The following is a 72,089-nucleotide window of genomic DNA, read 5'->3' on the forward strand; positions in this document are numbered from 1 at the left end:
AACATTAAATAGCTAGTGATTTATTTAGCCCTGTCAAACTCCTTGTTAGTTGAGACAGTCATTTTTAAATGCATGCTTAATTGTTGCCTTGCCTTGTATGTAAGCAAACAAGTAGTAATAAATTACTTTGTTTGAAATGGCATTGAAGACAATATATTTACCTTGAGGAAAATATATGGCAACATGGTGATTTTACAATAAATATCCATTTAATTTTTCTCTATTCTCGACCACAGAAATAGTAGCAATGTTTACTGAAGGGGAACTGCACATTTTTGGGAATTTTGCCTCATTCACAAGAAAAGACAAAAAGAACACACGTTTTTCTATTTTTATATATATATTCTAAATCTTAAATAAACGCTAGCAAGAGTCAGCTAACAATGCCGGTAATGGGGATTCAATCTATTGGGCTTCAAAGCCACCCTAAAAAAAACCAACAATGTTTTATTTAAATACTGTAAGTAAAATGTATTAACAAGCACAATGATGACAATATGTAATATTTACCATTTGTTGGTCATTTTAAGCATTGCCGGAACATTTTTTGGGGGGTGCATTGATTTCACAGAGCACATCACAATGTTTGGTATTACATTTAACAATAATTACTAATCATGGCAGAGAAAGCCAACAATGACTACTTTTGGGGAAATGATTATTCAGAACTTCATCTTTTTGAGCCTGAATACAAGGAAGATGAACTACTAGTTTTAAAGCTGGGTGATGAGCATATACAGCTCTAGTGAAACACAAAGCATCATGTTGCAATACTGCTAAAAGCTAAACAAGATATACAAACTACAAACGTAATAAAACAAACACTAACTGTACAATCTCTGCTATCACTGGGATGCCAAATTTGTTACATTGTGGGTCAATGATTGTGAAGTTTTGACTGAATAGATTGGACATTTTATATGCCTCTATTTGCTGACTTTACTATTTTATCCTTTATTGTCCTTTGTAAAATGACTCTGCAGATGTGCATGTATGAGTGACTGTAAACCTGCCATCGTTACTTGCTTCATGTCCCAGAACTAAGTGCAATTTCATTCATTGAAGTGTCTATATGAATTCATTGAAACACATCAGGAGATAATTATGACTTGACTTTTTACATTGTGGTGGTTAACTTTTTGATCACAAGCTGGAGTCTCTGGTGCAAAAAAAATATTGGAACATGTCATTTTTTTTCCCAGCTTCCATCACTGCATACGGCACAAACGTATTTTCACTGTGTGTATTGTTCCAATACAGACATCCATGCGGTCAGCATCTTTTTGGTCCTCTCCTGACCTGACCTTGGCGATCCCCTACCTGACCTAAAAACATACTGACTCACAGAAGGTTCCACCGGAAAACAAGTCACACACCAAAACAAAACAATTGTGGCTCATTTACTCAAACATCATTGTCCAGCAGTGTGGAGGCCATGACAAAAAGGTCTGATGCATAAACAACATTTGTTCCCAATGGACAAACATAAGAGTGGAGACAAAAACATTCAGGCCCACGTGACCTTGTAGTGTCCCATGCGTTGCCCAAAAGTGACCCCACAAGCTCCATTGACTCTTTCCTACAAACACACATACATGATCTGAATTACATGTTTAATTGTGCTGATGTCATGTTGTTTTCACCTCAACTGGCTGTTCTGGGTATGAAGAGCCTGGTGTGTACCCTTAAACAGGAACTGCACTTTAAAAAATGTTTTGCTTATTGTTGAAAGACATGACAGCAAATGCCTTCTTTATAAAATGCATTCTAACTGGTAAATAAATGTGATCAAAAGTTGGCTTACAATGGAACCTATAGGAGCCACTCTATTCTGCCTATAAAGCCTTTAAAGGGTTTATATACATGACGTAAGTATATATGTAATGTACGGGCACATTTATAATTACATCTAATATTTACGTATTTTGATCATTTTAAGCATTTCAAAAACTCATCACAACGTTCAACAACATCACTGATTACTGCTCACTATAGACTTTATGAGAGGCAACAAACATAATAAAATGTCACTTACTTTACAATGTCTGCTGTCATTAGGACTGTTAGGATGTTCAAATATTTACTTTTAGATGAAGAATGACTTAAAATCCTCACAAAGAAAAGGGGGGTGGAACCAAACCTCCTTTTGTGTCGTTCGGTCCATTGCCAGTTTTGAATTGGCTGTCAAAGTGTACCAACTTGTCGGAATACATCTTTGTCCTACTACTATCCAGGTGGGATGCATGAGTTATGATCTACAATAAAGTTTGGCGAGCAAGGAAACGAGAAAGCAGCTGGTCAGTCAAATATGTCAACATTGGCATGCAAGCTCTTGATCACGGTGCCGCTATAAATAGTTTGCCTGTGTTAGCGCTTATAATAACAACATCACTACTACTTGGTTAATATTCAAGTCACAAAATGTAAACGGAGTATTGTTGGCGCTTTTTGGATGTTTTTTTTTATTTAATTTTATGGGTGGAATAGAGGTCCTACCATTGGCTCTGTTGTAGTCAGACTGTTATTTATGTTTATTTACAAGTTAAAAGGCTTTTTTTTTTTAAATACATCCGTTGTCATGTCTTACATAGTGATTGTGAACGAAAAAAGTGCATTTCCCCTTTAAGGACCATGCCTAATGAAGTCTTGTAACTATAGCTGACACAATGAACGCATTAATCAGATTTATTCATCATCTTTATTAATCTGATTGATTTTTTAAAAAAGAATTAAGCTCAGAATGACTCAAATTCCCTTAAACGTCTGGGAAGGTATTTCAGCCAGTTTGTTTACACATGCGTTGATTATGTTAATGCAGTGGTGACAGGTTGCAGAACCAAACAAGTCAATACGGAAGACGCGAAACAGTACGTTGGCCTTTTCAATGTTAAAATTGAGTACACCCAAAAAAACCCTGACAAAACAAAGTACATTATTTATGCACACCTTGCAGGAATAACTTTTCTGATTACTGAAATACTTCCAGCTAAAAATAGCACATTAAAGCCACTTAAGCAGTAGCAGGTTCACGTTAATGAGCGTAGACACGAACATGATATTAAAGATGTTTGATAAACACGTTTCGTGCATATATTCCCATTTTTACCTAAGTCTCTTTGCTCATGTAAAATGAAATAACATTAAAGGAGATGAAGAAACAAATTATATTTAATTTTGATTAATTGCAATTGATCTACAGCAACTCTGTGGTTAATCCGATTCGAAATTGTAATTGTTTGACTGCACTACTTGTAACAATGATTTGTTCTGCAATGCCTTTATGTCCCTGAGGCTTTGTGTTCCACAAGCAAGTGAGTCAGAGCCCACGCATCATTCAGCTGCACACAGTAGAATGTTAAAGCAAATTTAAGCTGTAATTAGTTTCACCATTGTCACTGAAAGCCTAATGACTCATTTTCTACCCATCAGTGGTTTTGCACACAAGGATAAAGGCCGATTTTTGAAATCTGTTTGATTTTCTATCCGTCACGCGCACTAATACTTGCACAACCGCATCCCTCATCTTCAACATCATTTTTATGAATAACCTTAAAGGTGGAAAACCCACATTGTGGCCCTTTCCTCCTCCACAACTATGGCTGGTAACCATGGAGATGGCCAGCCAAGCAAAGAACTAGATGGATGACACACAGCTCCACTCAGGGCAGATCTGTATAGACTGCTGTATAAATAAAGATGCGTCATGCACGCCTGTGGTTCTTGCACTTGTGGCGCCATCCTTGACCTAGACCAGGGGTCGGGAACCTTTTTGGCTGAGAGAGACCAGAATTCAAATATTTTTAAATGTATTTCCGTAAGAGCCATATAATATTTTTTCAACACTGAACACAACCAAACGCGTGCATTTTTAAGTAAGACCAACATTTTAGAGTATAATAGGTCTCTTATTCTTTGTAATAACATTGTTATTCCGAAGCTAACTGTGGAAGGGGCGTGGCCTGCGGGCTTGCAGCGAAGCGGGGTGATGCCAGGACCGGCCTCAAAATCAGCGACAGGTGCGTAGACGGCCCACCTGGGCCTTGTTATCTAATCACGTGTCGCTCTTTTTATAAGCAGCGGCCAGGATGAGAGACAGGGTTGGGGCTGGAGCCAGAGTGCGAGCGAGAACGAAAGAGAAAAAGACAATTGCTGGAAAGCAACTGAGAGACTTATTGAAAAATAAAAACATATTGTAACCCTGAAACAGGCTCTCATGTCAGTGCTTGGTGGTCTGAAGAACCCCCAGGGGGGCAAGCCCCACCCTAACCAATAATAAATAAATAACTTCTTACCATTAACGTAACTTCTTGAACAGGTGCGGTAGAAAACGGATAGATGGATTAAAAATGCACGAGAATGTTTTATATTTTTAACAATATTTTTAACAATGATTACAAGTGGAATTATTCATTACTTATCGTGGTAAGCAATGTCAGCTCAGATTTATCCGAGAGCCAGATGCAGTCATCAAAAGAGCCACATCTGGCTCTAGAGCCATAGGTTCCCTACCCCTGACCTAGACTTTAACAAACTGGTTGTGCAGTCAAATGCCAGAATGGTTACGATCAACAGACTTTTCTAACGTAGGCATATGACAATCATTAGCAGTATTTTCCAACTGAATCATCACAGTGGTGACTTGCATTTTTTTTTTTTTTTTTTTTTGGTGCAGAGGCAGAAACGCTGTTTATCTCCCAGGATGATACACCTGGGCTCTCTCCAACAGCAATAATGATGCTGCATTTATTCAAAGAAGCTTGTTGGCTTCATTTATTCAACCAATTGAATTGGCAACATTACTTCATATCCGTATTTCCTTGAATTGCCGCCGGGCATATAGTATGAGCCTGCCATGAATTACTGCCGGGTCAAACTCGCTTTACAAAATAATTAGCGCATACTTAGTATTACCGCCGGGTCAAACTCATGACGTCACGAGTGACACGTACTTCCCCTGTCATCAACTTCAAAATGGAGGAGGCTGATTTCAATACCATTAATTTGAAATCGCATAAAGGGAAGAAGATTAAGAGCTATTCAGTAGGATTTAAGGTCCAAGCTATTGAATACCGGTATGCCAAAAAGAACAGTAAGCAGCTATGTTTTATTAATATACCGTAGCTGCGTCTGTCAAATATGAGTCATTAAATGACTCCTGCCTCCTGGTGGTAGAGGGCGCTAGTGATCCTTCTTGCGACTACTCGGCTGCAGAAGTGACAACGAGTGACGTGATATGTGCTGGGACGGATATGACGCGGGGGTGCACGACGGACCTTTTAGAATGTAACACTCCTTTGCTGGCTATGTAAACAACCGGGCTGAAATAAAGCATGTTCCAGTCCTAAATACCCAGTGTATTATTTATACACTTCATGGTGGCAGCAGTGGGATAAAGAGATCACCCACAGAGCAGAACGGGAGGGGGAGTTGTTCGAGGGTAATTCTGTCATCGCCCGCACTTGAGGAGCTAAGCTAACTGATAGCAGCGGTCTGATAGCAGTTTTCTAAACTGGACTTTGAATCAAAGCAGGAGGTAATAAAGGAAGATCTCCATCAAGACAGAGAGACGTTTAAAACTGAAGACTTCTATAAACAAGTTATCGATGCTTTTGATCAGAAGGAGCTGGCATGGACTTCCATCCATCCATTTCTACTGCTTATTCCCTTTGGAGTCGCGGGGGGTGCTGGTGCCTGACGTCATTTATAAGTAAAGGTAAGACCATAATAACGTTTTTTTTTATTAAATGTGCTTTTCATGATGGTATCCTTACATCACACTAAATTTTTTACTGCATGCCTTTGGTAAGTGCTGGAGTGAGAAGAGGTTTTAAAATAATTAGCGCATGCTTACCTTTACCGCATGCCTTTGGTAAGACCAGGAGTGAGAAGAGGTCTTAAATGAATTAGCGCCCCGGCGGCAATTCAAGGAAATACGGTAGTTACCATTCATACATTCCACTCATTCAAACCAACATATTCCCTTTTTTTCCCGGAATCAACGGTTGCAAAATGACCCTTGTAAATGTTAGGAAACTGCTTTGTTAAATAATTTTGCAGGCATACACCTCAGAGTCATATAAGTTGGTAAAACATGCTAACTGTTAGCATGCTAACGGTAGAATGTTACAGATAACCCTCTTATGCAAAACCAACTTTTCTTGCCTGATGGTACCTGCTTTTGTGTATTTGGGATCCCTATAAGTCTGGAAATTTTTAAATCAAATCATGGAGGCATTGTGGTGATATTTATATATAAAAAAAATCGGTAACACTTTAGTATGTGGAACATATTGTAAGAAATAAAGACTTACGGGTTAGGGTTAGGGTTACGGTACATTTTTGTTTTGTTATGTAAGAACAGACCATATTCATTAAGTGGTATTAAAGGGGGCAGCACGGTGGAAAAGGGGTTAGTGCACAATACGAAGGTCCTGAGTTGTCCTGGGTTCAGTCGCGGGCTTGGGATCTTTCTGTGTGGAGTTTGCATGTTCTCCCCCTGACTGCGTGGGTTCCCTCCGGGTACTCCAGCTTCAATCCCACTTCCAAAGACCTGCACCTGGGGATAGGTTGATTGGCAACACTAAATTGGCTCTAGTGTGTGAATGTGAGTGTGAAAGTTGTCTGTCTGTCTGTGTTGGCCCTGCGATGAGGTGGCGACTTGTCCAGGGTGTACCCCGCCTTCTGCCCAAATGCAGCTGAGATAGACTCTAGCGACCCCGAATGGGACAAGCGGTTCTGTGTTGGCCCTGCGATGAGGTGGCGACTTGTCCAGGGTGTACCCCGCCTTCTGCCCAAATGCAGCTGAGATAGACTCTAGCGACCCCGAATGGGACAAGCGGTAGAAAATGGATGGATGGAAGATTAACAATATGGAAACATCAACCGAAGAAATCAAAACTACTTGCCATGATGGGTTTCCAGGGCTATCATAAGATGTTAGGATGAATGCCATTGGTCAAAACAGTGGTTCTCAAATGGGGGTACGCGTACCCCTGGGGGTACTTGAAGGTATGCCAAGGGGTACGTGAGATTTTAAAAAAATATTCTAAAAATGGAAACAATTAAAAAATCATTTATAAATATATTTATTGAATAATACTTAAAGTATGAATGTAAGTTCATAAACTGTGAAAAGAAATGCAACAATGCAATATTCAGTTTTGACAGCTAGATTTTTTGTGGACATGTTCCATGAATATTGATGTTAAAGATTTCTTTTTTTGTGAAGAAATTGTGAACACTCTTCTTCGGCATGGTAATGCCGGTGTTGTTTTCCCGAGGATGCGTCGAAGCAGAACACAGCAAAGGTAAGATATAAGGTATTTATTAAATAATAAAGGCTAGGAACAAAAACACTGGTGTAAAGAGAAGGCAAACCAAAAACGCTAGTATGAGAACTAGGAAGTAAAAGTAAACAACTAAGCTGGCACGAAGGCACACAAAAAACAGAAAAACATTTCCTTAGCATGTGAGCCCAAATAAACAAATGGCTTAGCGTAAAAGCTAGCGAGAATATACATACAAAGATGAAGGTCGAGAGTCGTCACTGTTGCGCGTGGGCAAATTAAGATCCGAGAATGAGTGAAAAGAAAAGGCGAGCTTAAATAGGAGGGTGATAATTAGTAGCAGGTGTGCGGGGCGAGACTAGCAGGTGGACTGATGAGTGCCCATGGTGACAAAGCAAACAGGAAATAAGGAGTCAGAGAAATATACAAAATGGAAAAATAAATAGTGTAGATCTGAGCAGCAGATCGCAACAGTATTCCCCCCCCCCAACAAAAGACAGATACCAGATGTCTCAAAAACACAAACAAAAACTTGAACCCCCTCCCCAAAACCAGAAAGTCCACAAACGAAGGGAGGGCGGAGGGAGGCCACGTTGGAGAGTCGCCAGGTCACATGTCCCCGAATCCACCGAGGACAGGCAATGTGGCGGCGGCGGATGGAACGCCGCTGCCGAAAGAGTTTTGGCGGCCGACCTCGAAAAGGCCACATCAGTGGCCGCCTTGCAGGATGAGGTGCCGGGCGAGGCGGACGACCTCGCAGACGCCACACTCGTGGCAGACGTGGAGGATGACGCTTAAGCACCGAAGACATGGCAGGCTTGGAAGCAGTAGACGAGGGTGCGGGGACTGCAGCCAAAGCAGGCCCGAGTGCAGCTGGCGAGGATGATGCGGGTGCTGCAGCCGAAGAAGGCGTCATTGGCGGCGTGGAAGCCGAAGAAGGCGTCATTGGAGGCGTGGAAGCCGAAGAAGGCGTCGTCTGATGCGTGGAAGCCGCGGAAGGCGTCGTCGGAGGCGTGGAAGCCGCAGTCGTCATCAGCGTAGAAGCAAACGGCGACGTCGTAGAGGCAGGCGTATTAGTCGTCGGCGGTGGTTGATGACGTGGAGCTGGTACCGGCGCTTGGCGCCGTGGAGCTGGTACCGGCGCTTGGCGGCGTGGAGCTGGTACCGGCGCTTGGCGACGTGGAGCTGGTACCGGCACGGAGCTGGAACAAGAGTGGGCTCCAACCCTGTCGACACAGGTGTAGGCTCCAGCCCCGTCGTCGACGCTGGTGTGGGCTCCAGCCCTGTCGTCGACGCTGGTGTGGGCTCCAGCCCCGCCGTCGATGCTAGTGCTGGAGTAGGCTCCATCTCTGGAGCTGGTACTGGAGTGGGCTCCATCTCTGGAGCTGGTACTGGAGTGGGCTCCAGCTTTGGAGCTGTTGCTGGAGTGAGATCCAGGCTAAAGTCTGTAACTGGTATGAGAACCAGTTCTGGGTCGGAGGCTGGTGTGAGAACCAGGTGGGAGTCTAGTGCTGGCTTGAGAACCAGGCTAACATCAGTTTCTGGTGCAAGAACCAGATTAGAGTTCAAAACTGGTGTGAGAACCAGGCCCGAAAAAGCTGCTGGTGTGTGAACCAGGCGAGAGTCGAATTCTGGCGTGAAAACCAGGTTAGTGTCATGTGCTGGTTTGAGAACCAGGATGGGAGAAGTGCAGAACACTAGTCGTGGAGGACGTGCTGGAGGTAATGACCTCGCGAGTCTGAACACCGGTGGAGGAGGTCTACTTGGTCGTTGGGATTTGACCGGGGAAACACAGATGGAGGTCTACAAGGCCGTTGAGACTTGGCAGGGGGAAAAACAGGTGGAGGTCTACAAGGCCGTTGAGACTTGGCCGGGGGAAAAAAGGTGGAGGTCTACAAGGCCGTTGAGACTTGGCCGGGGGAAACACAGGTGGAGGAGGTCTACTAGGAGGAGCTAAGCGTTTAGCGGGCCGAAAAACAGGTAAAGGGGGCCTCATAGGAGGTTGCGGTTTGATAGGTTGTATTTGTGCTGCCTCCGTAGCACAGCTATAGGCCATAGCCTCCCCCTCCAGACAGGGATCCCAGACCCGTTCCCTGTGGTCAGGGACTGACCTTAAGGGAGGGTGGTGGGAGGTTTGGAGGCGGGCAGACTCCTCCCCTTTAACTTGTACACAATTATTAGAAGGCGAAAAAACACTATACTTGGGCGGTGAAAGAGGTTTAAACGGTGGGGTAGAAGAAAAACTAGGTGACTGAGGTTGACTAGAATAATGAGAAAAAATATCCTGATAATTATGTATTTTATCATAAATGTTATTGGTATCCGAAAAAGGTTGAGAATGAGAATTACTGTCCACAATATAAAAATCTTCAGAAAAAATGTCAACAACAGTGGCCGTTGTTGCGTCACCGGTGAACGTTCCCCAAATGTCGTCATCGCTTGTGTCAGAAAAAGTGTCATGGCGGCTGAAGGAATGATTTGAAAAAAAACAAGCTGGATTACCGGTAGTGGAAGGTGAATCCTGAATGGAATGACATTTGCTGTGTTCATGGGGAGGAATAAGTGGTGCTGGAACATTACCGCCTCGCGGGGGACCTCTCCACTGGACCCCCCGCCTCTTTGGGGCTGCGCGAACGGCTTCGGAAGAGACTTCAGGCCCACAGCCGAGTCTTTCCTGCTCCCAAGCCATGAGCTCCAACCACAGACCTAAGTCGAAGGGTTCCTCCCGTGGTTTTGACGCGGAAAAACATTTTGATGCTCCGATCCTACTGTGAAGACTCTTCTTCGGCATGGTAGTGCCGGTGTTGTTTTCCCGAGGATGCGTCGAAGCAGAACACAGCAAAGGTAAGATATAAGGTATTTATTAAATAATAAAAGGCTAGGAACAAAAACACTGGTGTTAAGAGAAGGCAAACCAAAAACGCTAGTATGAGAACTAGGAAGTAAAAGTAAACAACTAAGCTGGCACGAAGGCACACAAAAAACAGAAAAACATTTCCTCAGCATGTGAGCTGGAATAAACAAATGGCTTAGCGTAAAAGCTAGCGAAAATATACATACAAAGATGAAGGTCGAGAGTCGTCACTGTTGCGCGTGGGCAAATTAGGATCCGAGAATGAGTGAAAAGAAAAGGCGAGCTTAAATAGGAGGGTGATAATTAGTAGCAGGTGTGCGGGGCGAGACTAGCAGGTGGACTGATGAGTGCCCATGGTGACAAAGCAAACAGGAAATAAGGAGTCAGAGAAATATACAAAATGGAAAAATAAATAGTGTAGATCTGAGCAGCAGATCGCAACAGAAATGTTTAGAATGCAGTTCATGAATCCAGATGAATCTCTATTACAATCCCCAAAGAGGGCGCTTTAAGTCAATGATTACTTCTATGTGTAAAAATCTTTATTTATAATTGAATCACTTGTTTATTTTTGAACACATTTTTAGTTAATTTTATGTCTTTTTTTTCCAAATAGTTCAAGAAAGGCCACTACAAATGAGCAATATTTTGCACTGTTATACAATTTAATAAATCAGAAACTGATGACATAGTGCTGTATTTTACTTCTTTATCTCTTTTTTTCAACCAAAAATGTTTTGCTCTGATTAGGGGGTACTTGAATTAAATAAATGTTCACAGGGGGTACATCACTGAAAAAAGGTTGAAAACCACTGGGTTAAAAGACAAAAGGAAGCCAATGGCGGGAAAGTGGAAGTTCCGAACACCAAATGTAAGACTAGTTTAGGTTTTTGGATAATAAGAACAATGGGAAATTGGCTCAAGTGACATCAGAGATGAAAAAATACAACTTAAACATACTAGGACTAAGTGAAAGCAGATGAACAGGATCAGGGAGACTTAGAAATAGCCATCATTCTAAAAAAAAAAGAAAAAAGGAGTAGGGAAGAGCTTGATAGGGAACTTGTTAACAGTCGGGTCAGAGCTGAGGGGTAAGCAACTCAACACTACAATCATTCAATGCTATGCTCCAACAAATGACAGGGATGAAGCCTTGAAAGATGAATTCTATGACAAACTGCAAACTGTCGGGGAAAATTCACCTAGACATGACATGAGGATAGTGATGGGAGACCAGAATACAAAGGTGGGAAACAGAAACAGAAACACAAAGCATTGACAGGGCAATAGGACAGCAAGGCTGCAGAATCACGAATGAGAATGGAGAGATGTTGGAACAGTTTTGCATATGTTTTGTCATATGTCATTGGAGTACTTTTTTCCAATACAAGAACATTCACAAGCTTATATGGTACTCACCAAATGGAAAGGATCGTAACTAGACAGACAATTTGATGATAAACGGCACCTGGAGACGTTTTAGAATAATTATGTGTAAGTTAATACACAACTCTTATGCTTAAAGGCCGTTGCTATAGTCATCGTCAATTGTGCTGAAGTTGTACTTTTCTATCCGTGCAAAGGGACATCGTCTCGTATCAGTGACGCTGTGACGCAGACAGAGCAGAGACAGGGCGATATCACAAATGTCAGCACATTTGCATTTCATTTGTGTCTAACTGGGGCTGCTGAGATTAACCCCCTTCCTTCAGCAGCAGTCTCAGTGATATAACTAGGGACCTCACAAATAAATAGTGGAACACATGGGCTGGACTTTAGAGTGTTGTTTGGATCTGTAATTAGAGTACAGCCTGAACGTCTCTCCTCATTGAGCCAAATTTAACTCACTCTCTGCATGATTCCTTGCTTCTTGTCTGTTTATTAGATGTCATCAGTTTTTATAAATGGTTGATTTATATAGGCTAGTAAGGTAAAGTGTTGTACCTGACAAGTTTCGGCTACCTTGCTTCTGCAGCCTTCATCAGAGGTGTTACGTGATGTTATCGTGACGTCATCTGTGACGTGTTATATGGATTGTACCATCCCACCTGAAGTGGTGGGATGGCGGCGTCCCCTGGTGTGCGTCGGGGGTAGGGCGGGGCGCCCCCTGTCGTCTGGATGTCTACCAAACGGCCGGGGGCAGCCCTGCAGGACTGTGTCCCTGGTGTGGGATGGTTGGTATGCTCCTTCATCCCTGTTGACAGTCTTTGGGGCCCGCTTCCTGATTTCAACCGCCTCTTTGATCCACCGATGGAATTTGTTGCTTTCCATTCTAATGACCTTGGCTGCCTCCAGGTTCATTAGATGGTTTTCCCTCTTGCAGTGATCTGAAATGGCGGATTTTAGATTCTCCTGCGTTGCTTTCATTCTCGTTGCACTGGTGAGCGTTCCAGATGTTTCCTTTTCACATTCTTTCTCGTGTTCATTTTTTCGTGTGCTGAACTGTCGACCTGTCTCTCCTATGTATATTTTATTGTATGTTAGGCAAGGGATCTCGTATATCACATCACAATTTTTGTCTGGAGGGATCTGATCCTTAGGGTGTACTAGGATTTGGCGAAGCCTGATGTGCGGCTTCTCTGGTGTGCTGATGCGGTGTTTCCTCATTGCTCACTGTATGCGTTCTGTGACGCCCCTGACGTATGAGAGGGTGACCATGCTCAGGTTCTCAGGCCTAGAACCTTTCTTCTTTTTTCCTCCTTGTTGTTCCTTTGGACCTCTCGTTTGCCTTTGTTTATGGCCCAGTTTGGGTAGTTGCAGGTTTTGAGCGCCTGTCTTATGTGGTTCTCCTCCTTTTCTCTGTCATGGTTGTCTGTGATCAGTTTGGTGCGATCATATAGGGTGCAGACAACTGACAGTTTGTGTGCTGTGGGTTGCTCTGATGTCCATAGCAAGTATTGATCCGTATTTGTGGTTTTTCTGTATATTGTTATCTTGATGCGTCCATCCTCAATGTGGTTGATTTTCATGTCCAGGAAAGCGATGGATCTTTGCTCTTCCTCTTCATGAGTGAACTTGATGTTTCCCGTCTCGTCTATGGTGTTTAAGTGGTCTGTGAGTCTTTGTGTGTAACCGGTCTTGATTTTTTCCAGGATGTCATCCACATAGCGCCTCCAGAGGGACAGTCTACATCAGGGGTGCTCACACTTTTTCTGCAGGCAAGCTACCTTTCAATTGACCAAGTCGAGGAGATCTACCTCATTCATATTTATAATCTATATTTATTTATTTATGAAAAAGACATTTTTGTTAACAAGTTAATGGCGCCCGATTGTAGCTGAGATAGGCACCAGCGCCCCTCGCGAACCCAAAGGGAATAAGCAGTAGAAAATGGATGGATGGATGGAAGTTAATGGTGTTTAATGATAATACAAGCATGTTTAACACATATAGATTCCTTTCTTTCATGAATACAGGAATATAAGTTGGTGTATTACCTGATGCTGATGGCTTACATTGATTGGAATCAGACAGTGGTGCTGATAACTTCCGCATTTTCAAATGGAGGAGAAAAAAAGTCCTCCTTTCTGTCCAATACCACATGAAAGTGGTTGGATTTGGAATCTCATTTGTCCAACTTGCAAACTTGTTTTTTAACACTTTGTTATGAGAGCAGCATATGTGTGTGTGGCCCTTTAATGTGTGGCAGCAGGTGAGTGACATCAGTGAGTGTGTGGGCGAGTGAGGAGATGGAGCGGTCGTTGAGGGCGGGGGAGAAATACATTGGCATCAAACTCCGTAGCTTGCTAGCTTGTGCACGCTAGCTTTCTGAGACTCTTATTTTGTTTGCACAGACAGGATGAAGCAAGTCTTTTATGGTGAAGACAGGAACTGTGCAGTCGGTCTTTAGAGTTTTGACAGCAGGTACGGCCCAAGAGTTTTGTTGAAATAAAAAGTGTTTCTATCCGTCCTGTCAGTGATTTTTTTCTTGATAATGAGCTCGCAGCAGCCAACGTCATCTCACAAGATCCTTGGGTGCCGAGAATGTCAAACAACTGACGAAAGTGAAGTATTGGTGAAGATTGATGATTGCTCATTTTTATGTCTATTTTTTTAATGCCTGGCTTGTGATCGACTGACACACCCTCCGCGATCGACCGGTAGCTCGCGATCAACGTAATGCCCACCCCTGGTCTACATCCTTCGGGACCGGTGGCTATGGCTTTGGCCTCCAAGTCCTCCATGAAGAAGCCACTCATGATGGCTGAGAGGGGGTCCCCCATGGCAAAACCTTCCTTCTGTCTGTTTATGGTCCCTCTGAATAGGAAATATGAAGACTTGGCTACAAATGATAACAACTGGACTATGTTTTTAACTGTTAGGTTTGTTCGTTTCCGGAGTGTTGAGTCTGCTTGCATGCGGTTCTGTCGGTTTATTGTGACGACCATTGGTGTTTTTGTAAATAGGGAGACTATGTCATGGGATATGAGCATCTCGCCATCCCAACACTTCAGGTGGGATGGTACAATCCATATAACACGTCACAGACAACGTCACGCTAACATCACGTGACACCTCGGATGAAGGCTGCAGAATCAATGTAGCCGAAACTTGTCAGGTACAACACTTTACCTTACTAGCCTATATAAATCACCCATTTATAAATACACGTCAGTAGGCTAAATTAACTTCTTCAACATAAGATGTCATCAGTGTTTGAACCTGACAAGACTGTCACTACTTGATGTCAGAGTCTAAAGAGAATCAGACCTTCGTAGTGATCACCCCTTAGTTATAGCTGTGCTTAAGGTCAAACTCAGGAAAACAGAGAGCACAAAGACAACTTGATGACAGTTTTATGTCCAAAAGTTGCAAAACCCAAAGGCAAGATTCTCTTTTGAACAGCAGATAAATTAACAGATTTCAAGAATTGGCAGATAGTATGAATATTACAAAGTCAATATCAGATGGTAGCAACACTATGTGGGAACAAACCAAAGCAGCCATATGAAAATTATGGGTATAAACACAAGAAAAATAAGGAGTGGATAAGTGAAGACATTTCAATCCATAGAAAGTAGAAGGGCACTGAAGAAACAAATGAATGAAACCAAGTCAGAACAGCCAAAGGAAAAATATAAGAAACAGTATTAAGACGCAAACAAAGCAGTTAATAGAATATCTAGCTAATCAAGCAGAGGAGGCACCCAGCTAAGTGGAATAGGGGAACAGCTACAAAATTACCAAAATAGTTTGTGGCAAACACCGACGAACCACTGAGACCTCAAATATAAACACAATATAACTGAAGCACAGCAAGAAGCTTGGTGGGAAGAACACTTTAAAGAGGTACTGTGCAGATCACCGCCCATATCAGAACCTGATATCCAACCAGCATTAAACAATTTGGAAATTGACATTGAACCACCAGCAAAGAAATGTTTTTTTCAAATGATTAGCTCTCTAGAAAATAGAAAAGCCACTGGCTGAGATACCCTGAATGCAGAATTGTTCAAGGAGGACCCTGAACTTGCTTCTAAAGTATTCCAACCACTCTTCAAAGCTAACTGGAACAAAAAGGAACTACCAAATAGTCAGAGAGAGTCATTATAAAGATTCTAAAGAAGGGGAATCTCAGAGACTGCAACAACTGACTCAGTATGACACTCCTTTCAATACCAACCAAAATCATGGCAAAACATTTTTGCAAAATATCTCTACGAGGCAGTCGATGAAAAGCTTAAGAAAAAACAGGCAGACTTTCACAAAGGAAGAGGATGCATTGACCAGATAATTGCTCTTCATAACATTAAGGAGCAATGCACCGAATGGGAGAGGCAGTTATACATCAATTTTGTGGACTGTGAAAAGTCTTTTAAAAGCAAACCCTAGACGGCCTATGGAAAATTCTAAGGATGTACAGGATACCATAACATTAGATTTCGGTTTGTTTATTTATTGGTCCCCGTTGGGGAACTACATTTTCACTGCCGTACATTCAAACAATAGACATTACACATCACATAAACAAAAATAACAAAAATACATCATACATGACCAACACATTTACAGGCTCGTCAGACAGGCCTGCTGTTTAGGGCGACTATAGCTGCAGGGATAAGGCTATTCTTGAGGCGGGCCCTCCGGAATTTAAATGGTTCTGTACCTGCGCCCTGATGGTAGTGGGATTATGTATTAATGTAGTGGGTGACTGATATCCTCGACTATCGTTTTTGCCTGTCGAATGATGGACCTGTGGTTTAATCTGAAACGTTGGGTGTGGGTACGCCGATGAGTTTAGCTTCTATGTTTGTAATGCGTGTGAGTTTTGTCCGGGTAGTTACAGAAAGCATGGTGAAAAAACATGTGGAACAGTACATAAGGATGTGTTGAACAATGAATGCTTTGGTAAAGTAATAACAGTATAACATATATGTGACAGTCTTAAGCTGTTGTGCGGGTTCCCAGGACCATCAAGGAAGGACATTGCATTAGCAGGTTTGACTCTCGCTTATTTTTTCAAATAAAGGACGTTTTTGCGCCGTCGTCGCTCCCACTGCTCGCTCCTCCGTCTCCCTCTTTAGGCCTGTCTTCGTCTGCATCCTGCTCTCTCTCGCTTTCGCTCCTCATCCACTGCTGCAGGCTCTCCGACTCCTTCTGCCCTGATCTCTCCTCCTTCTCCCCTTTTATACATCGTGAGGAGATAAGTTAATTGTGCACGGGTGTGCGATCCACACACCTGCACTTGACTGTGGCGTTGCTCCCGGCACGCCCCGCCTCTCCGCTCAGCCGCATTTTCCGCCCCCTTGCCGCCATCTTGGGCCGGGCTCCAGCGTGCCCTGCCCCGCTGCTCGTTCGCCGGCTGCGCCTCTCCACAATATAGTAAACCTCATTAGGATCTTCTCTGCCAGTTTCACATGTCAGGTGGGAAACAGCACCCTTGCATTTCAGGTGAAGACAGGAGTCAGGCAAGGGTGTGTGATGTTTACGCTGCTCTTTAACATCGTCTTTGAGTGGATCATGCGTCGCACCACAGAAAAACAAAGAAGAGGAATACGATTCAACATTTGCAACGACTCATAGGTGGCAATATCCCTTTCCTTACTTGTGGCCATGAGGGAATAATATTTTGTTGCTTCCAACAATCACGCTGTAAAATAAATCTAAGACGGTGAATCTGAAAATTAACAGCAATTTAGTGAGCTTTGTAAGAGATTAAACTAAGACACTGAGGAGAAAAAGTTCTCCTCCCTTCACCAGCAAGCAATTAATGCTCTAGTTGCCAACTAGCGATTAACGCTGGTCGCCAGCTAGCAATTAGCGTGTTAGTTGTCAGCTAGTGATTTGTATACTAGTTACCAGGTAGCGATTAGCACGATGGTTGCCAGCTGGCTACTAGCAGCACAATACTGATATTATTTGAATATTTTTAGTATTGCACAATAACTAGGTATCTTTGGGACCATCCATCCATCCATCCATCCATTTCCTACCGCTTATTCCCTTCGGGGTTGCGGCGGGCGCTGGTGCCTATCTCAGTTACAATCGGGCGGAAGGCGGGGTACACCCTAGACAAGTCACCACCTCATCGCAGGGCCACTTTGGGACCAGTTTAATGTAAATTTCAATCATAATTTCATACAAAATATTGGCCCTAGTGTGTGAATGTGAGTGTGAATGTTATCTGTGTTGACCCTGCGATGAGGTGGCGACTTGTCCAGGGTATACACCACCTTCTTCCCAAATGCAGCTGAGATAGGCTACAGCACCCCCCGCAACCCCAAAAGGGACAAGCGGTAGGAAATGGATGGGGATGGATATGTACGCAGGGGGTCGCCCGTCCTTCTCTCCATCAATTTGGGGGTCCGTTGCCTGGAAAACTTTGATGACCCCTGGTGTAGTGGACCACACAGCTGACGTTTGAAAGGCTGGCTCGAGATCAATAACAATCACACCGCTATTGACAGGCAACAAGTCACATGGATTAGGTTCCAGCCACCGCTGTGACCCTGAACTGGAATAGTCATGTACATTATTCGCTAATGTACCTCATTAGTATCTTTTCTACCTTCACAAAAGTAATCCATATTTTTCAGTCGTAGCATTATCCCATTTGAGTGGTTGACTAGTGACCAGTTCAGGGTACACTCCACATCTCCCAGTGACAACGATGGAAAGGATTATGGTATTATGGCTTGCATTGGAATACTTTTATTACTACTGTTTTTTCTATCTTATTTAAATTGGAAAGCCACTTGCATATCTAATCACATCTAATGAGATGAAGCAACATTATAAATAAAAACATTGCAACTACAGTACTTTAGTATGGCATATTCACTTTTGTAGATTTAACAGGGACCTCTGCTGTCTCATTTGAGGATTGCAGAATGTAGGACTTGGTAGAGAGGATTCGCGTCACAAATCTAAGACATATTGTGGATAAAAAGTAAATTTGTATGCACCCATGCAGTAATTACAACAGCTTGTGGTCTGCATGTATACTTAACAGCCAGGTGGTTTTGCATCCTCCAGTTTCCTCTCACATTCCAAAAACATACATGTTACATTGTTTGTGAGTGTGAACTGTGTTTGTCCAGAGCAGGGGTCACCAACGCGGTGCCCGCGGGTACCAGGTCGCCCGTAAGGACCAGATGAGTCGCCCGCCGGCCTGTTCTACAAATAGCTTAAATAGCAGCACTTACCAGTGAGCTGCCTCTATTTTTTAAATTTGATTTATTTACTAGCAAGCTGGTCTCGCTTTGCTCGACATTTTTAATTCTAAGAGAGACAAAACTCAAATAGAATTTGAAAATCCAAGAAAATATTTTTAAAAGACTTGGTCTTCACTTGTTTAAATAAATTCATTTATTTTTTTACTTTGCTTCTTATAACTTTCAGAAAGACAATTTTAGAGAAAAAAATACAACCTTAAAAATGATTTTAGGATTTTTAAACACATATACCTTTTTACCTTTTAAATTCCTTTTTTCTTTTTTCCTGACAATTTAAATCAATGTTCAAGTATTTTTTTTATTTTAAAGAATAATAAATAAATTTTAATTTAATTCTTCATTTTAGCTTCTGTTTTTTCGACGAAGAATATTTGTGAAATATTTCTTCAAACTTATTATGATTAAAATAAATATAAAATATTCTTGCAAATCTAAAAAATCTGTAGAATCAAATTTTAATCTTATTTCAAAGTCTTTTGAATTTCTATTAAAAATTTTATTCTGGAAAATCTAGATTAGACTTTGTTAGAAATATAGCTTGGTCCAATTTGTTTTATATTCTCACAAAGTGCAGATTGGATTTTAACCTATTTAAAACATGTCATCAAAATTCTAAAATTAATCTTAATCAGGAAAAAATACTAATGATGTTCCATAAATTATTTTTTAATTTTTTTCAAAAAGATTCAAATGAGCTAATTCTTCTATTAATTTTTTTCGGTTGAATTATGAATTTTAAAGAGTCGAAATTGAAGATAAACAATGTTTCAAAATGTTATTTTCATTTTTGTCGTGTTTTCTCCTCTTTTAAACTGTTCAATTAAGTGTTTTTGTCATCATTTATTCTCTACAAAAAAAAAACTTCCGTATAAGGAAAAATAGCAAATTGGGTATTTCTGGCAATTTATTTAAGTGTGTATCAAACTGGTAGCCCTTCGCATGAATCAGTACCCAAGAAGTAGCTCTTGGTTTCAAAAAGGTTGGTGACCCCTGGTCCAGAATGTAACCAGGGATAGGCTCTCGCTCTGAACTTTTAATATATGACAAAATATTACTTAGTCCACAGTAACCTTTCACGTTACATGATTATATCTGCATGACCTATTGATTTCTTCTATCACTAACTGATCCAAAATAATAGGCGAGAATCTTCGAGACGGCACAATTTTCTCCACTTAATCTTTTCTGAACGTTTCATTACACTCATGTTATCTCAGGACTTCATGGATAAAGCAACCTAGCACACTATAATTGGTTGGTAAGAATAGTGACACTTGAAGATGGATATAGAGAACATACAAACCCTTTATTTATTAAGTCATAATCGATTTGGTACATTTGCAAATAGCTATAATTAACTATAAAGCAAACTATAACCTGCTACCCAAGAATCAGAATCAGAATCAGAATCAGAATCAAAAATATATTTTTAATCCCCGAGGGGAAATTACAATTTTTCAGCACAATCCCATTCAAGATCAGCCGAACATTACAGGGAGACAGAACAGGATAGCTGACGGGTATGAATGTACAACAATTCTTCTCAATAAAAGAGGAAAAATATAACCTTAGAGGAAAATTTAATTTAAAACATTTGTATGCTCGTACAACACTTAAAACATTTAGCATATGAGTATATGGAAATACATTTTGGAACGGATTAACCTAAGAAATTAAACAAAGCACCAATATGATTCAGTTTAAGAGACTGTTCAAATACAAGTGTTCACAAAGTACATAGAACAAGAATTATGATGAAAATCTTGAACCCTTTTTACATTTTTTTTTATTGAGACAAAGATTATTTATGTATTTAATATGTGTTTGCTTACTGTGGTATATTATGTATTTATTATTTATTTGTTCACTGTTCTATTACAAAGAACAAGGAAATTGGATAAAATTTGCTGTGGTATGAAAAGGGGTAGGAATAAATAAAATCTGTTTCTTCCTACCCCTTTTTGTACACGCTGTAATGAAAAAACTGGAATTATGTGATGCAATTCATTTTATTCTATGCATGTTTGAAATAAACTGAAACTGAACTGAGCTGAACTGGACTGAAGTGCACAGATTGCAATACAAACCGGACACCGCAACTACTCTAGAAACGTGTGTAAAATGTATATAAATGTTGGTTGATTCATCACAGCATAGCATAGCAATCAAAGATACTTTGCAAATAGGCTACTCAATCCCCCAATAAATGATAAATGGGTTGTACTTGTATAGCGCTTTTCTACCTTCAATGTACTCAAAGCGCTTTGACACTACTTCCACATTTACCCATTCACACACACATTCACACACTGATGGAGGGAGCTGCCATGCAAGGCGCCAACCAGCACCCATCAGGAGTAGGTTATTTACTGTGTGCGTGGATGTGCGTGCGTGCGTGCGTGTGTGTGTGTGTGTGTGTGTGTGTGTGTGTGTGTGTGTGTGTGTGTGTGTTTTGAGAAGTAAAATGGGCCTTATCAGTCTCTGGTGGAGTTTCCTTTTGAGCAGGAAGTAGACTTCCCTTGCTTCCTGTCCGATCCTCCTTGTGTGTGCATGTTTGTCCCAAACCAATCAGTGTAGAGAGGCAAAATAACCAGGTTGCAGATGCTGAAGTACAGATAGATATAAAACTACTACAAAGAAATGGACAAAGTTGGTCACAAGACAGCTGTGACAAGACTTAGCTGACCCAGGATCAGAAAAACACAGTGAGACCACAATGGATTATGAACCCAAGAAGTCCAAAAAGGTAATCATGATTTCATTCCACTTGTTAAGTTACAGGTAGGTAATTTTTTTTTAATCAAATGCTTTAATGCCATTGTTATGTTAAATTCTCAGCCTCTACTACTGAAGCAGAACTCGTCCTGTCCACTCAAAGGAAATGGCGAAAGTGTGCAGATGCAGAAATATTGACGCAAACATTAATTTGCAAAATATTGATTACTGGTTAACTGTTTTTAGTGACACTGTGTTAACTGTCAGAGAGAAAGAAATTGATTACAGAGTGTAATGAATGAAGACAAAATTTTTTGTTTCCCTAGTTCAATTGTCAACTGTCCCGACAATACAGTCAAACCTGCCATTTAAAGAAAATATTTTTTCTTGTTCTACTGTCACAAAGTATAAGAGGATGACATATATCTCGAACTGCATCTTCAAAGAACAACGCTATAAGATTTGAACTCATTCTGCTATGTTTGCAATTTATAAAGAGGTCTGTTGTTAGGGCAAAATAATAAATGTTTGTTTTCATCTTTCCATTAGTGAAAACTCATTATTGCTCCTCATGACACCAACAGTATATTTCCTATTTTTTTTGGTCTATGTGTTATCTTCCTCTCAAGGGTTTTGTCTCACCCATTAAACGATTGGTTTGGTCCAAAGCGAGTCGCAGGCCGGTTGAACGAGGCAGCGTTTACCGACGTCCTTTGCACACTGTCCCCCTCTACCCTCCTGACTTCCTCATCCACCCTGAGAGACTCATCTTTGACTATGTGGAAAAGGAGGTCAAGGTAGGTAGGACTGGTAATGAGTCGAATAAAACCACGGCTTGATCTACTAAAGGATTGCGTGTGATAGAAATAGGGCTGTCAAAAGATTAAAATATTTAATTTTGATTAATTACAGTTTGTTCATAGTTAACAAAACAAATACTGCAATTCATTGTGTACCCTAAACAGATCATTTCCAAGTTTTTAATAGCATGACTGGACAATTAATTAGTTTTAATACATTTTTTTAAACAATTATGCGTTTCTAAAACGCTCATGACAAAATGGACATAGAAACGCTTTTAATGACAACAAAAAATGAAGTGCAATGCATTGGTGTACTGCTAGATTTTGTATTTTGTAGGAATACAGAATTTGTATTCCTACTGTAGGAGCATGTGCATTCAGAGGAGGAACTACAGTATGTTTAGATACCAGTTTTGCACATCAATAACACAAAATGTGCATTTTTACGATAATGGTTTTAATTCTCAAAAATTTTTGGTAAGGTGAAATGTGATTTTTTTTTTTTTGCCTGAATAAACACTTGATAATCTGTTCTTTACATGTTGTATAAGTTAATCACATTCGTTTCGTGGCATGACAATCTATCAACCTTCTCTATATAAGATTACAGTGTACTATTCCGCCCGCTAAACATTCTATGATTGAGGACTATCAACCAGACCATGTTATAAAAGAATATGCAATTTATTTCAATCTGCCAAAAAAAATCCCCCTTTGTTATCCTCAAGTGGTGCACTAGCATTTATTTAGGTAGGCATATCAAGGATTTCTTTACACACTGTAATGTAAGAGATTTTTTGTTTTGTTATAGTAGTTAAACTGGATTTGACGCATAGCACTAATATTGTGAAAGTGGTTGGTTTGAGAAGAAGTGTTTTGACATTTTTCGACGTTTTTGACAAGAATAAAGAATATTAAAGACTTCCTGCCTTTTTCTCTCCTTTCTGCTAAACTTTGACCCCATCTTATTAAAGAAGTTAGTGTAACAATCCACATGTTATGTGTTCAGTGCCCTCAGCTGTTATTGAAACACAGAAGGGAATCTCCTTTTCTCTGTAAGCAGCAAAGCGTGACTGCCCGCGTTCGCTCCAGTGATGTTGTTTCACGGCGATTGAAGATAAAATAGTCTTATCTTGTCGGGGGAACGACTTGCCATGGTTTTGGGATTTCCATAATGTACCGTTTTCCTTGTGCATGTCTAATAACTATTTTCCCGCTTGTGGCCCAACAGTAACTGAACGCCATTACATTTTCCCACGCAACGGAATGGACCGAGGGTCAAAAAGGTGGAGTGTGCGTTAGACGTGCGTACAAAAAAGTAAAATAATGCTGTTAAATGAACTTATAGTTAACGTGTTATTATCGCATTAATTTTGCAGCCCTAGTTAAAACACATGCAAACTTCATAGCTCATGCAATGCTGGTCTCCAAAAATAACGCTGTTAAACGAACTTTGTCAGCCCGAGTTGATTACTCACACAGTGCTGGGTTTACTAAGCTTGTGGGCTGAGGATTGTGTACTTTAAATGAGCAAAACCGCAAGCTAAATCCATTTAGCATGACTGTCTTTATGTATTTGGAGAGAAAATGCTGATTATTGAAACAGTAACGATACTTGTAAGACAAGCAAACATAATCATTGAGTGCTGGAAATGTGATTTATAAAAACTGTTTTGTGGCTGTTGTTTTTGTGCCTTTTTATAGCCCGTTTGGAAGGTACGCGCAAGAGATGAGAGAATCTTCCATATGCGTGTAAACATATTTAAGGGCAAAAATGCAAATATCAGACATAGGTTACACATCTGTCCAGAAATTCTGACAAAGACAATCAATATGTGAAAAAACATCTGCAATGCGTTTTGTCACATCTGGTTAATTCCCGTGCACCATCGTACTTAGCGCCGGCATCTCCCAAAGAGCACCTTCGGCATTCTAAAAAACAGGTTCTGTTGTAGCTCATGCTGAAAAAGCAGAATCTAAAAGCCCAAAAAAGGTGTCACAGATTATAGTTGTGTGTTGCATGTTCCACAACATAGCAAAACTTCACAGGTTGCAACTTGATGCCATTGATGTGGAGGGAAATAACTGTTTCCTGTTTCCATACTACACACGGTGTGCACCACGTTTGCACTTGTTATTAAATGTACACGCAGTCTAAGTAGATCACCCACAACACACCCGCTAATTGTACACCGAAGTTTATACTTTGCACACATTAATTGGCTAATTGGCTCTTAGTAGATCAGGACGATACAGTATGGTACACAAAGTCAAAAATCACCTGTCGATTGTCCTTTCCATTTAGTTCCTTGGTCACCTGACGTGGGTGTCAGTTTCTCTGAACCCGTCCAGTCGTGATGAACTGCTGCAACTGCTTGACACAGCAAGGGTTAGTAGTCAAACCTTTATTCCACAAATCAGCAGTGCTTTGTTTTATATGTAAAACCACCTTTAACTTTGTTAAACCTTGATCACCAATAAATGATAACCTGTCTTGCATGATAATACGTTTAGTAATTGATCAAATGACAATTGATGTTACTAATGTTGTCTTTTTTCATATACTGGGCTGGATTCAATTTCAGACCTTTTAGGTCAGATGGCATTGTCTCCAGCCCCCAGGTGACACTGAACAGTATAGATAGTGTGGAAAATCCCTACCGGTCAATATTTAAAGACTTAGTAGTCATTAATGCAAATAATAGAGGGTAGTGAAATAGTGTACTAGTCACATTTTGTTGTTATGTAAGTGTGCTGTTTGTTTAACTCATTTAGTTATGTTGGTCAGCAGCAGTTGAGAGTTCTGCCTTTAAAGACCAGCATGGACCAAGACTGTATCCTGAGTCTGTCGGCTCGCTGCTTGTTGCTCACGTGGCGAGACAATGAGAAGCTGCTGATGAGAATTCCCACTCATGAAATTGCTGCGGCCTCCTACCTGAGAGATGATGCGCTTCACCTGCTGGTCCTCAAGACAGGTGAGGGTTCATCCGCCAGCCAAGCTCAGCAAGGTACGATAAATGTCTTTCTCTCAGGTCTAAATGTGGACACTGTGGTTGCCGGGGACAACAGTCTGGATCGAAAGAATCCAACAGGCATTGATGGCCGACGTCAAACCATGAGCTGCAATGCTGACCCACGGCCATCTGGGGGTACGATGGAACGACGACACACGATTTGTGGAGTGGACTGGAGGCCCTCGCTGTCTAGGAGTAACCATGACAAAAACCAGAATTTGGACAGAGGCGGGGGGTGTGACAGGGGAGGGGCAGGAGGAACAGGAGAAAGTGGGGGGAGTTTAGAAAGGAAGCGAGCAGGAGGGAGTTGGGAGAGGAGGCAACCGACGCGCAAGACAGGTGGAAGCTGGGAGAGCCGCCGGCCGAGGCCAGTGAGCGGTGTGGGGCCCGTAGTAGGAGGCAGCTGGGAGGGGCGGCATGGAGGAAGTGGAGGAGGAAGCTGGGAGAGGCGGCATGGAGGAAGCGGTGGAGGAAGCTGGGAAAGACGGCAGGCTTGTACGGGCAGTTGGGAGAGAGGTAAGAGCTACGGCAGCTGGGAGAGAAGGAATCACAATCCACTGGAGCCGACACCCTGCCCCGATGCCTACTGCAACCTGGTCATCCTAGCTGTGGAGAACCGAGTGGGGCACCTTTCTGTCGCACTAGTTACTCATTTGTCACGTAATCATTTTCATCTAATATCTAATGTGTGTAAGATGCGGCAGAGGAGTACTGTTCTCTCATCTGCCAGATGTTCCAAATCATTTACGGCCATCAGACCATTGAGTGCGTTGACAGAGCTGGGTTCCATCACACTATGCCGGACTGCTATTGGCTGCAGAGAAGTAAGTTATTTTTATATTTAATGAAAAACATTTTTTTCCCACCAATTTCTATTAAACTTAGATTAAGTTTATCGTAGCTGACTCAAAGATGGGAATATTCTCATATACCTGCCACAAAAATTCAGTGTTCAATTAACTAAATGTATAGACTATTATGCTGCGATGAGGTGGCGACTTGTCCAGGGTGTACCCCGCCTTCTGCCCAATTGTAGCTGAGATAGGCACCAGCGACCCCAAAGGGAATAAGCGGTAGAAAATGAATGGAGGGATATAGACTATTGTGATTATGAAATCTGTACAGTATAAGGGCATACAAGATATACACTCAAAATTGTGTTCAAGTTCTCTTCCTATTTGTCTCACAATTTTTTTTTAAAACAATCTGTGATAAAAAAAAATTGTCACTGGAATTCTTGCTGTAAGGTCACAGTGGTCTACATTTGAAATCTACCTGTTTACATTCTGTATCCAGATATAATGCCATGCCTAATTAAAGGCCTACTGAAACCCACTACTACCTACCACGCAGTCTGATAGTTTATATATCAATGATAAAATCTTAAAAGCCTACTGAAATTAGATTTTCTTATTTAAACGGGAATAGCAGGTCCATTCTATGTGTCATACTTGATCATTTCGCGATATTGCCATATTTTTGCTGAAAGGATTTAGTAGAGAACATCCACGATAAACTTCGCAACTTTTGGTCGCTAATAGAAAAGCCCTGCCTTTACCGGAAGTATGTGCACGTGACGTCACGAGTTGCAGGGCTCCACACATATTCACATTGTTTATGATGGGAGCCACCAGCAGTAAGAGCAATTCGGACCGAGAAAGTGACAATTCCCTCATTAATTTGAGCAAGGATGAAAGATTTGTGAATTAGGATATTGATAGTGAAGGACTAGAAAAAAAAAAATAGCGACGGCTCCGGGCGGCGGCAGTGTGAGCGTTTCAGATGTAATTAGACACATTTACTAGGATAATTCTGGAAGATCCCTTATCTGCTTATTGTTTTAATAGTGTTTTAGTGAGATTTTAAAGATTGTAAAGACATACCTCGAGGTCGGATGGCTGCGGTGAACACGCAGTGTCTCAGGGAGTAGCCGAGGAGCCAAGCTCACAGCTGCCTTTTAAACAGCCGTTGCAGGACGACGAATAATCCAATGATTTCTCCTGTAAGATATGTATTACAATTTCCCCATCCAAAAACATGCTGGTTGACGTAGAGAAAACATGTTCGCTTGACCGCTCCGCTTCACAACAAACAAAGAAACACCGGCTGTGTCTCTGTGCTGAAGACAGCTGCAATCCACCGCTTTCCAACAACAGCATTGTTCTTTATAGTGTCCATCATTAAATGAACAAATTGCAAAAGATTCAGCAACACAGATGTCCAAAATACTGTGTAATTATGCGGTTAAAGCAGACGACTTTTAGCCGCGAGTGGTGCAGCTGCTAATATTTCCTGACAGTCCGTGACGTCACGCATACACGTCATCATTCCGCGACGTTTTCAACAAGAAACTCGCGGGAAATTTAAAATTGCAATTTAGTAAACTAAAAAGGCCGTTTTGGCATGTGTTGCAATGTTAAGATTTCATCATTGATATATAAACTATCAGACTGCGTGGTCGGTAGTAGTGGGTTTTAGTAGGCCTTTAACATCGCAACACATGCCAATACGGCCGGTTTGGTTTACAAAATTGCAATTTAAAATTTCCCGCCAGGTATCCCGTTGAAAACGTTGCAGAATGATGACGCTTATGTTGACCCGTGCTTGTGACGTTATTGGTTGGAGTGGACATTTTAGCCCAGCACCGATCACGGCTAAAAGTCGTCTGCTTTAATCGCATTATTACACAGTATTTTGGACATCTGTGTTGCTGAATCTTTTGCAATTTGTTCAATTAATAATGGAGACTATAAAGAAGAATGCTGTCGGTGGAAAGCGGTGGATTGCAGCTGCCTTTAGCAACCAAAACACAGCCGGTGTTTCTTTGTTTGTTGTGAAGCTTTAATATGGAACAGAGAGGTCAAGCGAACATGTTTCTCTACGTCAACCAGCAAGTTTTTGGATGAGAAAATTGTGATATTAAGTTGGCTCTTACCGGAGACTTGGGCGGAGTTTGCGTCCTCCTGCAGCAGCTGTCAAAAAGGCAGCTGTGACTTTCTTGGTTCCTCCATATGGCTTCCCTCAGAGACACTGGTGGCCACCTTAGCCCTCCGACTTTCAGGTATGACTTTATAATCTCACTAAAACATTAGTAACACAATAAGCAGATTAGGGATTTTCCAGAATTATCCTAGTAAATGTGTTTAATAACATCTGAATCGCTCCCACTGCAGTCGGCCTTTTTTTTCTTCTTCTAGTGCTTCACTCCAACTTTCCTCATCCACGAATCTTTCATCCTTGCTCAAATTCATGGGGAAATCGTCGCTTTCTCGGTCCGAATCGCTCTTGCTGCTGGTGGCTATGATTATAAACAATGTGAGGATGTGAGGAGCCCTACAACCCGTGATATCACGCGCACATCGTCTGCTACTCCTGGTACAGGCAAGGCATTTTTATTAGCGACCAAAAGTTGCAAACTTTATCGTCGATGTTCTCTACTAAATCCTTTCAGCAAAAATTTGGCAATATTGCGAAATGATCCAGTATGACACATAGAATGGACCTGCTATCCCCGTTTAAATGAGAAAATCTAATTTCAGTAGGCCTTTAAAGGTGCCATTTGTAGTAATGACGCTAGAAAAGGTACTGCAATCACGGTCAAAGTTCTGTAGTCCCCTCCCACTCTCCATGACTGAGGTTGTCAGATCCTACTCCTACTCCAAGGAACATCAAATGGTAATCGACGAGTCCTACGCTGTAAGTTTCTCTCGTTGATGCTTCTTGCACGATGGTTTAATAAGTAATTATGCCTTATGTCGATAACTGATACTGATGTCGATTAGTCAAATGTATTTGTAAAGTTACGAAGCAAGATTTTCGTCGGGAGTCGGTACAGGTTGTTTATGTTACCCTGCTAAATTGTCTAGTTTAACTGCACGGACCACTATCGAAACAATTATATATATCCATCCATCCATCCATTTTCTACCGCTTATTCCCTTTCGGGGTGGCGGGGGGCGCTGGCGCCTATCTCAGCTACAATTGGGCGGAAGGCGGGGTACACCCTGGACATGTCGCCACCTCATCGCAGGGCCAACACAGATAGACAGACAACATTCACACTCACATTCACACACTAGGGCCAATTTAGTGTTGCCAATCAACCTATCCCCAGGTGCATGTCTTTGGAAGTGGGAGGAAGCCGGAGTACCCGGAGGGAACCCACGCATTCACGGGGAGAACATGCAAACTCCACACAGAAAGATACCAAGCCTGGATTTGAACCCAGGACTGCAGGACCTTCGTATTGTGAGGCAGACGCACGAACCCCTCTGCCACCGTGAAGCCCACAATTATATATAATAGTATGCCCGGGCTTCATTGGAAGAGGCGTCTGCCTCACAATACAAAGGTCCTGCAGTCCTGGGTTCAATCCCAGGCTCGGGATCTTTCTGTGTGGAGTTTGCATGTTCTCCCCGTGAATGCGTGGGTTCTCTCCGGGTACTCCGGCTTCCTCCCACCTCCAAAGACATGCACCTGGGGATAGGTTGATTGGCAACACTAAATGGTCCCTACTGTGTGAATGTGAGTGTGAATGTTGTCTGTCTATCTGTGTTGGCCCTGCAATGAGGTAGCGACTTGTCCAGGGTGTACGCCGCCTTCCGCCAGATTGTAGCTGAGATAGGCGCCAGCGCCCCCTGCGACCCCAAAAGGGAATAAGCAGTAGTAAATGGACAGATGGATGGATATTTCCGCCCTTGTGCAGTTGGGATAGGCTACAGCTCCCCCTGCAACCCTGTAAGGGACAAGCGGTAGGAAATGGATGGATGGGATACTATATATTGCATAAGCCTACTTTGATGGCAATCCAAGGCAAACAGTAAAATTACCACCACATTTCGTTCAGCGTAACTCCATGTTGCATCCAACCTGATGCACTGCATTCTCTTCCATGTACGCACATCACCATCTTTCAGTGCAGAGAACAATTTTATGAGCCAACACATGTTACGCATAAATCATATAGACTACTATCATGTCAATACACAAAATACAAAATCATTACATGTAATGTATTAGATTGTGCAGAGCAAATACCGCCCCATATGTGCCCAATGCATATACAGTACCAGAAACCGCAATTAGTCATGCTAATATGCGTATCAGCATATTAAGAACGAATTAGGCACTGACACTACCCATATCCACATTTTTTTTTGTCGAAAATATACTTTGCCCTATCAATTGGATGACACATCGACATAAAGGCTAACAGACATTTATTTCCCTCGTTAGCCTGTATGTAGATGTGTCCTTGACCGGGCTAGCATGCTGAGCACCACCACACTAAGAATTCATTGCACGAACATACTAGCTTTGTTAGACAAGATCAGAGACTGTATTGGAGAATATAGTGTAACAAACAGTTCAGGGTGTCCCAAGTTACCAGAGAAATATTAGGCAAGGAGGAGGAGTTTGTCCCTCCAGAGTTGCCGTAGGGCTGTGACGTAAGAGGTCTCTAAAAAGGTGGGTTGTTGAAGAGAGTGAGGATTGGAGAGGTGTAAAGCAGGGGCGTCACTAGACCTAATACTGTACTGGGGCACACCTGGGGCACAAATAATTCATGTGAGCGTGCAAAGCGCGCAAGCAAAAACATTTTTAGCACTTATTTATCATAAAAAATACATAAATAGTGCTTTAAACTATGAAATCATATCAAATTATGTTGTATGGATCTTTGATTAACCACCTGAAATTAACTAATGCATTTGACCTACTTGTGCACTTTTTTACTCCAGACTCCTAAACTGCTACTGGTAAAAGCAAAAAGGAAGAGCAATGACTCTTTTTGAAATATATATTGCAGTAATCATCTGCAAATTTAACATCTACAAAAGAAAAACAAAAAATAAAGCACCCCTACATCTCTGGGTTATTTTATATTATTTAATGTCCATTTATGGCAATGTGGCTAATCCTATTTCAGATTCACAAAACTATAAAATATACACAAAACAATAAAGCCACAGTAGTAGAATAAATGAACAACTGTTGTGTGTCTGTTCAGGGAATCATTTTCTGAGAAGTGAACTGTAACGTCTCGTTTTCATTTTTGCAAAGTGGTCAATCACTCTGGACAGACATGGAAATATTACAGTAACTGTTATACAGTTGACCAGTGGTTCCCAACTGGTGGGTCGTGACATAAGAGTGGATTGTGTGTCATTTTCAGTGAGTCGCAGTCAGATGTGTGCATGAAAAAAAAAATTTAGGGAGAAAAAAATCAAATTGTTGCAACAAAACCAGATTATTTTAGCCTTTTTTCTAGCGACTATTAGTGAGTATTTTAGCAAAAGGCAAACCGACTAACAAGTTGGAGGAGGACTCAGGACAGACATGGAAATATTTAAAAAAAAAATCTGAATGGGGCAGCAAAACCCGATATTTTTAGCCATCTTTCTGAAAACAAATACAGAAATTGTACTATTTTTTCTGGAAACAAAACCAGATGCTTAAGCTGTAGCCATTTTTCTGCTGACAAAACAAGATTATTTTAGTCAAAGTCACACCGATTAACAAGACATGTCTACTGTGCTATTTTTCTGTGAAATAAACTTGAATGATTTAAAAATTGGCTCACAACTTGATGATATGGAAAAATGTTTTTCTTCCTGAAGATAAACCATTTGAGAAGCACTCAACTCACACATGCTTACTCCAAATCATCATTGATGCAGAACCAGCAGACAATAACCAACATTATGTTTCATGTTCATTGGAAATTCCCCCGACAGCTCGTACAGCAAATGAATATGTTTGTCTTGATACAAGGAATAACCTTAGCTACCTTAGCATCAACTTAAGACAATGATGTTGCCTAGCTAGCGAGGACTTCACTTACATCTCTCATTCCTGCTGCTTCTTGCTGCGGGCGAATAACTTTCTGATATCCATCTAGGAGTTACAGTTTGAGTCAAATCAAAATCAAAATAATGTAATTAACAAATTGTTGTTGGCTAACGTTACCTAACTTAATTAGCCATGTGCTCATTGTTAGTGGAGTGAATACAGTAGCAATCAATTACCATACTAAGTAGTATGTACGCTGTTGTCTATGTTATGTAGACTTAAAACTCTGAAGCGTTTTTTTTTTATTGACGACATTTTTACTGGGGCACTGCAGATCAACAGTGGGGCACGTGCCCCAGTGAAATATGTTTGGCGACGCCCCTGGTGTAAAGGAGAGAATTTTAAAGAATTGGTGGAGACCGGACCTGCTCTCATGACTCCCCTTTATTATTTTATCATATACTGTAAGTACACAGAAAATGTGACCCCAGGACACTCGGCTACATTGGTGGCAGCGGTGGGATTTTAACTGCTGTGTTGAAAAAAAAAGAAGAAAGCGTTACACGGGACTCGTGAGTTTCCAGTTAGCTGCTAAGCTTCCTGGCTATTTTGCGGACACGTGGTGTGGTGACGAGGTCCCTTTTGGGCCCGGGCCAGGCGCTGTTTGACGGACACTCACATGGCATGGGTGTCGAAGATGGACTTTTTTTTTAACCGCTCCTTTCACCGGCGACGGGAGCCAGAGTTTTCTGAGCTGGGCAAGGCAGTTGGAAGTAGCCGTTAGCGAGACGGCGGGAGCCGGCCGTGGCTGCAATGAGGAGCTGGTGAGGATTCTCCCGACTCGTCTCATTAAAGAGAGAATGGGGGCAGCTTTTGGACAAAGACAATTAACGGACCGCTTCAGGGCCAGCCTGTCCGCGCGGGTGCGTGCTCAGGGGGAGAGCTTGGAGGTGTTTGCTGCGGACGTGAGCCGGCTGGTTACGGAGGCGTTCCCGGAAATCTTACTACTGGCCCTTCATGCGGAGAAACATCCGACGGTGGTGTGAGCAGTGCGGAGTGTGTCGGACCCGTCGGTGCTCTTAACGTCCCCGTGGGCGGGTCTCAGATTTGTCGCCCCTTCCGGAGGGTGGTCATGGACATTCTGGAGTGGCCCAGAAGTTTCCATGGGGGGTCCCAGGTTTGTAGGCCTCTCCGGAGGGTGGTCATGGACATTCTGGACGTGGCCCGGAGGTTCCCATGGGGGGTGTGGGGGCCCCAGGGTGTTTCCCCTTCAATTAGACTCTGCCAGTTGCTTGAAATACAAAAAATAGAAAAGGATGAGAAACCACTGCCTATAACCCCAAGTCTGATGGCATGATAGAGCGTCATACTCGAACTATCTCACAATCGGACTATCTCGCAGGGGATGACTGGGGCAACTTCCTGCGCACAATCGGACTATCTCGCTGGGGGCGACCTCCTCCGCATAATTGAACTATCTCACAAGGGGCGATTGGAGCGACTTCCTTTGCATCTACAAGTATTTGCATGTCTTGAGGCGCAATTGTGCTAGCCTCTGCAATACGGTGTGGATCAGTAAAAAATATTGTTTTGTTGTGTGCATTAAGATGGTGAATTTTTTTTTTCTCTGTTCTATTTCTCCTTGTTTGTTACCTATTTTGTTTGTAATAAAACGGGTACGTTTCTAATTGAGGGGGGACGTATGTAACAAAAAGTTCAGGGTGTCTCAAGTTACCAGAGAAATGTTAGGTAAGGAGGAGTTTTGTCCCTCCAGAGTTGCCGTAGGGCTGTGATGTAAGAGGTCTATACAAAGGTGGGTTGTTGAAGAGAGTGAGGATTCGAGAGGTGTAAAGGAGAGAACTTTAAAGAAGTGGTGGAGACCCGACCTGCTCTCATCAGAATCAGAATCAGCTTTATTGTCATTACGCAGGGTAACGAGATTGAGGCCATTCCATACAGTGCGATGTCTGCTGTATGGAATGGCCTCAATCTCGTTACCCTGCGTAATGACAATAAAGCTGATTCTGATTCCCCTTTGTTATTTTATTATATAAGTACACAGAATATGCGAACCCAGGACACTCGGCTAGAGTAGTTTACATACAAAATGTCAATTACCATTTATGACAAGTAATAAGATAACATAAATGCCTTACTTACCTAACAAGGAGGAAATTAGCAAGTTTGGTGTCAGATAAAAAATCTGACCCTGCCTTCAATGGTCTCCATCTTTAAAAGACACCCCAATACAAATCCTTGTTTTGTTCCTAGTTTTTTCTGTGTGGAGGGAGGCGTAGCCTGCGGGCCTGCCGCGGAAAGGGGTGTTGCCAGGACCGGCCTCGAAGATAGCGACAGGTGCGTAGACAGCCCAGGTGGGCCTTGTTATCTAATCACCTGTCGCCTTTACTAGCAGCAGCCGTGATAAGACGAGTAGCCGGAGTTGGACTTGTTGCTGAGCAGACAGAGAAGGAAAAGACGTTGTGCTGAAAAGAAGAAAGACTTGCACTTTTTATGAAAATGAAACTGTGTAATACCCGCATTCCTGGCTCTCTTGGCAGTGTGTGGTGTTCTGAAGAACCCACCAGAGGGCAACCTCTACATTTGCAAATGTAGAGGTTGCCCCTCAACAACCTCTACATTTCCCCCCAGGAATTCCGGGTATAACACTGTTTTATTTTCATAAATAGTACAAGACTTCCTGTTTTTAGCACAACGTCTTTTCCTTCTGCGTCTGCTCAGCAGCACCTCCAACTCCAACTACTCATCTCATCACGGCTGCTGCTAATAAAGGCGACAGGGTGATTAGATAACAAGGCTCATCTGGGCCATCTACGGACCTGTTGCTGTCTTCGAGGCCGGTCCTGGCAACACCCTGTTCCGTGGCAGGCCCGCAGGCCACGACCCCCTCCACAGTTATGAATAAGTTGCGAATCGTAACAACGCCTTTTAGATTTACTAAGGTTTGACATGTTTAGTAACTTGACCAGTGGCAGTAGCCCGACTAAGAGGGCGGTGCGTAACTGACAACCTGGATGTGACACACTCACGGACTTTCTAGTTGGTCAAACGGTGGAGGGCGGGGCATTAAAATAAAAACAATAATTTTTCGGGGCTGTAAATCTAATTTTGAAATGAGCATATTACGGCTGACCTACCATCATCAGTTATACAGGTATTAGAAAAGAACATGATTTATTAGTGCCTTTTGACATATCAGAGCCATTTAATGATGACTTGACATGAAGTTATTGCACATGGCACCTTTATGGATTGCATTGATTTTCTTAGTAAAGCAAACAAAACAATGTACTGTCTGTATACAGGTATGAAAATGTACTGCTCCCACGTGACAGCTTGGACTTTGGCCTTCTGTTCCCTGTGTGTTGTGTCATTTCTGTCCAAACGCTCTTTCAGTATGTTTTTGTTACATGTGTTTTTTCCATTTCCTGCGACTTCACTTTTGGTGAGACTACCGATGTCCTCACCTGCTTCCAGGATACACACCTGTCCCTGTTTGTCAATTAGGCGCCTTCTTATGCCTGCGTTCTCGGCACAGCGCTGATTTAATGCTTATTGTCTGAGTTTATGGTTGGCGTGTACGATGTATTGTGTTCTATTACCAAGTTTTGATAGTCTTGCAGATCACTGCTGCGGCCACGTTGGTGTTTCCTTGTTTGGTACCTAATAAAAGAACTTTCTTACCTGCACGTCGCTCATGTCGTCTCTGCATCCTGGGGTCATGCAAATTAGAAATCTGAATTCTCTTTTTGTATCTGTTTAGGTGACAGCTGTCTGACAGACACATCCTACAGTTATGATCCAGAGTACAGTTGTTGCAGCTCATAGTAGGTCACATTTTGTCCTCACCATAGACCAGTGGTTCTCAAATGGGGGTACTTGAAGGTATGCCAAGGGGCATATCTTCAATATTTTTAAAATATTTTTAAAATATTCTAAGAATAGCAACAATTCCAAAATCCTTTATAAATATATTTATTGAATAATACTTCAACAAAATATGAATGTAAGTTCATAAACTGTGAAAGTGTTGACAGCTACATTTTTTGTGGACATGTTCAATAAATATTGATGTTAAAGATTTTTTTTTGTGAAGAAATGTTTAGAATGAAGTTGATGAATCCAGATGGATCTCTATTACAATCCCCAAAGAGGGCACTTTAAGTTGATGATTACTTCTATGTGTAGAAATCTTTATTTATAATTGAATCACTTGTTTATTTTTCAACAAGTTTTTAGTTATTTTTTATCTTTTTTTCCAAATAGTTCAAGAAAGACCACTACAAATTAGCAATATTCTGCACTGTCATTCAATTTAACAAATCAGAATCTGATGACATAGTGCTGTATTTTACTTCGTTATCTCTTTTTTTCAACTAAAAAGGCTTTGCTCTGATTAGGGGGTACTTGAATTAAAAAAAAACGTTCACAGGGGGTACATCACTGAAAAAAGGTTGAGAACCACTGCCATAGACCAAAAGAAAAGGGAAAATTGACAGACAACTTTTTACGCTAGTCTCTGCTACAGTATGTTCATCCTCGTTAAAAATGTACCGTACAATCACCTAACTGAGTTCCATTACAAGTCAAGCCTTAACAATGAATAACCACAAAACCCGATGAGGATATTCTATTAGAGATGTAATTTTTTAATTCACACCTTTAGAAATGAAAACATTTCTCTTTATTAGGTCAGAAAATTGAATATTATTAAACAACCAAATAGTTTGTATTCCGTCACATAACTTCTTTCCACAAGTGAAAAACAGCGGTGGTCAACCAAGCCAAGATGGAGCAAGCAGCGCACAAACTATTTGAGTACGCAAACGGCCTAGATCTTCCTGCAAAAAGCAGATACAAGCAAAAACTCTAACCATGCAATTACTGCCGCCCTGAGATCGGTAGGTTGTGAGTTCAAACCCCGGCCGAGTCATACCAATGACTATAAAAATTGGCGGTTAAATCACCAAAAATTATTCCCCTGGCATGGTCACCGCTGCTGCTCATTCCTCCACTCACCTCCCAGGGTGTGGAACAAGGGGATGGGTCAAATGCAGAGGAAAAATTTCACCATACCTAGTGTGGTGAAAAAAAGAAACATCAAAAACAAAAACAAAGTAGTATCTACAAATACATCAATTAAATAAACAAAAAAAGAAATAATATGAGGATGTGTATATGTATGTATGGGTATATATGTATTATATATATATGTATGTGTGTGTGTGTATATGTATGTATGTATATATATATATATATATATCTGTTTATAGTCCTGGGTTCAAATCCAGGCTCGGGATCTTTCTGTGTGGAGTTTGCATGTTCTCCCCGTGACTGCGTGGGTTCCCTCCGGGTACTCCGGCTTCCTCCCACTTCCAAAGACATGCACCTGGGGATAGGTTGATTGGCAACACTAAATTGGCCCTAGTGTGTGAATGTGAGTGTGAATGTTGTCTGTCTATCTGTGTTGGCCCTGCGATGAGGTGGCGACTTGTCCAGAGTGTACCCTGCCTTCCGCCCGATTGTAGCTGAGATAGGCGCCAGCGCCCCCCGCGACCCCAAAAGGGAATAAGCGGTAGAAAATGGATGGATGGATTTTTTAATTTTATATCTGATTATTATTATTATTATTATTAATGTATTATTATAACTGCACACATTTTCAAGGCTGGATCATTATTGTCCTTTTATCGTATGTTTCTTTTAGTGATGGATCCCAGGACGCATTTGAGCTTTACTACAGTGAGACGTACAGCGAGAGTTCGTCTCTGTCTCTTCAGGAATCCCACCATTGTATGGTATCAGCCCCCGACGTGGGGGAGAGCAACCCCACCCTGATGCTCATGCAGGAGTACATGACTACGGTGCGTTCTTGTTACACTCTTTTTACAGATGATTTTAAAGTTGTTGCCTGAAAAGTCCATATTCAGTGTGTACTTGTGTACTCAGTGCGTGCATGTGTATGCAGCTCAGGAACAAGCTGAACGCTGTGGAGTTGCAGCACTTTGCAGTCCTGCTGAGAGAATACAGACTGGGGTCAAACATAGAACATTTCTGCTCCGAGCTGCTGCAGTTGTATGGAGACAACCGCAAGTTTCTGCTCATGGGTGAGATGGCAAACTCATCATTTTACAGACTTTAACAGTGTATGTATGTGAATGTGAGAGGAGGCTTAAAATATCCCATACAGAAAAGTTCAGCAATAACCTGTCAAATCTTCAGTTGTATAGCGACTGGGACCACTTGTGTAAAAGCTTGATGTTTGGAATAACTAAAGATGGTTGAGACCATAAAACGCCAAGCAAAACTCATACATACATTCACCTAACTCAGTGGCCTTGTGGTTAGTGTCCACCCTGAGACTGGAAGGTTGTGAGTTCAAACCCAAAAACCACAAAAAATGGGACCCATTGCCTTCTTGCTTGGCACTCACCATCACAGGTTGGAATTGGGGGTTAAATCACCAAAAAATTACTTGCTGCTCACACTGCTGCTCACTGCTCCCCTCACCTTCCAGGGGGTTAACATGGGGATGGGTCAAATGCAGAGGACAAATTTCACCACACCCAGTGTGCGTGTGATGATCGTTGGTACTTTAACTTTGACTTTAACTTTAACCCTGCTCTTATTTCAGGAATGCGCCCTTTTATCCCAGACAAGGATGTGGGAGTTTTTGAAAACTTCCTGGAAAGTATTGGAATCCGTGAGGGTGGAATTTTGACTGACAGCTTCGGACGCATCAAACGCAGCATGAGCAACACATCGGCCACCGCCATGAGAGGGTACAATAATGGAGTCACAGCTTTCATATGCAAAGCTGGCTTTTTATGACCGCAATATGTGTCACTATAGAGCAGGGATATTCAGCAAAATTGATTCGTGGGGTACTTTTAAAAAATGCTCAGAAATAGGGGGGTCAGATTTCGCCAAGTGTATCCATATATACAGGAGAACCAGCATCCTCCACAGTAGACATTTGCTTTCGGTCTGTTTATTTTATCGGTTACAGCAGCACTCTGTTGTTTTAAGAACCTTCTGCAAAAAAGCTATAGTCAAAGATTATCTCTATGACAGCACTCTAGTGTGTTTAAGAGTCTACTAGATAACACTTTTTTTCTGTAATTAAATTATAGCAGGCCACCAGTTGAACTGGCCAAATGATGATAAAGAGAGGACCTAAAATTGGACCTTTAGGAACACTATTAGTAAAATTAAGGAGTTGAAAAAATTACTAGTGACTGCATCTCTCCCGTCCAAAGGCAAAACCCAGTAACTCAATTTTGGTCAAAACTGAGCTGATAATAATTTTGGAGTTCCTAGGTGATATGCTTTACATTAGTGTATGCGATATTGTAATTTGTTCCGTAAGTAACCTGTTACGCGCATGGCAGGACCTAGCAACTACCACATAACCGCGTAGATACAACAGAAAAACCTAGTATCTCAAGGGACCAATCGGAGCGTCTTTGTCAGTCACCTTATTGTCTTTAATGAGACATTTGCAGGAATGGGGGCCGACGGTCAACCTGATTATGTGATATTACGGCACGAGGGGATATTTGGAAGATTGGCCCAGGACGTTGCAAGCACCTTCCTTAAATGTATTGTTCTTGATTCTTCCCCTTGCATACTCTTTTGGGCAGATAACTGTGGAGGTCAAAAGAAAAACTGGACGCTGTACACGGCTCTTGTCCAATGTGCAAACGCAGAATGGGGCCCACCCGAGATTGTAATAAAATATCTGGAGAAAGGGCACACGTTCATGAGAGCAGATTCAATCCATGGCTCAATCGGCAAAAAAATGAAAGCTCAAGAAAACATCTATACGTTTGATGACTTTGTAGATCTTTGTAAGACAGCATCAAGATAGATTGGTTTTCCTTTGTTTTCTCAAAATCAGCTAGAAATTAGTTACTAGGTTTTGCCTTTGGACGGGAGAGCTGAAGTAAACAAGTGACAGCAACACCCCTAAGTGACATTGATCACTTTACAAAAAATTTAAAAAAAATGTAACTTCCAAAAAGGAGAGTGCCTTGAGGAACACCTCAGTTTTGGATCCCAGTGTTCTAACTTTGCTAGCAAAGTTAGAATGTCACTGCAAGGATCTGTCAATGTATTCACAGTGGTTGTAGTTCCTCTATACAACGGGAGCACTCTATTGTTTTTGGGAATTTGCTCCAAAAATGTTTGATTTCAAAGTTTTTGATCTGAACTCGGGGGCAAGTGTTGTGTCATTCCCGGCTCCCGCCACAGCAATAGTCCTGCTCCAGAGGCTCTAATGAACGTGATACAAGTCTATCACTCCACCCCTTAATTTTGCTTTGTTTATCTATGGCAGGGATCCCCAAACGTTTTGACTCGGGGGGCACATTGTGTTAAAGGAATTTGGTTGTGGGTTGGGGGCCGGGTTATTTCTCTCTCTCTGTCTCTCTCTCTCTCTGTCTCTCTCTCTCTCTCTCTCTCTCTCTCTCTCTCTCTATATATATATATATATATATATATATATATATAAACTCAGTTTCCATATGAGTTGGGAAATTGTGTTAGATGTAAATATAAACGGAATACAATGATTTGCAAATCATTGTCAACCCATATTCAGTTGAATGCACCACAATGACAACATATTTGATGTTCAAACTGATAAACATTTTTTTTTGCAGATAATCATTACTTTAGAATTTGATGCCGGCAACACGTCACAAAGAAGTTGGGAAAGGTGGCAATAAATACTTATAAAGTTGAGGAATGCTCATTAAACACTTATTTGGAACATCCCACAGGTGTGCAGGCTAATTGGGAACAGGTGGGTGCCATGATTGGGTATAAAAGCAGCTTCCATGAAATGCTAAGTAATTCACAAACAAGAAGGGGGTGAGGGTCACCACTTTGTAAAAAAATTGTCGAACAGTTTTAAAACAACATTTCTCAACGAGCTATTGCAAGGAGTTTAGGGGTTTCACCATCTACGGTCCGTAAAACCATCAAAAAGTTCAGAGAATCAGGAGAAATCACTGCACGTAAGCGATGATATTACGGACTTTTGATCCCTCAGGCGGTACTGCATCAAAAACCGACATCAGTGTGTAAAGGATATCACCACATGGGTTTAGGAACACTTCATAAAACCACTGTCAGTAACTACAGTTGGTCGCTACATCTGTAAGTGCAAGTTAAAACTCTGCTATGCAAAGCAAAACCCATTTATCAACAATATCAAAGAACGCCGCTGGCTTCGCTGGGCCCGAGCTCATCTAAGATGGACTGATGCAAAGTGGAAAGGTGTTCTGTGGTCTGACAAGTCCACATTTAAAATTCTATTTGGAAACAGAGGACGTGGTGTCCTCCAAAACAAAGAGGAAAATAACCATTCGGATTGTTATAGGCGCAAAGTTCAAAAGCCAGCATCTGTGATGGTATGGGGGTGTATTAGTGCCCAAGGCATAGGTAACTTACACATCTGTGAAAGCACCATTAATTCTGAAAGGTCCATACAGGTTTTTGAGCAACATATGTTGTCATCCAAGCAACATTATCAAAGACGCCCCCTCTTATTTCAGCAAGACAAGTGTTACAACAGCGTGGCTTCATAAAAAAAGAGTGTGGGTACTTTCCTGGCCCGCCTGCAGTCCAGACCTGTCTCCCATCGAAAAATGTGTGGCGCATTATGAAGTGTAAAATACGACAGCGGAGACCCCGGACTGTTGAACGACTGAAGCTCTACATAAAATAAGAATGGGAAAGAATTCCACTTTCAGAGCTTCAACAGTTAGTTTTGTCAGTTCCCAAACGTTTGAGTGCTGTTAAAAGAAAAGCTGATGTAACACAGTGGTGAACATGTCCTTTCCCGACTACTTTGGCACGTGTTGCAGTCATGAAATTTTAAGTTAATTATTATTTGCAAAAAAAATAAAGTTTATGAGTTTGAACATCAAATATCTTGTCTTTGTAGTGCATTCAATTGAATATGTATTGAAAAGGAGTTGAAAATCATTGTATTCTGCTTGTATTTACATCTAACACTATTTCCCAACTCATATTGAAAAGGGGTTTGTATATATATATATATATATATATATATACATATATATATATATATATATATATATATATATATATGTATATATATATATATATATATATATATATATATATATATATATATATATATATATATATATACATACATATATATGCGTTAGGTCAGGAAAAAACACAGGAGGCTAAATCATCCAAACCTGTGAAACAGGCTTGAAGGGATGATATAGCCTTTTGTTTTTTTTCCTGACCTAAAGTATATTCGCTCTACCCCGGTGTTGAGCACTGTATAACGGATACTCCATAGAAACCTCCACTATGTAGAGGTTTCATCTATATATATATAGTCTACTTGATAGTAAAAATAAATAAAAAAAGTTAAACAAAAATGTGGTGTGTATATATACAGTACTATATAGATATAGAAATATAGATGTATATAGAATGTATGTGGTGACTTTGTCAAGGAGGGAAAACCTCTACAAGGCCGCCAGAAACTATCCGCCTTGGGCACCATGTGCAAAGCAAGCAAGAATGTTCAACACCGTGTTTGGTGTTTGCCGTGGAAAGTGTGGAAGTGATTAGCGACAGATAATTTGCTAGCAAACTCTGAAAGACATCAACAGAAACCAAATGAGCGTGCATTAAAATGGTCTAAGTCCTCTTGCTTTACATGAAAAGCTAGCAAAAGACACCACATCAATGGTTAACAACATTAACAAGTAGTCCATTAGCGCACAGAGAAGCTTTCCGTCAGGGCGTAGAACTGATAGTGTATGGTTGAGTTGGGGAACTTTATTTAGCAGGTAAATATACTGTTAAAATGTTGGCTTCTGTATTTTTATTGATAATTGTGAGCAGAAAGGGTTTCCTTTTTTTAATTCAACTTTGAATGTTACTTGTGCTATATTCAAATAAGATGTAAATGCATTGGCCCTTATTTGCTGTTTCCTTGCTTGTTTGTATCCATAATTTATGTATACATAATTTGCTTACAATAATAATAGGAACATAAGAAACTACACCTGTAGTGTCCAGTATCCAGTATTTATTTCACAGTCACACCGTTTTTTTAACTTTAGACGTCCCTCGATCTATATTGTAAATGATGGTGGGCCTGGTTCGGACTTCGGGCCATAGTTTGGGGACCTCTTATTTGTTGTATCTATTATTTAGGACCAGTGCAGGTTTATGATTTGTGTACAATATGTGGGCCGCATGGCAGTTGTGTGCTCCCCGCAGGAAGGTTAGTGGTTTGATCCTCAGTTCCCCTGTGACCTTGCTGATCTATCCTCAGTACTGAACCACCACTTGCTCCTGATATTGTGTTATCAATTGATAAAAGAGGTTACAGTGTCAGGTGGAAGGTAGAAAAGTGTTATACAAGTGATATTCCAGTTACCATTCATATGTAAAAAAAAAAGTGGATAAAATACAGTTCATTAGCATTAAAGCTACAGACCAAACACACAGAACAGCAGCATGTTCCCAACAACGCCCCAAAGCACTTTTATTTAAATTTAACATTTCTTTAGGATTTTCATTTTTTACAACACATATACAGCAGTATAGATTGAATCTTTGGCAATGCACATGTCCACAAAACATCACAAACAGGGGGAAGGAGACAACAAGAAAACACGATTCAGTAAGACTAAACTTAACTGTCAGTGAAGAAAAAACAAGTATATATATGTATACATACATACATACACACACACACACACACAAACACACCCACATACACAAATACAGTAAAGTGTTATGAAAACATAAAACCAAGGATAAGCATAAACGTATACAAACATACACATGCATGAACCCCCAAAAAATAAAAAAATAAAAAACCCTACTAAGGTAATACATACTTGCCAACCCTACCGGATTTTCCCGGAGACTCCCAAAATTCAGCGCCTCTCCCGAAAACCTCCCGGAAAAAATGTTCTTCCGAAATTCAGCCGTAGCTGGAAACCACGCCCCATCCAGCTCCATGCAAGCAGCGGACCTGAGTGGGGACAGCCTGTTTTCACGTCCGCTTTCCCACTATATAAAAAGCTTGCCTGCCCAATCACGATACAACATTAACAGATTTTTATAAAAAACTGCACACACAAGGAGACGAAGCAGAAGAACGAGGAAGTTACAGCCATGCCGACGCCGTCTGAAATAGAGTGCTCTATGTTCTCTGTTGCCGTCTCCTGGTGAATGTTGGCTATAGCGTTATGGGGTTGCTTTTTGATTGGCCAACGATTTACGTGGTGTTGCGCACCTGGCGGCAAGTGAGGGAGTCTGTTCTGAAGCCCACAGTAAAGAGACGTAACTTAATCACCTCGCCTGGTTATTGAGTACAGCTAGTAGAACAACTGTTTTTATTACTATGTATTTGATAGGTATCGTCTGAAATTCAACTATTTATTTTATTTATATATACAAAAAAATAAATATATATAGCTAGAATTCACTGAAAGTCAAGTATTTCATATATATATATATATATATATATATATATATATATATATATATATATATACGGGTATGTATATATTTATATATATATAGAAAATATATATGAAATACTCGAGTTGGTGAATTCTAGATGTAAATATACTCCTCTCCTCTTAACCACGCCCCAGGCCCAACCACGCCTCCGCCCCACCCCCGACCACGCCCCCCACCTCCTGAAATCGGAGGTCTCAAGGTTGGCAAGTATGAGGTAATATTACAATTAAATTAGTGTGTGCCGCTACTATACCTTGGAATGTATAATGTTTAGCAAGCAAACTGAGAATTTTTTAGCGCATGCTTAGTATTACCGCCTGGTCAAACTTGTGACGTCACGAGTGACACTTCCCCTGTCATCATTTTCAAAATGGAGGAGGCTGATTTCAATACCGGTAATTTGAAATTGCATAAAGGGAAGAAGATTAAGAGCTATTAAGTAGGATTTAAGGTCCAAGCTTACATCACACTCAAATTTTTACTGCATGCCTTTGGTAAGTGCCGGAGTGAGAAGAGGTTTTAAAATAATTCGCGCAGGCTTACTTTTACAGCATGCCTTTGGTAAGCGCAGGAGTGAGAAGAGGTTTTAAATTAATTAGCGCCCCGGCAGCAATTCAAGGAAATACGGTAGTTGAAAAGTAGTATAATGTGGTACCTTGAAGGAATGCAAAGACAATCAGTCGGTGCAACCTAAAAAATTTTAGGTCGAATTTTTCGTTATTTGCAAAATTATCATCTCGTGGAAGGTCATTGCACAATTTTGCATAGTGAAAAAGCTGAATATCTCTTTTTGTCGCAATTTTACTATTATTTTTTACTTAATATACACTGTATACTATAGCTGCGAATCTTTGGGTGTCCCACGATTCGATTCAAAATCGATTCTTGGGGTTGCGATTCCATAATATATCGATTTTTTTCGATTCAACGCGATTCTCGATTCAAAAACAATACTTTACCGATTCAAAACATTTCTGTATTCATTCAATACATAGGATTTCAGCAGGATCTACCCCAGTCTGCTGACATGCTAGCAGACTAGTAGATTTAAAAAAAAAAAACGTTTATAATTGTGAAGGACAATGTTTTATCAACTGATTCCAATAATGTAAATTTGTTTTAACTATTAAACGAACCAAAAATATGACTTATTTTATCTTTGTGAAAATATTTGACAGATTGTGTTGTCAAGCTTATGAGATGCGATGCAAGTGACACTATAGTTCTTTTTTATTATTTTTATAAATGTATAATGATAATGTCAGTGAGGGATTTTTAATCACTGCTATGCTGAAATTATAACTAATATTGATACTGTTGTTGATAATATTCATTTTTGTTTCACTACTTTTGGTTTGTTCTGTGTCGTGTTTGTGTCTCCTCTCAATTGCTCTGTTTATTGCAGTTCTGAGTGTTGCTGGGTCAGGTTTGGTTTTGGAATTGGATTGCATTGTTATGGTATTGCTGTGTATTGGTTTGTTGGATTGATAAAAAAAAATAAAAAAAATCTATTTTTTTAAATATGACAATCAATTCTGAATCGCACAACGTGAGAATCGCAATTCGTATTCGAATTGATTTTTTCCCCACACCCCTACTGTATACTGTGACTGCTACCCTAAAAATGTAATATACAGTCTTTTATTGACCCTTTGGGATTGAAAGAAAAGTTTCCCTTACATTCGTTGTGTGGTTTCATCATTTGTTCTCTGCGAAAAAGTAGCATTTGCTGCTTTAGGAAACTACATTACGCCTGTTTTGAACATACAGTATATTGTGCATCATACTGTATGAGATGAAATGACTGCACAGACTGTGTTTAGATTAACTGCTTGTTCTCCCAGCAGGTATGACAGCTGCTCTCTGGCCTCAGGATCTCAGGAGTTCAACCGCCGCATCAGTGATATCACACATGACATCCAGGCCCTTGGCTTTGAGAATGCACATGGGGACATTGAGGAGGAGGACTACTACCTCTAAGTAAACTGGCTTCCTGTATAACATCACATTATGAGACTTAAACTCGTCATGTCAGCAAATTCCCAATTTGTATACAGAACAGCTAGTATGTATAATAAATGTTATTCTATATTTCCCTTGTGGTGCCATATTATGTTTCTTTTTTCAGTTTTGTATTCTACCCTGGAGATCCATCCATCCATCCATTTTCGACCGCTTGTCCCTTTCGGGGTCGCGGGGGGTGCTGGAGCCTATCTCAGCTGCACACGGGCAAAAGGCGGGGTACACCCTGGACAAGTCTTCACCTCATCACAGGACCAACACAGATAGACAGACAACATTCACACTCACATTCACCCACTAGGGCCAATTTAGTGTTGCCAATCAACCTATCCCCAGGTGCATGTCTTTGGAAGTGGGAGGAAGCCGAAGTCATAGGGAGAACATGCAAACTCCACACAGAAAGATCCCAAGCCAGGGATTGAACTCAGGACCTACGTATTGTGAGGCACACGCATTAACCCCTGTCCTACCGTGCTGCCCACCCTGGAAGTCAAGACTCAAAACCAGGGGTCCCCAAACTTTTTGACCCAGCGGTTGCATTGGGTTAAAATAATTTGGTCGGGGGCCGAGCTGTTCATATGTGTGTGTATATATATATATATATATATATATATATATATATATATATATATATATACTGTATATATATATATATATATATATATATATATATGTATATATATATATATATATACATATATATATATATATATATATATATATATATATATATATATATGTATATATATATATATATATATACATATATATATATATATATATCTATATATATATATGTATATATATATGTATATATATATATATATATATATATATGTATATATATATATATGTGTATATATACATATATATATAAATATATATGTATATATATATATATACACATATATATATATGTGTGTATATATATATATATATATATATATACACACACATATATATATATATGATATCACGTCATCGATTGGAAAATGCATTTTTAGACAGTGTTATTTGCCTGAGCGGCTAGGAGATTCAGGGTCACGGGGAGGACATGCAAACCCACACAAAATGATCATGAGCCTGGGATTGAACTCAAGACCTTTGTATTGTGAGGCACATGCACTAACTCCTGTTCCACTGTGCTGGACCCTGGAGGTCAAGACTACCCATCCATCCATCCATGTTCTACCTCTTGTCCCTTTTGGGATCACGGGGGGTGCTGGAGACTATCTCAGCTGCATTCGAGCGGAAGCCGGAGTAGCCGGAGGGAACCCAAACAGTCACGGGGAGAACAAGCAAACTCAGCACGGAAAGATCCCGAGTTTGGTATTGAAATCAGGACTACTCAGGACCTTCATATTGTGAGGCACATGCACTACAAACCCCTGTTCCACTAGTAGAGACGAAATTTGCATTTTGTGAGGCTTTGCAGTACTACCCAGTCACCAGATAGAGGCAGCAACAAGCTGGTGCGTGCATCATTTGTTTGATTTGTCTGTGATGAAAAAAAATGGTCTCAAAACAGCATTGTCTGACAATTGAGACAAAATGAAGGTTGAAAGAAGTGATGTAAGAGTTGAGATAAAAAGCAGCATGCATTTTTTTATTCTACGCTCTGCATTGACGGTGGACCCTTTATCCAGGCCATAGTTTCATGACCTTCCTTCCCATGGTGCACTGCTTCCATGCCGCTGGCCCTCTTTTCTGCCAGCCTTACTGAACATCAGCGAGAGTCAGTGCACTCACAGAGCCTCAGTCTCTTCACTCTTGGGATGTGATATATGAAGACTTCATGCCTTTCTCGTTATTCACTTTGTCAACAACAGGATTAAACATTTGGTTGGCTCACCTGACAATAGCTCTGCTTAATCTGCCATCATGAGATCTGACCGATTACATAAACATGATGCTCATCGACGGATCAGAGTGGAATAATCTTGTAATCATCCATGTCCTGGAATTTGACTATACCTTCCTACAACCAACACACTGACATACAATATAAACACATACATTGTGTTATGTAGATAGTCTAAAAAGCAGTGTTTGCGGAGAAAACTAAAAACCCTTGATGTGTTTCTGTTATACCCCACGTACACATTGAAATACACTTTGTGCAGGCTCTACGGTGCATACTCTGGAGTCTAATAGGATTTTTGTCAAACTGCTCTTCTGTTTAACCATCTTCCTGATTTAGTCCCCCAACAAAAAGATGAATGTTAAACACTTTTTATGGATTGCTCAAGTTAAAACCAGTTTAGGCTTGGCCTTTTATTATGCCTTCCTTGGTTACAGTATGTCATGTTGTTTTCAGCGATTTCCCATGATGCACTGACCTCCACTCCATGTGCTCACATTTACAGTACGAGTAGAAGTAGTCTCCTAGATCAGTTGTTCTCAAATGGGGGTACGTGTAACCCTGGGGGTACTTGAAGCTATGCCAAGGGGTACATGAGATTTTTTTTTAAATATTCTAAAAAAAGCAATAATTCAAAAATCATTTTTAAAATATATTTATTGAATAATACTTCAACAAAATATGTTCATAAACTGTGAAAAGGAATGCAACAATGCAATATTCGGTGTTGACAGCTAGATTTTTTGTGGACGTGTTCCATAAATATTGATGTTAAAGAATTCTTTTTTTGTGAAGAAATGTTTAGAATTTAGTTCATGAATCCAGATGGATCTCTATTACAATCCCCAAAGAGGGCACTTTAAGTTGATGATTACTTTTATGTGTAGAAATCTTTTTTTATAATTGAATCACATGTTTATTTTTGAACAAGTTTTGTTATTTTTATATCTTTTTTTCCAAATAGTTCAAGAAAGACCACTACAAATCAGCAATATTTTGCCGTGTTATACAATTGAATAAATCAGAAACTGATGACACGGTGCTGTATTTTACTTCTTTATCTCTTTTTTTCAACTAAAAATGCATTGCTCTGATTAGGGGATTCTTGAATTAAAAAAAATGTTCACAGGCGGTACATCACTGAAAAAAGGTTGAGAACCTAGATAGTCAACTAAGGATGCACCAATAATCGATTAATTTGATCACAAAAAAGGTTTAATTTGTATTCTGTTGCTGGGATTCATTGTTTAATGAGTACCTCATACAAATATTAATATATAAATATTATGGGTGTGGGAAAAAATCGATTCGAATACGAATTGCGATTCTCACGTTGTTCGATTCAGAATCGATTTTCTTTTTTTTTTTTAATCTATTTTTTTATTTTTTTATTTTGTATTATTTTTAATTATTTATTTTTTTATAAATCCAACAAACCACTGCACAGCAATACCATAACAATGCAATCCAATTCCAAAATCAAACCTGACCCAGCAACACTCAGAACTGCAATAAACAGAGCAATTGAGGAGACACAAACACGACACAGAACAAACCAAAAGTAGTGAAACAAAAATGAATATTATCAACAACGGTATCAATCAATCAATGTTTATTCATATAGCCCTAAATCACCAGTGTCTAAAAGGGCTGCACAAACCACAACACAAACCACAATGACATCCTCGGTAGAGCCCACATAAAGGCAAGGAAAACTCACACCCAATGGGACGTCGGTGACAGTGACAATGATGACTATGAGAAACCTTGGAGAGGACCGCATGTGTGAGTTTATATTATTCATATATTCCATCCATCCATTTTCTACCGCTTATTCCCTTTCGGGGTCGCGGGGGGCGCTGGCGCCTATCTCAGCTACAATCGGGCAGAAGGCGGGGTACACCCTGGACAAGTCGCCACCTCAATTATTCATATATTGTATATCATATATATAATATATGATATATATTAGGGCAGCACGGTGGGGGAGGGGTTAGTGGGTCTGCCTCACAATACGAAGGTCCTGAGTAGTCCTGGGTTCAATCCTGGGCTCGGGATCCTTCTGTGTGGAGTTTGCATGTTTTCCCCAGGACTGCGTGGGTTCCCTCCGGGTACTCTGGCTTCCTCCCACTTCCAAAAACATGCACCTGGGGATAGTTTGATTGGCAACACTAAATTGGCCCTAGTGTGAATGTGAGTGTGAATGTTGTCTATCTGTGTTGGCCCTGCGATTAGGTGGCAACTTGTCCAGGGTGTACCCCGCCTTCCACCAGACTGTAGCTGAGATAGCCACCAGCGCCCCCCGCCACCCCAGAGGGAATAAGCAGTAGAAAATGGATGGATGGATGATATATATTATATTATTTATTATTTATATTGCCTATTGTAAGCAAACTGTGGTGTTGAATTTGCCCCAGGGATCAATAAAGTACTTTGTATTCTGTTCTATTCTATTCTATGTCAAGGGCCTGTCATTAAGTGCTAGGAATTGACTAAAAAAATTACAAAAAAAACAACTAAAGAATATTGAAAAAACAAATAAAGGCTTTGTGTATCTTACTTTGGATAAGTTTATTTAAAATATTAGTTCCACACTTAAAGTTGAATTGCTGACATGACTTACCTCTTTTACACAATATTCTAATTCTATGAGTTTCACCTGTGGAAATGACTGAGTGAAAATGTGGTTGCAGGAAAACATGCAACCTTTCTCAAATACAATTGAACATTCATCTTCTGAACATAAGCAAGGAACCTTGTGGCAAATGTGTTCAAGCTTTTGACCACAAATGTATTTACTGCTTGGTGACATTTGTGAGTCATGGCACTCTTCCTTGCTGCAGTGAAAAGAGGAAGTTCGTGCCAGGTGGCAGACGTGAACTGGAGGTAATACTAACTGCCCATAATCTGTCTTTCGTTTTGCTCATCTAAATGAGAGAGCATTGAATTTCAATCTAACAAAAAGAAGTGCTAACATTATAAGCAGTGAGTTAGTACTTGTATTTACTGCAGATGAAGTGGTTACTGCTGCTGGGATGAGATTGGTGCGTTTCAAAAAGATGACATTCATTTACAGTTATTGCACGCTGTATGTTCAAATATTTCAGCATATTGCTCGTATGTCCTCCCCTTGATCAAATAACAACATTGCAATTATTGCATGTAGCGCAGTTGTAATATTTTTTTGGAAAATGTAGCCAAACTTTGGAGTGTTTACGCGGCATGGGCGCATTGTTGCTGTCTGACGTCATTACGCGACGTCATTCCCATCCACTGGCATTGTTAAAGGACTCGTTTAAAAGGTTGTTAAGCGATTCCAAGGAATTAGAACACTGGGAACCGATCCTGAAGAACCGGTTTTCGATTCCCATCCGCAGATGTGACGGTCCCCCACACATAACTGCTCTGCTCTCTGGTATTGTTCTGGTAAAACCCCACTGAGTACAGCTGAGGGGACATATGGGCCTTGTTTGAGAAGTGTCCTAAAATCTCTGTTACAGGAGCTTTATGAATAATACTTGAATTTGAGTCATTTGTAGTCCAAAAGCCATGAACATGGGAAGACTGGAGCCAACATGCAGACCAAGGACTGCGCATGCTCACCTATGACCGAACACTGTCCACAATGAGGTTACTGTGAGAGCTAACCCACTAAAAGATACTTCAAGATATATTGAAGGGACATAACACAAGTGTTAATAAAATCATGCAAACATTGCTGTCGAGTTGGCTGACCTTCCATCAAAGCCAGAAGATCAGTTGAAGTCAAGTCATATTTCAGACAAGTGGGATCAGAGCAAGGACAAAGTCCCACCATGAAGGGAATTATAGATTAGCATGGGCTACTGATGGCTATATTTAGGAGGTTGCCAGTCATTCTGCACTGCGTGGCAGACCAAGTTTGCCCAGCTCAGGCTTGGTGTCACTGCAGGGATCAGTGGTGAGAGAATCCAGTGAGGTGTCATAACAAAGTGCCAACAGCCAATCAAAGCTGCTGTCACATAGAGCTGCAGTGACCGTGTTAATGCCCTTAATAGCCCAATCCATAGATGTGCAGCAAAACTGATAGGGAAAATATTCAGATAGCATCTAAATTAATGATGAAAAAATAAATACAGTTGACATTAAAGGGTTTTTTTTTGTGTCACACAGTGAACCTTGCCCTTGAACATTTGTATGTTTTTATTCAGCCTATGCCTCTTTTTTTAATGGATATTCCTTATTATAGTTCTACTGTTTATTGTTTTATTTTTTTTTACAGGTTTATTGTTTGGTTTGTTTGTAATATTTATCTATCTTTTTACCTTTCTGTTTTAAATTTATAAAGCACTTTAGGGCAATAATGGCTTTATCTTTAAATTGGGCTGTATAAATATTCAAACCTTGTGTTTGAACCTTACAGTATAATTTGCGGTAACACTTTAGTATGGGGAACATATTCACCATTAATTAGTTGCTTATTAAAGTAAGAAATACTTCATATAGAGTTATTTGGACACTAGGGGAGCATGTAAGGGTTAGGGTTACTAATAAGTTGTAATTATGTGGTTAGTTAATGGCTTACTGGTTGTATTATAAATGATAAATGGGTTGTACTTGTATAGCGCTTTTCTACCTTCAAGGTACTCAAAGCGCTTTGACATTACTTCCACATTTACCCATTCACACACACATTCACACACTGATGGAGGGAGCTGCCATGCAAGGCGCCAACCAGCACCCATCAGGAGCAAGGGTGAAGTGTCTTGCTCAGGACACAACGGACGTTACGAGGTTGGTACTAGGTGGGATTTGAAACAGGGACCCTCGGGTTGCGCACGGCCACTCTTCCACTGCGCCACGCCGTCCCTGCCATGCAGAACAAGGTATTAATAAGTACTTAATAATGACTAATTAAGAGTCAATATGTTACTAGTTTGCATGTTAATAAGCAACTAATTAATGGTGAAAATATGTTCCCTATACTAAAGTGTTGCCTAATTTACAATTGATGAGGGCTTGATTGCAACATTTTCAATCCATCCATCCATTTTCTACCGCTTTTCCCTTTCGGGGTCACAGGGGGTGCTGGAGCCTATCTCAGCTGCGATCGGGCGGAAGGCGTCGTGCACCCTGGACAAGTCGCTGACTCATCGCAGGGCCGACACGGATAGACAGACAACATTCACACTCTCATTCACACACTAGGGCCAATTTAGTGTTGCCAATCAACCTATTGCAACATTTTGTATATTGTTATTCATTATAAAATGTTATATCTTTTAATAAAAAACAAAATCAAATGCATTATTATTATTATTATTATTATCATCCTCTATTTATTTATTTCATGAAGTGCATTATATTTTGAAATATTTGTGTAATAGGCAGAACGGTGGCAGAGGGGTTAGTGTGTCTGCCTCACAATACGAAGGTCCTGAGTAGTCCTGAGTTCAATCCCAGGCTCGGGATCTTTCTGTGTGGAGTTTGCATGTTCTCCCCGTGACTTTGTGGGTCCCCCCGGGTACTCCGACTTCCTCCCACCTACAAATACATGCACCTGGGGATAGGTTGATTGGCAAAACTAAATGGTCCCTAGTGTGAATGTGTCATGTCTTTTTGATCATGTTTGGGTTCAAGTCATGTTCTGTTTGGTTTTAGGACACTCAGTTCCTGCTTTTTCACTCTCTTGTTTTAGCACCATAGCAACCATTAGTTTCACCTGTTTCACATTCGGAGTCCCGCACCTGTTTTCACTAATCATTTCACTATTATTTAAACTGAAAGTTGCCAGGAAGTGAGCCTGGCAACTTGACCTCTGATACTGTTCATAGTTATGCTCCTTGCCATGCCACGTAAATTTTGTTTTTTCATGTCACAGTTATCAAGTGTTGTTTCATGTTCATAGTTTCTGCCTTTGAGCAAGTTTTTGTTTCATTAGCCAAGTTTTTGTACTTCCGCCTTGTGCGCGCCTTTTGTTCCTTTTTTATAGTAATTGATAAATATGTCCTTACCTTCACGCCTTGCCCGCTCCAACTTTCCTTTGGATTCCGGGGAAACAAACCCCCAAGTCCACGTTCTGACAGAATGTTGTCTGTCTATCTGTGTTGGCCCTGTGTTGAAGGGCGACTTGTCCAGGGTGTACCCCACCTTCCGTTCGAATGCAGCTGAGATAGGCTTCAGCACTCCCTGCGACTCCCAAAAAGGGACAAGCGGTAGGAAATGGATGGATGGATGGATGTGTTCCCCATACTAAACTGTTACCTAATTTATTTGTATGATTGCAACATTTCTCGTATTGTCCATCCATCCATCCATTTTCTGCCGCTTATTCCCTTTGGGGTCACGGGGGAGGGGGGAAATAAAATAGATAAAATGCATTATTATTATTATTATTATTATTATTATTATTATTATTATTATCATTATTATTATTATTATTATTATTATTATTATTATCGTCCTCTATTTATTTATTTCATTGAAGTGCTTTATATTTTGAAATATTGGTGTAAAAGATAATCGATGCTTTGGTTTGCATTTTTCCCAAATATCTCAGCAACTTCATAATTCGTCAGGTAAACTTTTTAGAAATAGCCGTTTTAAGTAAACTTCCCTGTAGAGAGGCCTGGGCAATTGTTTTGACTCGGGGGCCAAATTTAAAGAAAAAAATGTGTCTGTGGGCCGGTTCATCCATTTTTAAGAAAAATAATACAAAACCTCACAATAAAGTCCAATTGAATGCCGAAAATGTTATGACAAACCGCCTTAAAAACGGAAAGGAATTTATTTTTTTCTAACTTTAATGACGCCCTGCGCGAAACCATTGATAACATAGCACCGCTAAAGTTAAAAAAGGCTCCAAAAAAGCGCACCCCGTGGTTTACAGAAGAAACTAGAGCTCAGAAATTATTATGCAGAAAGCTGGAACGCAAATGGCGCACGACTAAACTTGAGGCGCATGCTTACCTTAGATAAAGCTAAATATTACTCAAATCTCATCCACCGTAATAAAAACGGTCCTAAATTTTTGTTTAGTACGGTAGCATCGCTAACCCAACAAGGGACCCCCTCCAGTAGCTCAACCCACTCAGCTGATGACTTTATGCAATTCTTTAGTAAGAAAATTGAAGTCATTAGAAAGGAGATTAAAGACAATGCGTCCCAGCTACAACGGGGTTCTATTAACACTGATACGATTGTATATACGGCGGATACTGCCCTCCAAAATAGTTTCTCTCGTTTTGAGGAAATAACATTAGAGGAATTGTTACAACGTGTAAATGGAATAAAACAAACAACATGTTTACTTGACCCTCTTCCTGGGAAACTGATCAAGGAGCTCTTTGTATTATTAGGTCCATCAGTGCTAAATATTATAAACTTATCACTTTCCTCGGGCACTGTTCCCCTAGCATTCAAAAAAGCGGTTATTCATCCTCTTCTTAAAAGACCTAACCTCGATCCTGACCTCATGGTAAACTACCGACCGGTGTCTCACCTTCCCTTTATTTCAAAAATCCTCGAAAAAATTGTTGCGGAGCAGTTAAATGAACACTTAGCGTCTAACAATCTATGTGAAACCTTTCAATCCGGTTTCAGGGCAAATCACTCCACGGAGACAGCCCTCGCAAAAATGACTAATGATCTATTGCTAACGATGGATTCTGATGCGTCATCTATGTTGCTGCTCCTCGATCTTAGCGCTGCTTTCGATACCGTCGATCATAATATTTTATTAGAACGTATCAAAACACGAATTTGTATGTCAGACTTAGCCCTGTCTTGGTTTAACTCTTATCTTACTGATAGGATGCAGTGTGTTTCCCATAACAATGTGACCTCGGACTACGTTAAGGTAACGTGTGGAGTTCCCCAGGGTTCGGTCCTTGGCCCTGCACTCTTCAGCATCTACATGCTGCCGCTAGGTGACATCATACGCAAATACGGTGTTAGCTTTCACTGTTATGCTGATGACACCCAACTCTACATGCCCCTAAAGCTGACCAACATGCCGGATTGTAGTCAGCTGGAGGCGTGTCTTAATGAAATTAAACAATGGATGTCCGCTAACTTTTTGCAACTCAACGCCAAAAAAACGGAAATGCTGATTATCGGTCCTGCTAGACACCGAACTCTATTTAATAATACAACTCTAACATTTGACAACCAAACAATTAAACAAGGCGACACGGTAAAGAATCTGGGTATTATCTTCGACCCAACTCTCTCCTTTGAGGCACACATTAAAAGCGTTACTAAAACGGCCTTCTTTCATCTCCGTAATATCGCAAAAATTCGCTCCATTCTGTCCACTAAAGACGCTGAGATCATTATCCATGCGTTTGTTACGTCTCGCCTCGATTACTGTAACGTATTATTTTCGGGTCTCCCCATGTCTAGCATTAAAAGATTACAGTTGGTACAAAATGCGGCTGCTAGACTTTTGACAAGAACAAGAAAGTTTGATCACATTACGCCTGTACTGGCTCACCTGCACTGGCTTCCTGTGCACTTAAGATGTGACTTTAAGGTTTTACTACTTACGTATAAAATACTACATGGTCTAGCTCCATCCTATCTTGCCGATTGTATCGTACCATATGTCCCGGCAAGAAATCTGCGTTCAAAGGACTCCGGGTTATTAGTGATTCCCAAAGCCCAAAAAAAGTCTGCGGGCTATAGAGCTTTTTCATTTCGAGCTCCAGTACTCTGGAATGCCCTCCCGGTAACAGTTCGAGATGCCACCTCAGTAGAAGCATTTAAGTCTCACCTTAAAACTCATTTGTATACTCTAGCCTTAAAATAGACTCCCTTTTTAGACCAGTTGATCTGCCGTTTCTTTTCTTTTTCTTCTATGTCCCACTCTCCTTTGTGGAGGGGGTCCGGTCCGATCCGGTGGCCATGTACTGCTTGCCTGTGTATCGGCTGGGGACATCTCTGCGCTGCTGATCCGCCTCCGCTTGGGATGGTTTCCTGCTGGCTCCGCTGTGAACGGGACTCTCGCTGCTGTGTTGAATCCGCTTTGGACTGGACTCTCGCGACTGTGTTGGATCCATTGTGGATTGAACTTTCACAGTATCATGTTAGACCCGCTCGACATCCATTGCTTTCCTCCTCTCCAAGGTTCTCATAGTCATCATTGTCACCGACGTCCCACTGGGTCATTATTGTCACCGATGTCCCACTGGGTGTGAGTTTTCCTTGCCCTTATGTGGGCCTACCGAGGATGTCGTAGTGGTTTGTGCAGCCCTTTGAGACACTAGTGATTTAGGGCTATATAAGTAAACATTGATTGATTGATTGATATGAACGATAAAACCTTGAATATTGAGAACATATGAACGTCACACCCACTCTCAATTGACATATTTTACAATCAAGCTAAATGCAACAAAAATGCAACAAACTCAGCGAAATATGAACGTGAAGGGTAAAAAAACAAAAAAACACATCTACAATCTGATGTATGTGATATATCACTAAGCTTTAAAACCTTCTTGTAAAAATCTCCTTCCACGGCTGTAGCTTACACCCGCATTTCAGGCTGGCCACTCTGGAAATATTTTGTGAAAACGCTCCCCACCCACACTGCTTGGTGCCTTGTCTGACCTACTGTTACATAGATTACCATAGTAACTAGTAGGGTTGTATGGTATACGGGTATTAGTATAGTACCGCGATACTAATTAATCATATGTGGTACCATTCCGTCTGCCACATCCTAAGATTTTTTTGTTGAAATAAAGCCAATAATGCAATTTTTTTTAGTCACTTTTATTTAGAAAAGTTTCAAAAAGTACTGAAAAGGATCAAAATACTGGTATCAGGACAACACCAGTCACTAAAACCTAATCAGTGGCCTAGTGGTTAAAGTGTCCGCCCTGAGATCGGTATGTTGTGAGTTCAAACCCCGGCTGAGTCATACGAAAGACTATTAAAAAATGGGACCCGTTACCTCCCTGCTTGGCACGCAGCATTAAGGGTTGGAATTGAGGGTTAAATCACCAAAAATGATTTGCGGGCGCGGCACCGCTGCTGCCCACTTCTCCCCTCACCTCCCAGGGGGTGATCAAGGGTGATGGGTCTAATGCAGAGAATAATTTCGCCACATCCAGAATGTGTGTGACAATCATTGGTACGTTACCTTTTTTTAACTTTAAAATATCACTCAAAAGCACAGATTCCAACCATTGAATTATGTTGTGTAGTTCAAGATTTATGGTCATTTCAAAACATCACAGCACATCATAATGGCAGCTACACTTTCCATGTTAAAGATCCCCAAAAAATATTTGGGAGTGTGTGGCAGGCCAGATTGAAAAGCTTAACGGGCCGCATGTGGCCCCCGGGCCTTAATTTGCCTTGATCTTAATCACTGAGGACATATACAGCACAGCCAAATGATGGCGTCATCCACTCCCGGAAGACCCATGAGCTCGACGTCATGACGTAGTCAGATTGAGCCAATGGAAGCGCAGGTGGGCTTAAAGCCGCCTCGCGCCGGGTAAAAAGGGATTTGACAGTTGCAAGTTGCGAGTGTTTGTGCTTCCCCGCTCGTCTTCCTCCGTGGGACACGCAGCATGGCGGCGGCAGCTGCTGCTGGTGCCAGCGGCCAGCACGTCACCGCAATTTCGGCCTCTAAAAAAACACAGACTCGGGAGCAAATCCGAAAGAACCGTGAGAATTCCAACCGCAGACAAGCTGCTCTTTTGTTCCTGAGTAACATCTCCTTGGACGGGCGGCCGGTTCAAATCAGCCCGGCTGAGAATGGAGGGAGTCTCCAGCACAATGAGAGCGACCAGGGAGGTGCCGGACTTGCTTCTACGTCGGCAGGACTTTCTCCGGAGCCAAGTAACAACAATGATAGCACCGGGACTTTATCCGCTTCTGTCAGCTGCGTGGAAGTGAAAACATCCAGGACGCAACGGGCAGGCGCGGGGTTCCTCACTGTGCCGCCTATCCTGGTCCTGCCCTCGGACACGGATAGTGCGGATCTGCTGCTCGACCATCCGGGAGACTGTGTCCTCCTGGCCGCCAACAGCAACCTGCTGTCGCCTTCAGCGTCCAACAGCAGCCTTCAGCCTTCGCCAGTGGGACCACGGAAGTCTTCCACGCTGTTGTCGGTACAGAGCTGCAACTCCGTGTCCTCCGATCTGAGGCAAAGGTGAGTGGAAACATATTTTTGTTTTGGCGTACTGCTTGAATTTTATCTCCAAGTTTAAAGAGTTTGCGGCGTTCTTCTTAAACTTAAAGTTAAAGTAACACTGATAGTCACACACACACTAGGTGTGGTGAAATTATCCTCTGCATTTGACCCATCCCCTTGTTCCACCCCCTGGGAGGTGAGGGGAGCAATGAGCAGCAGCGGTGGCAGAGCTCAGGAATCATTTTGGTGATTTAACCCCCAATCCCAACCCTTGATGCTGAGTGGTAGAAATGGGTCCCATTTTTATAGTCTTTGGTATGACTCGACCGGGGTTCGAACTCACGATCCCAGGGCGGACACTCTAACCCCGGGGTGTCAAAGTCGTTTTAGCTCAGGGGCCGCATGGAGGAAAATTAATTCCCAAGTGGGCCGGAATGGTGAAATCATGGCATGATAACTTCAAAATAAAGACAACTCCAGGTAATTTACTTTGGCCAAAAATAAAACAAGCACATTTGAAAACATACTAATCACAAATCATCTTCTGGAAAAAACACTTCAAGTTTGTTGAAAATTCTGAGGAAATTGGTGCAGTTTAAAAAACACAATAAATTTAGACTTGGTCTCAGTTTATCTACAAAGCCAGGATTAAACTTTAAATCACAGTCTTTCTGGGATTGGACAAAAAACAACATTTGAACTCTTCGAGGTACCAAATACTTCCTTTGTCATGTCCACGTATCAATCCAGAGCTAACTCAACAAACCGTAAGAAACCGAGGTAAAATTATTCAAAAGGGTTAAGTTTTCTCAGTATATTTTCATACCTTAGTTGGTGCCTGTCGTGACAATAATCCTAGAACCTGTTGGTGGACACCTTATTTCACTGGTTTGGTCCATTTCCAGCCTCTAATGGCTCTGATATTCCAAAGCGTTTTGGGTGTACAGAAAATCACTTTATCTAGCAATTATTATTATTCATGTTATTATCATGAAAAAGGATGACAACGAGGCATCTTGCAATGGTAAAAACTGATTTTCAAGACAAAAAATCATTTTCAAGCTAAAAGTTGATTTTCAAGACAAAAAGTTGATTATCCGAGTACACAAGATACTACCGTCTTTTCTTGAAACCCACACAAAGACATTGTTGGTGAGCAAGGGTGCCAAATAACGATGTGTTTGAAGTGGAAGATACAAAACGGCAGGTTTTAAGTTCCCACGCTTTACTTTGTACCTCTTGCTGGTCCTAACAGAATTGCTATTGTGACATCCAGTGGACACATTCAGAACAGCAGTTTCTTTCATAAGAAAAAAAAAAAAAAATTGCAACTCATTTTAATACTTGGCAAACTCATCAGGTGGGGCGGATAAAACCTGTTGGCAGGCCGGATCCGGCCCACGGGCCGTATGTTTGACACCCCTGCTCTAACCTCAAGGCCACTGAGCAAATTCTTCATGTTCCACAGACAGAACACCCACCCATCCATGATCCAGCTATTAGGAATGTGAACAACTCACAATTAATCTGCGATTCTTTCTTGGGCTGACAATTCGATTTGGATTTTTCATTCTCGCATTATTTGGATTGGCAACACTAAATTGGCCCTAGTGTGGGAATGTGAGTGGGAATGTGAGTGGGAATGTTGTCTGTCTATCTGTGTTGGCGCTGTGATGACGTGGCTACTTGTCCAGGGTGTACGCTGCCTTCCACCCGAATGCAGCTGAGATAGGCTCTAGCACCCCCTGTGACTCCAAAATGGACAAGCGGTAGAAATGGATGGATGGAGGGGTTTCTAAATATAATAAAACATTGTCAAAACAGGTTAAAAAAAATCTCCCCTTGGTTGTTTACGTATGACATACACTATATTGCCAAAAGTATTTGGCCACCTGCCTTGACTCACATATGAACTCACTGGAACTGAGGGCCCAACTCCTGAAAAACAACCCCACACCATAATTCCTCCTCCACCAAATTTTACACTCTGCACTTTGCAGTCCGAAATGTACCGTTCTCCTGGCAACCTCCAAACCCAGACTGGTCCATCAGATAGCCAGATGGAAAAGTGTGATCCATCACTCCAGAGAAGGCGTCTCAACTGCTCTAGAGTCCAGTGACGACATGCTTTACACCACTACATCTGACGCTTTGTATTGGACATGGTGATGTATGGCTTAGATACAGCTGCTCAGTCATGGAAACCCATTCCATGAATCGCTCTGCTTGCTGTACGTGGGCTAATTGGTAGGTCACATGAAGTTTGGAGCTCTGTCGCAACTAACTGAAAGTCAGCATCCGCTGACCCCTGATCACATGGATGGGTGGCCAAATACTTTTGGCAATATAGTGTATGTACGCAGTGACTAAGCGTGAAGATGGTTTATAAAACTTATTTTTAAAATTTGATTCTTAGGAAAAAAAACTATAATTTAAAGGGATTTAATTATATGAAACGTTCATGTCACAGTTATCGTGACCAAAATGATCAGTTATTATTATTGCAGTATTGTGTAATGCCCTCAAAAATTACTTATACACACTGACCATGTTATTTTTAAAGGGGAACATTATCACCAGACCTATGTAAGCGTCAATATATACCTTGATGGTGCAGAAAAAAGACCATCTATTTTTTTAACCAATTTCCGAACTCTAAATGGGTGAATTTTGGCGAATTAAACGGCTTTCTGTTTATTGCTGCAGTGGCGATGACGTCAGAACGTGACGTCACCGAGGTAATACTGCCGCCATTTACATTTTCTACACATTACACATACGGGTCTCAGCTCTGTTATTTTCTGTTATTTCGACTATTTTTTTGAACCTTGGAGACATCATGCCTCGTCGGTGTGTTGTCAGAGGGTGTAACAACACTAACAGGGAGGGATTCAAGTTGCACCGAAGATGCGAAAGTGTCTTCCGCCAGACCCCCATTGAATGTGCTGTAGTGTCTTTACATTTGACCGGCGATGACAGACATGACACAGAGATGTATGGATAACTTGCAGATGCATTTGCAACGATAAAGTCAACGAAATCACAAAGGTGAGTTTTGTTGTTGACTTATCTGCTAATCAGACATATTTGGTTGCAGCGTGACTGCCAGCTAATCGATGCTAACATGCTACGCTAATCGATGCTAACATGCTATGCTAATCGATGCTAACATGCTACGCTAATCAATGCTAACATGCTACGCTAATCGATGCTAACATGCTATTTACCGGCGATGTCAGACATGGCACAGAGATGTATGGATAACCTGCAGATGCATTTGCAATGACTTTAAAGCGCCCTCTGGATTGGCTGGAGATACTCCAATAAAAGCAGACTGTGGCCGACAGCAGTCCACATCTCGCATCGTCAGAGGCAGCGTTGCACAGAGGGGTCAGTGGCCTTGGCAGTTATCTCTGCACTTTAGGGGCTCCCATGTGTGTGGAGGGGTCCTGATTGCGCCCGATTTCGTGCTGACTGCCGCCCACTGCTTCCCAGGGAATTTCCCTTCGATGCAATCGCCCCAGTTTTGGCAAGTGTACGGAGGCGCTGTGTCTCTGGATGATCTACCTCAGCCCTTCCTGGTTGAGAGTATCATACTGAATGAAAACTACGACAACAGGACCAACGATCTAGATGTTGCTCTGCTCAAGCTGACCGCTCCAGTTGATTTTGACGTTGATGTTCACCCAGCATGTCTGTCAGTTAGAGAACAGCCATTTCCTGACGGTACCACGTGTTGGACTTCCGGCTTTGGCACCACCCAGGCAGGATCAGGTGGTATCTCGACTGATCTGATGGAGGTGACAGTGGACATCATCGGCACAGACGTGTGCAACAACGGTCAGGTGTACGCCGGAGCTGTGACTGCCAACATGATCTGTGCCGGACACCTGGATGGAGGGCGAGATTCCTGTCAGGGCGACAGTGGTGGGCCTTTGGTGTGTCAGACTGATGACCTGTGGTACCTGGTGGGCATCACCAGCTGGGGGCAAGGCTGTGCTCAGAGAAACAGGCCGGGTGTTTACACCAGAGTCAGCAATGTTCTTCCTTGGATCTACACCAACATGCAGCATGAAAGGCCCTAATGTCACTTCTTGCTGCCAGCCGGCTATCTGGTTTCCCCTCGTCTGCATTGAACTCTGCACTGTGAAGCTGTCTTCCAACAAAGACGGATGGACCAATGAGGGGAGACGCTCCAGACAAGAAAAGACAAGACGGATTGAAGGTTGCTAATGTTGGAGACGGAGGGGATGAGGCAAGATGTACAAGTAGTACAATTACCAAATGTCATGTTTACAGCGGTGTGTTGATTCATCTATTGCTGGTGCACTGATTCCTTACTCTGATATCACTAATCAAATGTTGGAGATGCCAAACTGCAACAGTGGAACCTCTATAGTGGGACTAGGAATTTGATCACATTTATTTTGATTTTTCTTTGGCTTTTTTTTTTATTTTAAACACATATTCCAAAAAGAAGTGAAAACGACTCTTATCAAGGCTGCGTGACTCAGTCTTGAGAAAAAATTAGGTGTGGTGCATCTGTGGTGTAAATCAGTGGTCCCAACCACCGGGCCGCGATTGGTACTGGGCCGCAGAAGAATGTTTTATTCATTTTTATTAAAAAAAAAAAAAAGTTTTCATTAAATCAACATAAAAAACACAATATACACTTACAATTAGTGCACCAACCACAAAAACCTCCCTTTTTCATGAAAAAACGTCCCTTTTTCATGACAAAGAAAAAAAAAAAAGGATATTATTGACTTATTCCATAAGTACACAAACATATACTTCATGTGTAATGACATGCTAATTTTAATTTTTTATTTTTATTTTTTCCCAAATTCAATTGTATGTTATACTCTTCTGACCCCACCAGATGGCAGTATACGTGTCCACATAACTGGTCGTAAGACCCCAATTCAGTAGTGTACACAATTTTGGAAATAACGCTATATTATAAAAATATAACGCTATATTATAAAAATACAGACGGTTTGTTAATGCTATATTGTAGATAAGATTGGAAGGCAATTTACAAGCACAAACTATGGGATGACATAAGAGGAAACGTGACCTCGGAAGTAAATGCGTCGTCCCATGGCTTGTGTTTGTAAATTGTTTTTTAGGTTTTTTTTATAATATAGCATTAACAAAACGTCTATTAATCATGAACCCGGAAGTAAATGGGGGGGAAGGTTTTTGTAGGGGGGAAGAAATTTGGCTTGACAGCCCTACCGAGGATGTCATTGTGGTTTGTGCAGCCCTTTGAGACACTTGTGATTTAGGGCTATATAAATAAACATTGATTGATTCAAAGTCAACAAAATCACAAAGGTGAGTTTTGTTGATGTTGACTTATGTGCAAATCTCTCAATTTACCGGTCGATCTACGTTCCCATCCTCACCTATGGTCATGAGCTTTGGGTCATGACCGAAAGGATAAGATCACGGGTACAAGTGGCCGAAATGAGTTTCCTCCGCCATGTGGCGGGGCTCTCCCTGAGAGATTGGGTGAAAATCTCTGCCATCCGAGAGGATCTTAAAATAAAGCCGCTGGTGTGGCCGTACCCAGGGTGTCCTCCTCACGGGACGCATCCACCTCCACGTCGGCCACGGGTGTGGCCATACCCTGGGCGTCTTCCTCATAGGACGTATCCACCTCCACGTCGGCCACGAATGTGGCCTCTACGAGGTCGGCCGCCAAGACTTCTGCGGCAGCGGCGTTCCATCCGCCGCCGCCACTTGTTGTGTCCTCGGTGGATTCGGAGGGACAGGACTTGGCGACCCTCCACCATGTCCTCCCTCCACCCTCCCTTCACTTTTGGACTGTATTGTTGTGGGGGGAGGGGTTCTTCGTATATTCTTTTTTGGGGACATCTGGGATCTGTCCCTTAAGGGGTGGTCATGTTTGGATCCGCTTTCCGGATCACATCCTAAATCTTGTTCTTGAGTCCTTTTGTGTGTTTTGATTATTTGTAGCTGAGATAGGCGCCAGCGCCCCCCGCGACCCCGAAAGGGAATAAGCGGTAGAAAATGGATGGATGGATGGATTATTTTTGGACTCTTCCGATCCCTTGGTTTGTGTGTGCACTTCCTGTTTTGGTTACCATTGTTTTGTTATTTGTCCCAGCTGCTCTTGTTTTACGCGCACAGGTGTCTTGATTGTTACATTAGTATTTAAGCCTGCATTCTACCTCAGTACCTGCTATCCTGCCTGTCTGGTCCTGCTGCATCTGGGGGTGACAACACGCGCGTCCAAAATGCGTTCCAAACGTGACACTAAGTCAATTGACCAAAGCGGTATTTATTAAACAGTTATCAAGCAGTGGCACAAACATTCATGTCATTTCTAAAACAGAAAGTGCAAGATCGTCAGAGACATTTTAAAACAAGCTATTAGTTCACCTTTGTGCATGATGTCACACAAAATATTTCAATAACTGTCAAATAAAAATGAACTGCATAGTAGGAAATCAAATAGTGTACGTCCTTCGCTATGTGGTAGTTTACTGCGGACATTATCTTTTTTTGTTGTTCACTATTTTTTTCATATGGTGTTGATCTGGAAATGTTTGCCTCGGCGTTTTGATAGTGTGGGCGTGTGGCACTGAATGGAGATGTTGAAATGCGGAGTAAGCACTCTTCATTCTCTAGCACAGGGGTGCCCACACTTCTTCTGCAGGCGAGCTACTTTTCAATTGATCAAGTCAAGGGATCCACCTCCTTCATATATATCATTTATATGTTTTTATTTATGAAACATACGTTTTTGTTAACATATTAAAGGTTTTTAATGATAATGCAATGATGTTTAACACATATAGAGTCCTTTCTTTCATGAAGACAAGAATATAAGTTGGAGTATTACCTGATTCGGATGACTTGCATTGATTGTAATCTGACAGAAGTGCGGATAACGTCAGAATTTTTAAATGGAGGCGAACAAAAGTCCTCCTTTCAATACCACATGAAAGTGGTTGGTTTTTCGCATCTTATTTGTCCAGCTTCCATACTCGTTTTTATGCACTTTACAAGAAATCCATTAGCTCCGTAACTTGCTAGCTTGTGCACGCCAGCTGTCTGAGACTCTTATTTTGTTAGCGCAGGCAAGAGGAAGCAGCGCTTTTATTGTGAAGATAGGAACTGTGCAGTCGGTCTTAAGAGTTTTGAAGGCAGGTACGGCGCAAATGTGTTGAAATAAAAAGTGTTTCTCGCCTTCCTGTCTATCACTTTTTCTTAATAATGAGCTCGCAGCAGCCAGTGTCATCTCACAAGACCCTCAGGTGTCATGAATGTCAGTCAAGTGATGAAAGTGACGTCTAGGTGAAGATTGATGATCGCTAATTTTTAGGTCTATTTTTTTTAATGCCTGGCTGGCGATCGACTAACACATCCTCCTCGATCGACTGGTAGCTCGCGATCGACGTAATGGACACCCTGCTCTAGCAGGTGACTTCTGCTACATATTAGCGGTAATGCTACTTTTTGTAGCAACGCTTTTGCCCCACACTTGACAAATTACGGTTGTCTGTTCGACATATTCACACTTGAAGCCAAACCACCGCCAGACGATGGACCCCCTGCTGTTTTTCTTGGGAATTAATGATTCCTTCATTAGTTACCAGATTTGCACCTTCTTTCTCTCGTATTACCACTCGCACAGCTCCGCTAGGATCACAACAAACTTTACCCATGCTGCTACCTCACTGCTCCGCGAGGGCGTATACATATGTGACGTAATCAAGAAGGTGCTCTTGCTGTCTGTGAGAAAGAAAGACAGGAAAGAGTGGGAAGAGCCTGTAGTGTAATGCCAGGAGTTAAAAACAACTGCGTGAGAACGTATCCTCGAATATCAAGATATAGTAATTTTCTCTATCGCACAGACAAACTCGCGATATATCGAGGATATCGATATATCGCCCAGCCCTAGTCTGCCGTACAATGAAAATCTTATTTTGCTAGTCCACCCTTCAACAAATCACACAGTACTTAGCTAAAATAAAAATAAAAAATGTAGTTTTGCATTTTAAAATAAGGTGTAAAAAAGTATAAGCTATATACAAGGCACAGTGAGTAACATAACATTATTGAACATTCTGATTCGAAAACCTCTATGAAAAGTAAAAACAAAGGACCCAGATTTCCCTCGCCCGGACGCGGGTCACCGGGGCCCCCCTCTGGAGCCAGGCCCGGAGGTGGGGCACGATGGCGAGCGCCTGGTGGCCGGGCCTGTACCCATGGGGCCCGGCCGGGCACAGCCCGAAGAGGCAACGTGGGTCCCCCCTCCAATGGGCTCACCACCCATAGCAGGGGCCATAGAGATCGGGTGCAATGTGAGCTGGGCGGCAGCCGAAGGCAGGGCACTTGGCGGTCCGATCCTCGGCTACAGAAGCTCGCTCTTGGGACGTGGAACGTCACCTCACTGGGTGGAAAGGAGCCTGAGCTAGTGCACGAAGTAGAGAAATTCCGGCTGGATGTAGTCGGACTCACTTCGACGCACAGCAAGGGCTCTGGAACCACTTCTCCTGAAAGGGGCTGGACTCTCTTTCACTCTGGCGTGGCCGGCAGTGAGAGGCGACGGGCTGGGGTGGAAATTCTGGTTGCCCCCCGGCTTAAAGCCTGCACGTTGGAGTTCAACCCAGTGGATGAAAGAGTAGCCTCCCTCCGCCTTCGGGTGGGGGGACGGGTCCTGACTGTTGTTTGCGCTTACGCACCAAACAACAGTTCAGAGTACCCACCCTTTTTGGGTACACTCGAGGGAGTACTGGAGAGTGCTCCCCCGGGTGATTCCCTCGTTCTGCTGGGGGACTTCAACGCTCATGTTGGTAACGACAGTGAAACCTGGAGAGGCGTGATTGGGAAGAATGGCCGCCGGGATCTGAACCCGAGTGGTGTTTTGTTATTGGACTTTTGTGCTCGTCACAGTTTGTCCATAACAAACACCATGTTCAAACATAAGGGTGTCCATATGTGCACTTGGCACCAGGACACCCTAGGCCGCAGTTCCATGATCGACTTTGTAGTTGTGTCATCGGATTTGCGGCCTCATGTTTTGGACACTCTGGTAAAGAGAGGGGCGGAGCTTTCTACCGATCACCACCTGGTGGTGAGTTGGCTGCGATGGTGGGGGAGGATGCCGGACAGACCTGGCAGCCCCAAACGCATTGTGAGGGTCTGCTGGGAACGTCTGGCAGAGTCTTCTGTCAGAGAAAGTTTCAATTCCCACCTCCGGAGGAACTTTGAACATGTCACGAGGGAGGTGCTGGACATTGAGTCCGAGTGGACCATGTTCCGCACCTCTATTGTCGAGGCGGATGATCGGAGCTGTGGCCGCAAGGTAGTTGGTGCTTGTTGTGGCGGTAATCCTAGACCCCGCTGGTGGACACCAGCGGTGAGGGATGCCGTCAAGCTGAAGAAGGAGTCCTATCGGGTTCTTTTGGCTCATAGGACTCCAGAGGCAGTGAACAGGTACCGACAGGCCAAGCGGTGTGCAGCTTCAGCGGTCACAGAGGCAAAAACTCGGACATGGGAAGAATTTGGGGAAGCCATGGAAAATGACTTCCGGACGGCTTCGAAACGATTCTGGACCACCATCCGCCGCCTCAGGAAGGGGAAGCAGTGCACTGTCAACACCGTGTATGGTGCGGATGGTGTTCTGCTGACCTCAACTGCGGATGTTGTGGATAGGTGGAAGGAATACTTTGAAGACCTCCTCAATCCCACCAACACGTCTTCCTATGAGGAATCAGTGCCTGGGGAATCTGTGGTGGACTCTCCTATTTCTGGGGCTGAGGTTGCTGAGGTAGTTAAAAAGCTCCTCTGTGGCAAGGCCCCAGGGGTGGATGAGATCCGGCCGGAGTTCCTTAAGGCTCTGGATGCTGTGGGGCTGTCTTGGTTGACAAGACTCTGCAGCATCGCGTGGACATCGGGGGCGGTACCTCTGGATTGGCAGACCGGGGTGGTGGTCCCTCTCTTTAAGAAGGGGGACCGGAGGGTGTGTTCCAACTATCGTGGGATCACACTCCTCAGCCTTCCCGGTAAGGTTTATTCAGGTGTACTGGAGAGGAGGCTACGCCGGTTAGTCGAATCTCGGATTCAGGAGGAACAGTGTGGTTTTCGTCCTGGTCGTGGAACTGTGGACCAGCTCTATACTCTCGGCAGGGTTCTTGAGGGTGCATGGGAGTTTGCCCAACCAGTCTACATGTGCTTTGTGGACTTGGAGAAGGCATTCGACCGTGTCCCTCGGGGAGTCCTGTGGGGAGTGCTCAGAGAGTATGGGGTATCGGACTGTCTTATTATGGCAGTCCGATCCCTGTACGATCAGTGTCAGAGCTTGGTCCGCATTGCTGGCAGTAAGTCGGACACGTTTCCAGTGAGGGTTGGACTCCTTTGTCACCGATTCTGTTCATAACTTTTATGGACAGAATTTTTAGGCGCAGTCAAGGCGTTGAGGGGTTCCGGTTTGGTGGCCGCGGGATTAGGTCTCTGCTTTTTGCAGACGATGTGGTCCTGTTGGCTTCATCAGCGCTCACTGGATCGGTTCGCAGCCGAGTGTGAAGCGGCCGGAATGAGAATCAGCACCTCCAAATCCGAGTCCATGGTTCTCTCCCGGAAAAGGGTGGAGTGCCATCTCTGGGTTGGGGAGGAGACCCTGCCCCAAGTGGAGGAGTTCAAGTACCTAGGAGTCTTGTTCACGAGTGGGGGAAGAGTGGATCGTGAGATCGACAGGCGGATTGGTGCGGCGTCTTCAGTAATGCGGACGTTGTACCGATCCGTTGTGGTGAAGAAGGAGCTGAGCCGGAAGGCAAAGCTCTCAATTTACCGGTCGATCTACGTTCCCATCCTCACCTATGGTCATGAGCTTTGGGTCATGACCGAAAGGATAAGATCACGGGTACAAGCGGCCGAAATGAGTTTCCTCCGCCGTGTGGCGGGGCTCTCCCTTAGAGATAGGGTGAGAAGCTCTGTCATCCGGGAGGAACTCAAAGTAAAGCCGCTGCTCCTCCACATCGAGAGGAGCCAGATGAGGTGGTTCGGGCAAATGGTCAGGATGCCACCCGAACGCCTCCCGAGGGAGGTGTTTAGGGCACGTCCAACCGGTAGGAGGCCACGGGGAAGACCCAGGACACGTTGGGAAGACTATGTCTCCCGGCTGGCCTGGGAACGCCTCGGGATCCCCCGGGAAGAGCTAGACGAAGTGGCTGGGGAAAGGGAAGTCTGGGCTTCCCTGCTTAGGCTGCTGCCCCCGCGACCCGACCTCGGATAAGCGGAAGAAGATGGATGGATGGATGGAACATTCTGATTCACAGTCAACAGAATAAATGTAGAGGTGACAATGGGTCACAGCAGCAGTTTAAAGTATCTTTAGTGATCAAAGGTGAAAAGTGTCTACAGTGATGGTTCAAAGTTCGGGGGTGGTCATAAAAGCTGTCTTTTGTTCAAAAGGTAAAAGTAAAAAGTAAAAAAAGGGGGGGGGGTCTAGCAGGGGGCGCTAGCATTCACAAGTTAGGATTCACAAGCCTGATGGCCTGTTTGTAGAAACTGTTTGTCAGTCTCGTCCCTATATCGTCTGCCTGATGGTAGGAGGCTGAAGAGACTGTGCTGGGGTTGTGTACTGTCCTTAATTATGTTTTGTGCTCTCCTGGTGGACCTGGTAGAGTACATGTCCTGTAGTGAAGGGAAGGCTGCTTCTGATATGTACCGAGCAGTTTTAATCACTCACTGGAGTGCCTTCCTGTCCTTAGCAGCGCAGTTTCCATACCAGACTGTGATTGAGCTGAGAAGGACACTCTCAACCGTTCTACATAAGTTGCTGAGAATTTTGGGTGACATGCCAAATTTTCTCAGCTTTCTTTAAAGGGGAACATTATCACAATTTCAAAAGGGTTAAAAACAATAAAAATCAGTTCCCAGTGACTTGTTGTATTTTTTGAATTTTTTTTCAAAATTTTACCGGTCCCGGAATATCCCTAAATAAAGCTTTAAAGTGCCTTATTTTCCCTATCTTCGAAACCACTATCCATTTTCCTGTGACGTCATACAGTGCTGCCAATGTAAACAAACAATGGGAATAACACAGCAAGATATGGTGACATTAGCTCTGATTCACACTCGGATTTCAGCGGCTTAAGTGATTCAAAAGATTACGCATGTATTGAAACAGATGGTTGGAGTATGAAAGTATTGAAGAAGAAACTGAAGCTATTGAGCGAATAGCTATTGACGCTATTCATAGCCATAGCATGGCCGAATAGCTGCGTTAGCATCGCCGGTAAAATGTGCGGACCAAACGATCAGGACTTTCGCATTTTGTGATAATGGAGCAACTTAAATCCGTCGATTGGTTAGTGTTTTTTTCGCATTAAATGTGGGTGGAAGGAA

The 72,089-nt window shown here is 42.0% G+C and overlaps 3 protein-coding genes across 5 annotated transcripts in view; all 3 read left to right on the forward strand.

Annotated features, from left to right (window-relative positions):
* The first annotated feature begins 21,327 nt into the window (after positions 1 to 21,327).
* On the forward strand, positions 21,328 to 46,787 carry ccm2l (CCM2 like scaffold protein). Of its 2 annotated transcripts, none has more exons than XR_009807249.1 (11): positions 21,328 to 21,561; positions 22,160 to 22,327; positions 24,639 to 24,722; positions 25,125 to 25,308; positions 25,366 to 25,966; positions 26,041 to 26,171; positions 35,918 to 35,981; positions 37,862 to 38,018; positions 38,104 to 38,261; positions 38,789 to 38,936; positions 46,539 to 46,687. XR_009807249.1 is itself a non-coding variant. In XM_061904291.1 (11 exons), exons 1-11 carry the CDS (start codon positions 21,532 to 21,534, stop codon positions 46,669 to 46,671), a joined length of 1,839 nt encoding a protein of 612 aa, XP_061760275.1. In that variant the 5' UTR covers positions 21,333 to 21,531; the 3' UTR covers positions 46,672 to 46,787. The 2 variants fall into 2 exon arrangements, 1 of the variants encoding a protein (XP_061760275.1); XM_061904291.1 differs by having other exon boundaries at positions 21,333 to 21,561; positions 38,123 to 38,261; positions 46,539 to 46,787.
* Positions 46,788 to 59,026: 12,239 nt separating this feature from the next.
* cables2b (Cdk5 and Abl enzyme substrate 2b) overlaps positions 59,027 to 72,089 on the forward strand; it is a 69,496-nt gene continuing 56,433 nt past the window's right edge. The window contains exon 1 of one of the 2 annotated variants that reach the window (XM_061904293.1): positions 59,027 to 59,720. In XM_061904293.1, the coding sequence (XP_061760277.1) occupies positions 59,137 to 59,720 (584 nt within the window). In that variant the 5' untranslated portion in view covers positions 59,027 to 59,136. The remainder of the gene's footprint in view (positions 59,721 to 72,089) is intronic. The other variant, XM_061904292.1, reaches the window with a different exon arrangement.
* On the forward strand, positions 60,693 to 63,901 carry LOC133553945 (transmembrane protease serine 13-like). Its single transcript, XM_061902276.1, has 2 exons — positions 60,693 to 60,726; positions 63,018 to 63,901. The coding sequence occupies exons 1-2, from the start codon at positions 60,693 to 60,695 to the stop codon at positions 63,785 to 63,787; spliced, it is 804 nt and encodes a 267-aa protein (XP_061758260.1). The 3' UTR covers positions 63,788 to 63,901.

The sequence above is a fragment of the Nerophis ophidion genome, linkage group LG06 (genome assembly GCF_033978795.1).
Source record: "Nerophis ophidion isolate RoL-2023_Sa linkage group LG06, RoL_Noph_v1.0, whole genome shotgun sequence".
In the NCBI taxonomy this organism is placed as follows: Eukaryota; Metazoa; Chordata; class Actinopteri; order Syngnathiformes; family Syngnathidae; genus Nerophis; species Nerophis ophidion.

What these genes read in the sequence shown, in the direction of transcription:
- ccm2l (XM_061904291.1), top strand. Translation starts at nt 21,532, where the DNA reads ATGGATTATGAACCCAAGAAGTCCAAAAAG. An exon ending in ATGTGGAAAAGGAGGTCAAG is followed by an intron (nt 22,328 to 24,638) that starts GTAGGTAGGACT and finishes CTTTCCATTTAG; the next exon opens with TTCCTTGGTCACCTGACGTG. An exon ending in CCTGCTGGTCCTCAAGACAG is followed by an intron (nt 25,309 to 25,365) that starts GTGAGGGTTCAT and finishes TCTTTCTCTCAG; the next exon opens with GTCTAAATGTGGACACTGTG.
- LOC133553945 (XM_061902276.1), top strand. Translation starts at nt 60,693, where the DNA reads ATGAAAAAGGATGACAACGAGGCATCTTGCAATG. An exon ending in CAACGAGGCATCTTGCAATG is followed by an intron (nt 60,727 to 63,017) that starts GTAAAAACTGAT and finishes GATTGGCTGGAG; the next exon opens with ATACTCCAATAAAAGCAGAC.